At 37.6% G+C, this 72,089-nt stretch overlaps 2 protein-coding genes across 7 annotated transcripts in view; both read right to left on the bottom strand.

Annotated features, from left to right (window-relative positions):
• CORIN (corin, serine peptidase) overlaps positions 1–2,061 on the bottom strand; it is a 249,374-nt gene extending 247,313 nt beyond the window's left edge. Inside the window, exon 1 of the mRNA XM_029234750.1 lies at positions 1,991–2,061. The gene's annotated coding sequence lies outside the window, so the exon portion shown is untranslated. The remainder of the gene's footprint in view (positions 1–1,990) is intronic.
• Positions 2,062–18,417: 16,356 nt separating this feature from the next.
• Positions 18,418–71,012, bottom strand: NFXL1 (nuclear transcription factor, X-box binding like 1). Of its 6 annotated transcripts, none has more exons than XM_029235778.1 (23): positions 70,961–71,012; positions 70,438–70,623; positions 67,786–67,959; positions 63,847–63,956; positions 61,696–61,829; positions 59,521–59,699; positions 59,128–59,289; positions 58,925–59,025; positions 58,227–58,341; positions 56,469–56,593; positions 55,715–55,837; positions 52,258–52,348; positions 44,474–44,594; positions 44,084–44,243; positions 43,258–43,349; positions 37,491–37,512; positions 36,926–37,066; positions 34,023–34,189; positions 30,374–30,443; positions 26,208–26,312; positions 23,145–23,231; positions 22,280–22,333; positions 18,418–20,005 (listed from the first exon to the last, which is right to left on the bottom strand). In XM_029235778.1, exons 2-23 carry the CDS (start codon positions 70,619–70,621, stop codon positions 19,832–19,834), a joined length of 2,691 nt encoding a protein of 896 aa, XP_029091611.1. In that variant the 5' UTR covers positions 70,622–70,623; positions 70,961–71,012; the 3' UTR covers positions 18,418–19,831. The 6 variants fall into 6 exon arrangements, with proteins under 6 accessions (XP_029091611.1, XP_029091609.1, XP_029091610.1 ...); XM_029235776.1 differs by having other exon boundaries at positions 70,378–70,623; positions 70,961–71,009; XM_029235777.1 differs by lacking the exon at positions 70,961–71,012 and adding an exon at positions 70,857–70,871 and having other exon boundaries at positions 70,378–70,623.
• Positions 71,013–72,089: the final 1,077 nt, after the last annotated feature.

Raw genomic sequence — 72,089 nt, 5'->3', positions numbered from 1 at the left:
GATCTTCCCGGAGCGGGGCACGAACCCGTGTCCCCTGCATCGGCAGGCGGACTCTCAACCACTGCGGCACCAGGGAAGCCCTCAACTACTTTAAAGTCACTAGCTTGTGAGGATGTGTGTCGTGTGTGTTTAATGTTTTATGCTAAGGCAGCCAGACCATCGCAGAAGCTCTGCACTCATTACTTCCCATCAGAGTTGACCTACTTCCCCGCCTCACAACAGAGCATGCAGAAAAGGCCAAGTTGGATAATTTGTTGCATTTTCCCTTTGTCTTGGGGAAACAAGGCCTATTAAGGGGAAAAGGCCAAGTTAATTTGTTATATTTTCCCTGGGTCTTGGAGAAATGTGAGTGGAGAAACAACAAACATTTTAAAAGAAAAAAAGAAACACTTTTACAAATTAAAAAAATAATAAGTTAAAAGTTTGTTTTAATTATTTTAAAAAATTAAAATAGTTATCCTATGGGTTTTGTTTACTTCCCATAGGGAGAATAAATAATTTTTCTGGAGAGAAGATATGTCTCACCTGTCGGGAAAGCTTTCTTTAAGGAAGCAGGGGAGAGAGTCGTCAGCTTGTAGGAATTTCTGACACAGAATGATTGGAGAATACTGCTAGTTAGGAGTATATATTTCTTATCCAGAGAGCATTTTTGTTCCTCTCATTGACATTCAGCTGACAGAGGTAAAGTTAAAACACTACAAACAAAACTGTTGGTGTTCAATGTCATTGCAGCACTATTCACAATAGCCAAGACACGGAAGCAGCCTAAATGCCCACTGAAAGATGAATGGATAAAGAATATATGGTACATATATACAATGGAATATTACTCAGCCATAAAAAGAATGAAATAATGCCATTTGCAACAACATGGATGGACCTTGATATTATCATACTAAGTGAAGTAAGCCAGACAGAGGAAAACAAATATCATACGATATCGTATGTGGAATCTAAAAAATGATACAAATGAACTTATTTACAAAATAGAAATAGACTCACAAACATAGAAAACAAACATGGTTACTAAAGGAGTGGGGAGGGATAATTAGGAGTTTGTGATTAACATATACACACTACTGTATATAAAACAGATAACCAACAAGGACCTACTGTATAGCACAGGGAACTATACTCAATATTTTGTAATAACCTATAAGGGAAAAGAATCTGAAAAAATATATATGTATGTATGTAAAACTGAATCACATTGCTGTACACCTGAAACTAACACAACATTGTAAATCAACTGTACTTCAATTAAAAAAGAAAAAGAAAACAAATCAAACAAAAAACACTGTTTGTGCCATGGGCAGGGAGTTATTAGGCAAGCTGGAGTTGTCCCCAGGAACCCAGACCTCGGAACTGGGCGCATATACCAGTCCGCTCCTTCCAAGATGTCACCAAGGACACCTTCAGAAAGGCTCATCTCTGCTTTAATTTCGGGAAGGTTGGGGAGCTCAGCTGTAATGTTATTCAGAAAAAGGCAGAATAAAAATCAGGATAGGCCAGGTTTAGGACTAGAGTTACCAAGTCTAGAATTTACATTAAAAAACCATAAAGACCAGGGGGAGCGAGGGAGCTGGTCTCTAAAGTTTGGCAGAACTCTTCTACAGAATGAAACCGGACAAACACCGCCGCTCCCGGCGTGAGTCTCCCACCTCTGCCCCCGTGGCCACAATTGGCCACCCCAAGTAGGCAGCTGGGTGTGAGAGCTTTCAGGGGCCTCCCCCGAGCTTTTTTTAACCTGGTATTTTCTGCTTATAGACTTTCCACAGGGCAACCCCAGGTCCGGGGGCGAGGGGGATTCTCTTCAGCTGGGAAATCTGAGAAGTCAACTGGCCTGTGGCAAAGGAGATATTTTTAGCCGAGGCTTGGGTATCTCGGGAGTGCCATCTACTTTAGACCGCAGGGTGGGAGACACAAAACAGAGCTAAGCAAGGGGACTGGGGCGACTCTGCATTTTCTTAGCAACGACTGCGGAGCTTACCTTGGAAGAAGATTCTGTGTGTGCTCTGGTGGGGTGAGGAAAGCCGGCCGGGCGTCTTCTTAGCAATGGGGCTACACCCTCCCCGTGGAGGCGAGGCCCGGAAGTCCCGCCTTCACGCCACGTATTCGCAGGGTCTCTCCCAATACCTATCTGCTCACCTGCCCACCTGCCTGCCTGCTGCATTGGCATCACCTGAAACTCCTTAGAAATGCAAATTTGGGGCCCCATCTACTAAGTTAGAAACTCTGGCAGTAGGACCCGGCCATCTGTGTTGCATCAGGCCCTGCAGGTGATTCTCAGGCATGCTAAACCTGGAGGATTACTGGCCTAATCACACGGTCACAAACTTCCCTAGATAAAGGTACAAGAACAAAACTTTATCCCTATCAAACCCACACGGCAGTACATCGTTTTAAATTAAGAGACATTATTTTCAGCACATTTTTAGATTGACAACATTGAGCAGATAGTAAAGAGAGCCAATAATTCTTGGTAAACTTTTGTTTTTCTCCTGTGTACCTTACCCTTTCTCTCCCAGCTGAGTTTTGCTATCAAAGATTGCAACTGAGTCAGAGTAAGAAACAGCCCCCAGTGCTCGGGGCGGATGGCAGTCCCACACAGCAACCCTAGAAATGGGTACACCGGGCAGGCTGCAGGGAAGCCAACTGAAATTGTCTAAGATGATGTAGCCAGGGGAACGTCTCCTCCAAAGAGTCTGGGAACTAACATTAGAGTATTCCTAATGAATTAGCTTCCTATGGCTGCTGTAACAAATGTGACCCGTGGCCTCCAACAACACAAATTTATTTCTCTTACATTTCTGGAGGTCAGACGTCTGAAATCAGTTCCACCTAAAGTCAAGGTGTCATCAGGGTTGCCTCCTTCTGACCTCTTTGAGGAGAGGATCTGTTTCCTTGCCTTTTTCAGCTGTTAGTGGCTGCCTGTCTGTATTCCTTGGCTGCTGGCCCTTCCTGCATCTTCAAAGCACATCTCTCTAGTCTCTACATCCACCCTCTCATTGCCTTCTCCTCTGACTGACCCTCCTGCCTCCCTCTAATAAGGACACTGTGGTCCCAACAGTTCCTCCCAGGTAATCCAGGACAATCTCCCCATCTCAAAATCTTAGCACACAATCTAATCACAGCTGCAAACCCCCTTTTGCCTTATAAGGTGCCATTCACAGGTCCTGAGGATTAGGATATGGATATATTTGTGGGTCCATTATCCAACTTACCACACTCCCTATGGCCCTGTACTATCTAATACGGTAGAGACACTGGCCACATGTGATTATGGAGCACCTGAAATGTGATTCATCTGAATTGAGATGTGCTGTAAGAGTATTGAAATTTGAAGACTTAGTATGAAAAAAATAGGTAATGTATTTCATTCATAATTTTTATATTGATTCCATGTTAGAATTGCAAAATCTTGGATACAGTGAGTTAAATAAGACATATTAAAATTAAATTAATCTGTTCTTTTTGCTTTTTCAAACGTAGACAATTTAAAATTACCCACGTGGCCGACATTACATTTCTATTGGACAGCGCTGCTATAGACCACAAAGGAAGCAGGGTGATATTAAATTTCAATAGTTTTATTTGTGTCTTACTCATAGTTATAAGGGAGCCTAGACATTGAAAGCAATATGTCTTCTTTCAACCTTCTCTAGGGAGAGCAACTGACTGCACAGAATTGAGATTTCAAATCAAGAGGGATGTTATATAGGGACATACACAACTAAATTCTCCACTAGATAACAGTAACCAAAAAAAATAATAATAACCTAGCAGCTCGTGTTCTTACAAAGCACTTTCTTAAAGCATAATTTTGCTGAATCCTCAATCACAATCCTGTGAGAGGAATATTGTTCCCATTCTTCAGAGAAAGAAACTGAGCCTAAGGGAAATTTACCTGCTGGAGTGGCACCCATCTAATAACTGATGGATAAGAACTCAAGCCACGTTTGTGTGCCACAGTGCCCAGGGCTACCTTGAGCTTATCTTGGCTTGGGGTTAATGATTTAATCAAGCTCACTCTACTTCCTGAATTATTTTATATCTAATCTTCCTAAATTTCAGAGATCCCAGAATTCTCCCTCTTCACCTGAAAATTTTGTTCCTTTGCCAATCTGAACACATTTTTGTGATTATTTATTAACTGTGAACGCAGAGGGGTGTGTGTCCTACCTAGCTATTTAAGGAAGAGGATTTTACCCTGTGTCGAACTCCTCAGCTAGAGGCATACCTGCTACTAAAACCAGACAAAGACACCACCGAAAGAGAAAATTACAGGCCAATATCTTTGATGAATATAGATGCAAAAATTCTCAACAAAATATTAGCAAAGTGAATCCAACAACACATAAAAAAGATCATACACCACAATCAAGTTGAATTCATCGCAGGGTCACAAGGATGGTTCAACATACACGAATCAATGTGATACACCTCATCAACAAAAGAAAAGACAAAAACCACAGGATCGTCTCAATAGACACAGAAAAAGCATGTGACAAAATTCAACAGCCGTTCATGATAAAAACTCTTACGAAAGTGGGCATAAAGGGAACATACCTCAAGATAGCAAAAGCTATTTATGACAAACCCACAGCCAACATAGAGGCATGCCTGGCCCCCAGCTTGATGTGGACCATCTGTTGGAAGGCCCCCAACACAAATGACTGTCTCTCCCCACCCTTTCCACCACCCACAAGCTGCATGCCTAGGTGAAAGGCTCAGATCTGACTTAGAGCCAGAGAAGATATCCCCAGACAAACCTGGCCTCTGGTGAGCAGATTTCCTCTGCTCAGTCTTCCTTGGAGTGGAACAGGCCATGTCGCACTTTGGCAGAGGTTGCTGTGAGAAGAACTGGCAAAGCCCCACAAAGAGGGAAGCAGATGTCAAGGTCAGCTAGGATGCCCCTTACCCAGCAGCACTTCTCGACTGTCGGAAAGGGAGGAGGGAAGTAAAAAGGAAAAGGGTACAATGTGCTGCTCATTTTCTCTGCAACACGAAAATCTCAGCCTTTAGATCTAGAAAGTCCCTTGGAGAGTGTCTAGTCTAACAACCTTATTTTACGCGTGAGGAAACCAGGATCAAACAGGTTAACTGACTTCTTTCTATAAAGTCTCCCAGCAACTTAGTATCAGGTAAAGACTGGAGCTCCCTTTTCTGATCATTTTCAACTTGGACAAAATTGCTTTAAAGGATCACAGACAAGTATTAAGTAAAATCACACAGCTTCGATTTCCAAACCACGCTGCAGAGAAGAGGCACCTTGCTTGCAGGCTGAGACTCTGAAATAGGCACTCAAAGCTGAAAGTCATGTACAGTCAAAATAATCCTTGAAAATCCTTAGGAAAATGCCACATTGGAGACCAATATAACTTCTGTCAATCAACCCCACACAGTCAGTTTTTCCAGAGATGGAACAGGCTCCACAGTTGAGTACCAGATTAATTGGCTTGAGGTTAGAGGACAAAAAGGCACAGATCTTTAAACATAGGACCACACGTAAGACCGCAAGCTGGATACATATAAAAGGCACCAGAGTTCTGAAATTAACAGCAGATCCCCTTCTTTTATCCCCTGCTCTCACTCCAGGGCACTGAGCAGAACAACAGGCAAAGTGACTCATGCTACTTAAAGAGTTCTCTCTTCCCCACGCTCCTGATTTAGTGTTTACTGCTTAATTAGAAGCTAAGCTTCACATGCGCATGAATCTCTATTTTGTTCATTTGTGAATCCCAAGTGCCCGGTACTGTGCCTGGCACATAAATGTGTGTTGAATAAATGGATAAATCTACTCCTCTTTTTGTCCAGGCTACGTAGTTGAATTCTTGTAAGTTGATGTTATTTTGTTCTAGCACGTAGCTCATAACCTCTCGGGGTGTTATGTTGCCCTAGCCAGAAAAATTCACATTGAACTGTTCATAGAGATTGTTCAGTACTCATGGGGTTCATGGAGCCCAAGATTAAAATTTCCTGCTGCTATCAACCTTTAAGATGCTGCTGTGACACTTTAGCAGAATGACCTTCTTGGCTTTGGAGAGACTGACGTCGTTTACTTTCATAACTGCACAAGGACTTTTCTTTACAACTCTCCCAAATACTGGAAACAAAAGGTACTCTTTAAATGTTCAGCCCAGAAGCTCAAAGGGGACCTGGGCTAAGCTCAAACTCGTGGCGCCAAAATGATCTTCACAACCCTCCGCTGTATTTCCTGACCTACTCCTAAGCCGGCCTGTTGACCGACCGGCCCTTCTCCACAGATGTCCTCTTGAGATGCTTGCAGGTTTCAGCACTGATACTGAATGGCCAGATGGATCACCTACAGGACCACCCTGGATCCCCAGCTAGCCCTATCAAGCATTGACACTACACCTGTCACCACCAGCTCTGATGGTTTGGACCCAGAGAAATGTACGGCAGGAGAATATTCAAACAGCTGTTGTAAGGTGAGCTGATGGGGGCAACTGCCAGCAGGCTGAGAGGAAAACATAATTTACGGGTATCCTTCAGCAGAGCTCAGAGCCAAGCAAACACCGCTGCAGAACCCCCAGGGATGCGGCAGACAGACACACTGGTGCTCCAGGACAACAGCGGCTCTTTCTGAGCAAAGAGAAAGAAGGAGAGACCGGAGACAGGGCTGGGGACAGTGACGGGCTCAGGAAAGGGCAGCTGACTCAGTAATCCAAAAGTGAGCCAACCCATGTACTACACACCCACATGGAAAGCACATATAATCTCCCAACCTGCACGGTGATTGTCTGCCTATAAGAATAATAAATATTATAGACTATGCTCTAAAGCAGATTTAGCAAAGTCCCAGAAACAGAATAAACTCAAGGCAGGGAAAGGATTACCTATCTATGCATCTGTACTGGCTTGAACAGTGTCCCTCAAAAATTCATGTCCACCAGAACCACAGAATGGGACCTTAGTTGGAAATAGGGTCTTTGCCTTTGGAATTAGTTACGGTGACATCATACTGGATTAGGGTGAGCCTTAATCCAACAAGACTGGTGCCCTTAGAATAAAAGGGGAGAACAGAGACACAGGGAAGAAGGCCATGTGACTATAGAGGCAGAGATTAGAGGGATGCAGCTACAAGCCAAATGCCAAAGAGTGCCAGCAATCACCAGTAGCTAGGAAGAGGGGAGGAAGGATCCTTTCCTAGAGCCTTCAAGGGACATAGCCCTGCAGACATCTTGATTTTGGACTTGTAGCCTCCAGAACTGTTAGCAAATAAATTTTCAGTGTTTTTAAGTCACCAGGTTTGTGGTAACTTGTTACAGCAGCCCTAGGAAACTAATACAGCATCTCTCTATTTTAGCTACCTTCAAATACATTTCTGTATAGTCATTCATTCACAAATAGTTAATTTGCACGAATTCTGTCCCAGGCACTCTTCTAGCAATGAACAAAAGCAAAGAAAAATCTCTGCCCCCATGAAGCTTATATCTCAGAGTAGGAGGAGACAGAAAATAATCAAAATAAAGAAGTAAAATACATAGTCTGTCACATGGTGATAAGTTCAGTAAGGGGTCCTATGGCATGAGGTGGAATATTCGTTTTCAATTTGAATAAATTAACCATTCTCAGAGGATTCTGATCCAAACATTGAACCTAAGATTCTAGTACAGACAGTCCTTGACTTACGGTTTTTCTGCTTTATGGTGGTGTGGAAGCGATACGCATTCAGTAGAAACCATGCTTTAAATTTTGGATTTTGATGTTTCCCTGGGCTAGTGGTACATGGTAAGCTACTCTCTTGTGATGCTGGGAGGGGTAGCGAGCCGCAGCTCCCAGTCAGGCAATCGATCATGACGGTGAACAACTGATGCACTTACAACAGTCCTGTACCCAGATGACCATTCCGTTTTTCACTTTCAGTAAATTACTGAAATTTACTGATTCAGTAAATTACCTGAGATATTCAACACTTTATTATAAAACAGGCTTTGTGTTAGATGGTTTTGCCTAATTGTAGGTTAATGTAAGTTTCCTGAGCATATTTAAAGTAGGCTAGGCTAAGCTGTGATGTTTGGTAGGTAAAGTATATTAAATGCATTTCAACTTATGATGATATTTTCAACTTATGAAGGGTTATTGGGACATAACCCCGTTGTAAGTCAAAGTAGATCTGTACTGTCATTCTTGGGGAAAATGGTACAACACGTAAAGGTGCGTAGGGGAGAGAAGAGCCTCACTCTACTATATCAGAGTTTCTGCTCTAAAACCAGGAAAACCATCAGCCATAAAGCTCACTGTGAAGGGAAAAGAACAATTCATTAGCAAAAATCATCAAGGCTAAGGGTAGAATTTCTAAGGATTTTGTGACTAATACACACACTTGTTGGCTGATTTATAATAAATGTTAAATATAAAAATTATTATGTGATTATATAAATTATGTAAATCATAAATAGTCATTTACCATTCAACAAATGCCCTGGCAGTGATTCAGCTATGCAAAACCACTCTTAAGAGAAAAAGAAGCAAAGGGAGCGCTGGACAGGAAAACTTTTATCATCCAAGAGTCTCATTAAATTATCACTCAAGCAAATTGAGCTATTTGTAATGAGGTGGATAGACCTAGAGTCTGTCATACAGAGTGAAGTAAGTCAGAAAGAGAAAGACAAATACCCTATGCTAACACAGATATATGGAATTTCAGGGGAAAAAATGTCTGAAGAACCTAGGGGTAAGACAGGAATAAAGACACAGACCTACTAGAGAATGGACTTGAGGATATGGGGAGGTGGAAGGGTAAGCTGTGACAAAGCGAGAGAGAGGCATGGACATATATACACTACCAAACGTAAGGTAGATAGCTAGTGGGAAGCAGCCGCATAGCACGGGGAGATCAGCTCGGTGCTTTGTGACCACCTGGAGGGGTGGGATAGGGAGGGTGGGAGGGAGGGAGACGCAAGAGGGAAGAGATATGGGAACATATGTGTATGTATAACTGATTCACTTTGTTATAAAGCAGAAACTAACACACCATTGTAAAACAATTATACTCCAATAAAGATGTAAAAAAATAATAAAAAATAAAGACACACACACACAAAAAATTATCACTCAAGCAAAAGAAAACTCTAGAGCTAAGAGAACATTCCTCGGTGAAGGAGATGTTCTGTCCACACTGTCTAATACAGTAACCACTGGTCACATGTGATTATTGAGCACTTGAAATGTGGCTAGTGAGACTGAAAAACTGAATTTTTAATTTAATTTTGATTAATTTAAGTAACCGCATTAATTAAATAACCACATGTGGCCAGTAGCTACTCTATTGGAGGGAACAGCTGTAGAATCACAGAAGGCTGGCTGTGGAGACAAACCTGAGAGACTCATAAATGTGAGATGGGACCAGCTCCACAAATAAAAACAGGTAAGGGAGCCTTCACAGAATGTATAACTGTTATGTAGAGTTTTTCTAGGACATATTTATTTCCTTAATGCTCACCAGGCCCTTATAGATATTCAGCGGTATTATCCCCGTCAGCTGGAAGAGGAAATCAAGGTTCAGCAAGATTTTTTGACTTGCCCAGGGCCTTGCAGCTTTTAATGGCTAGAGCCAGAGATTTGAATTTGGCTTTGACACCAAAATACATACTCTAGCCACCAAGGCACTCCATTTATAGCACCTTTCACTCTTGTGATGTTTTCCATTCAATCCACCCTCTCTGAACAGTCTGAAACACAAAAGTGTGTGTGTCTGCATGTGTGTGTGTACACATATGTGTGTCTGAGTAGATTCTGCAGAACAGGTTAAGTCTGAGAGTTACCTCAGTTCTTAGCGTGGATCAAGTATTCCGTACAAATCAATATCCCCTAGACAACCAGCCCCATTCTCCGCTTAATCAGGTAAGAACAGGATGCATGAATGCATGCTTGTTGACTAACTTACTAAGGCCAAAGTGGCACGTTAAATAAACCCTTCTTCCTTGGACACATTCAGCAAAAATTCTATAACCCAGCTTTTCTGGTCCTCAAGGAGCTCCCATTCCCCCCAGCCATAGACAAACTCAGACCACAATCACACCTGGTTGGTGGTGGAGGCACTGATGCCCGCTGTTCTCTTATTAGTAAGATTTCTGCAGCGTTGTGAAGAAGGTTTCTAACGGGACTAATTTTGCATCTTTTTAAAAAAGTTTCACTATGCCCAGAAATATACTTGATGAGATTAATAAAGCAATTCTTATTTGTCTCTTTAACCTCCTGGAAGGTTTAGCTGAGTCTTTCATCACTGTACTATACACCTATCCTGCAAGGAACGGTCTGGGAAGAGTCCTTTCCCCAAAATAAAGCTTTACAGCATTTCCAGGTTTTGAGATTTATGTCATCCCATACCCAACTAACTCTGAAAACAGTTCATCCCAGTGTGACTCTCGGTGTCCTGGGAAGAAGTCTATGGAAAGCCTGACTGCTCAGCCCAGCAATCACACATGTCTCTGCAGACAGCTAGTCTAACCTCTCAAGCCGCAGGAACCTGGTTCGAGGGACTGATTTCTAGCCTAATTTCCGCACAACAAAACTACTGACACCAAATAATACAAACAAGCTGGTGAATGTTGTGCTGTGACAAAAACTGATTTTATAATGGTTATTTCCAAAATTAATGTGTTGTGACATCTTTAATTTCAACACCTTCAGCCAAAATGTGTGTCTTTGGAAAATGATCACCAGTAAGTCCTGACTCCGCTCCCTTTCTGGTAGCAGTCGGCATTCCTTTGCAGAGTTTTGATTCCATCAGTAAATTACTGAATACTTTACCAATGGGGTGGGGGGCGAGGGGAGACTACAAACTACAGATGGACACAGAGAAGTCGTCGCGGTCTTATTGAAGAGTGAGCTCGTCTTTGTAGTGCATTGTTCTCAGAAGTCTCCCGCGGAAGGAAAGCTCTACTTTACGAATTGCCGGGACAGCTTCCCTGGGAACGCCCAGCCGGGCCGCTTCCCTGATGAGCTCGCAGCTCTGAGCGCGCAGGGCTCGGTCCCGGGAATGACAAGCAGAGCAAAAAGCGCCTACACCGCCATCCACCGGCTCCGAGCGGGTGGCACCCGGAGTGGCGAGCTCGCCACGAGAGCTGGGGAAGAATCCCGGCAGGATCCGACCCAACACCACCTTCCTCCCACAAGCGCAGCCCTGCGTGCCTGCCCCGAGAGCGGTCCCTGATCCCCGGCTCCGCGCAGCTGGGACCACGCCGCAGCGAATGGATTCCGGGACCCTCCTGACACCGAAGAAGGAAGGCAGCGCTCAAAAGAGACCCGGTTCCTGGGGGCTCAGGCTAGTGAGGACCTGCCGTGGTGCTCTTCCCTACCTTTCCTCTCTCGAACCAGGGGCAACGTTGTCCCTTCCCAGAACAGGATCGGAGCCCGCCAAACCCGGAGTAGCTCGAACCCGCAGCCCCTACCCCAGCCCCGCCCCCCCATGGCGGCCGGCGCCCGGTGTGCCCGGGCGGGTACTCGCCGCAGACGAAGTTTGCGCGCAGGGTACGCAGGAGTTCCCAGCACCCTGCAAGGGGCAGCGCTCAGATGGTCCAAGGATAACCGACACCGCTGGTTGCAGGGGAACCGGACTCGGGCTCTAAGAGGGATGAAGACCCAGGCGCGCGCGACCGGGAAGGGAGGCTTACGTCTGGGGCAAGCGAGGCTGCGCGGTCCTTCCAGGTGCCGGGCGTCGGCGCAGAAAAGAAGCCGCGGACCCCCGGGGGGCTGGTTCCGACGGCTCCTTCAGCAGCCTCCTCAGGCGCACTGGCGCCGCCGAGTCCACTTGATGCGTGGAGGGCGCCCCTGGCAAGGAGAGCGTGGTCTCCGGACCGACCCGACCCGAGCGTTAAAGGAAACACTACCCATGACCCTGGGAGGGTCCCGGACGCTGGGCGACCGGGATGGAGGGCCGTGCGCCCGAGGACTGGCTACAGGGCGCTTAGCGTGGCGCTGCGACAGCCGAAGCTCACCGACGGCAGGGCAAGAAGGTGGCACCCGAGGGGAGGAGGGGGCGGGACGGGAGGGATTGACCCTAAATTCATCCGGACCGAGAGGTCATGCGACCTGTTCGGCGGCAAAGCGCGGTTCGTGTATCTTACCTGCTCCGGGGCCCCGGCCGGGCGGTAGCGCTCTTCCGGAGCGCGGGCGGGGGACTGTTTCGTGGAAAACATGTCTCGCTTTTTCCTCCGTCCGCTCTTATCCTGGTCACTTTTCTCTCCTCTGCGTGCCCCTGGGAGAGGCACTACGGATGCCTTGCCTCTCGCTCAGGAAGAGACAAGTTGAACTTCAAGGGACAGGGGCTCCACATTTTGTCTGCTCGACAGATCCCACCTCCCTTCACTCCCGTCTCTGGGTCCCACCCATAAGAACCCTTAATGACAGATCCTCTACAACCCCACCTCTTTGCATTCAAATAAGTTATTCTTCAGGGGCAGAGGGGAAGCCAAGCGGACTGCGGGTCCCCCCACCCATGCCCACCCCCAAACTTACGCCCCGCGACGGCAGCACGAAGAGGACAAGACCTGAGCGTTTGGGCTGTGGGAGACCGAGTAACTGGGAGCAAAGGAGTAACTTGTCGGCTCTCCCAAATCTCATCACATCCTAGACCATTCTCTTTTGGCCAGAGCGTAGCCAAGTAAAAAATCAGAATAACTGCAGGCACTGGCAATTAAACGGCAAGATTTTTATCTCAACAAAGGTTTACGTTTCTAGGGCCAGCATTATTTGCTTTAGGCAAATGGAAACTAGCTTCTCTGTTTAGGGAAGGAACTGCTTTGCAAGAGTGCCTGAGACTTCGCTGAGGCTGCAGGGACCCGGGAGGGAACCTGAGCCTGCTTCCATAAACCTAGCAGCGATTTCCTGCGGAGAGCAATCACAGGCTGAATCCTAGGGGCCAACAGCTCTGTGCCTTTCTGTCACTCACCAGCAGCCCCTCTTCCTCAGGCAGCGTCAAGGAGGCACTGCAGGTATTTACAATGGTAGAGACTACCATTTGAAGCCCAAGTGGTTGTATGTTTGGCAGAAAACGACTACGCTTGAGTTTCTCTTAGAAATATATATTTTTTAATCCAACTTTAGTCAAGATCTAAGGAAAATTTTTAAAAATCACTCGAGGTTATTGAATAAATCCATCTCCATTATCCTGGCAGAGGCTATGCATAGTCAACAGAATATGTATCAGGCACTTGTTCCTTGAACATTATAGCTGGGGGAGGGGTGTATAACTTGTAAAATTGGGGGGGGAATCGGTATTTTGTTTCTGAAATGAAGTGAGAAAGAAAATATTGCAAGTGCATGGTACAACAGTTGAAATAGGGAGTTGAAGTAACCAGCCTAAGTTTTAAGTTTACACAGCTAGCAAGTGCTGAGCTGGAATTCCGCAGAGATGTAATTTCAGGACTGTGTTCTTCTAAGATACTGCCTCATCACACGTCATTGTCATCACCACAGGGACACCAGTCTGAAAATCAAAAGCCTAGGCGATTTGTCTGCCAACTCTACCTTGAGCAAATCCCCTAGTCTTTCTGGGCCAGTTAACTCAGTCTGTAAAACAAGGGTTGGATTCAATCCTCAAGGTTTCTACAGGCATTCTGACGCCAAGTATGAATTGCTATTCACCTCCTTTCTCTTCCACTTTCTGCCCTCTAGTGGAGGTGTTAAAGGAACTGTGAAATTTAAGTAGCTAAATCAGTGAATTTGAGATAGCTAGGGTAAATAAGTCTTCTCTTTCACTACTATACAGTACTGTTCTTCAGAGAGCCAAAGCTGATTGCACTGGTGAAACAGCATTCTTTAAACTTCCTTTTAGCAAGAAAACCCAACCAGTTCTAGGCACCAACGGCATCAGAGTAAATATTTGAGGTAGTCTTTGCATGAGGGCAAACAGGTATTTTTATATTCTTTGTAACAGACTTCTATAATGTAAGGAATCATAACAAATGTTAGAAATCTCATAACATATGTGAACTAATTTGAATATGCAGAGGGCTCACAGTAATCTTCAATGACCTATTTGAATCATTCCTTTTTAAAAAATTTGCCACATTTGCTTTTCAACTTAAAGTGACAACCATCATCTAGTTTCTTACATTTCATTTTACAAAAAGAAACATTTATGGCCTTTTGAAATTTTTATCGTCCAGTATTTCAAACATATATCTAACTAATTAGATGGTTTAAAAGAAAGAACATAAACCTTAATGAGATTTATGGGAAAATTAAAGGTAGTGAGTATACTTCTGGAAAGGGTGATTTTACAGATTAACCTTTAGTCGCATTTCATGTACAGACCAATTTTAGTGCTTAGTACTAGAAATAAGGGCAATTTGAGAAAAAGAAAGAGATATCTTAGAGAAGCAGCCAGCATCCCAGGATAAGAAGAGGAAAGCAGTGGCTAAAATAGATATGCTATCCCACGGCTTAACACTCATCTAGGATTTATTAGCTGCCAGATGAACAAAATTGAGTTTCTGCCCTCACAGAACTTCCTGGCATAATGAATACATTAAACTGGGACTTCCCTGGTGGTCCAGTGGGTAAGACTCCTCAATCCCAATGCAGGGGACCCGGGTTTAAACCCTAGTCAGGGAACTAGATCCCACATGCATGCCGTAACTAAGAAGTCCCCATGCCGCAACAAAGACCCGGTGCAGACTAAATAAATAACTTAAAGATAAATAAATACATTAAACAAACCCAAATATGTAAACTATGGAAAAATACTTACAAGTAATATAGGACTATATTTCAGGGAGTCAGAATGTGATGTTTTTAGCTGAGATCTAAAGACGCAAAGCCTTTAAAATAAAAATATATATATATTAAAGAATAGAGCAAGAAACAGGCGAATTGGACAATTACCTATTGCAGGGAAGGAGAGTTTACTTAAACTAAGAAGGGAAAACAACATGCCCATATCTGAAGTAATATACTCCAGCACACTGAAACATTCTGTATATGATAAAAGTAGGACGTGCAGACATTCTGTTTGCTGTATATAATATTTCTGGGTCATCAATCTCTTACTCTAATATACTAGTCGCTGGGAGAAGTAATAAGAACCGGCCCATAAAAAGTTTCAAAGGAATTTTATTTCTAGCACCCTCACACACCTAGTGCTAGCTCCCCCTCACCTCCAGGGCTGTCATTTGACTGCCCACATCCAGCCTAGTGTTCCTAGGGATAGTACCCCCTCAATGACAATGACCACGTGAGCAAAAACCAAGGTGCCTCAGTTTACAACTTGTTTTTTTTGACCTGTGAATCAATTTGTAAGAGAAGTTATGATGTTAAGTCACATTTATCTGTATTATTATAGCTAAGAATTTCTAAGCACTATGTGCCAGGCACTTCACAAAGTGACGTGTATACTTTTTTCAGTTTTTAATTCTTGAAACAAACCTAGTTTCCTTTGTTGTAAAATGAGAATAATAACAGCTCCGCTGCATAGGTTGTCATGGGGGTTAAGTAAATATAAAAAGTGCTTTAAAATAGTTGTAGACACATAATAATAGCTAACACTTACTGAACACTATTATTTCTCCTTGTTTCTATTTTACAGATGAGGAGGAAAGTACGTCTTACAAAAGTTAAATCTCACAACTAGGAAAGGGCAGAACCAGAACTGGAGCCCAAGCAATCTGGAACTAGACTGACCTCTTAACCCCTACCTCCTGTACAATTATTAAGACAGTAATGGAAAATGCCCCAAAAGTTTACGGCCTAGAACGACACTGTGAATTCACTCATTCATCCATCAAATAGTTATTGAGCACTGCAGTGGGTTGAATTGTGTCCCTCCCCAAAATTAATGGCCAACCGAAACTAAATATGTAACTTTCCTTATTTGGAAAGAGGGTCTTTGCAGGTGCAATTAGGTAAAATGAGATTATACTGGAGTAGGGTGGGCCTTAACTACAGAGTGTGTTCTCCTCAGAGACAGAAAAGGACACACACAGACACGGAGAAGGCGGCCAAGTGGAAATGGAGGCAACACTGGAGTGACGTATCTATGAACCAAGAAACGCCAAGGATTGATGCCCAAAACCAGAAGCTAAGAGAGAGGCATGGAACGGTTTCCTTCTCTGAGTCTCCAGAAGGAACCAACCCTGCTGACATTATGATTTTGGACATCTGGCCTCCTGAACTGTGACAGAATAAATTTCTGTTGCTTCAAGCCACTTTCTTTGTGATAATTTGTCACGGCAGCCCATGGAAACTAATACCAGCATCTGCTATGTGGCTCAGCATGGTTCCCCACTCTGGAGTTACAGCAGTAAACAAAACTGCACCCCTGCCCTCACGGAGCTTTCCTTCTAGTGAAGGAGACAGACAATAAACAAATATAGAATACAGTGTTAGGCCCTATGTAGCGCTATGAGGAAAAAATATTGTATGAAGATAGAGAACACCAGATGAGGGTGGTAATTAGGGAATGTCTCCCTAGAGGCGTTTTAACCCGAATGAATCTGGATTGTGGAATTTTAGGCTGTATATGGGTAATTCTTCACAGCACCACTGAAATACATGCCCTTGCATTAACTGCAAATAAAACTTAGCAAGAACAGCAGATCAGCAAACAACAGACCTAAACTTGCTCAACAGACCAAGATTCTGAAACACATGAAAAGGGTTTCCCAGAAAGGACACCCGTAAGAGTTTCTGGAAAGCAGAGGGGTTCCCAGCTCCACTCACTCCTGCCAAATTGTCATCTCTTCTAGGACGTAGTAACCAGTACTCTGCTTTTCCCTCCTTCTATGAAGCTTGCTAACCTCAGAGGTAGACCCTAAGGTCTAAGGCTTAGACAGTGGTCTAATCACTGTCACTGAATAAAGAGGCAGCTTCCACAGACCAAAGAGATACAGCTACCTTACATCAGCTCTAGCTCCAGAGCTCAGACTTCTGTCTCACTTCCCAGTACCCAGGGATGGACAAACCTAGCCGCCGGAGGAGTCCCCTGGGTCATCTGAAATAACACAAACAGCCCAAATTTTTTATAGGTCATCTATAAACACTAACACAAATACTTATCTCTTTTTAAAAATTTTAACATTCATAGCCATGAAGTTCAAGCATCAGACTTCTTTGCAAAAAGCAAACATTTTTAATGTTTTGCTTCAGTAAAGTTCCTTTGGCAATTTCAGCAAAGATTACACCAATTTATTTGAAATTATTTGATTTTAATATAGACTTGAATAATGAAATTAATTGAAATACAAGCACTTAGGTGTTGGTCAATCCCTAAAAGTGTTTAAACTGAAAAATACTAAAAGATTTCAATATAAATATTCCACAAACTTCAAACAGTAAGCTAATAAACTTCTATGATACACAGTAAATAGGAAAATAACGCCATCACATTCACATTTTTGTCTATGTCATTGTGAGTGCTATTTGGTAACTCTTCCATTCCTTCTCTAATTGGCTTAGACTGAAGCAAAAAGGTCAACAAGTACCGCTTTATTTCCCTCAGAACAAATTAATGTTAAGTATTTAAACAAAATTTCATTTCATTTTGACCTTAAAGAAATTATTTATTTCCTCCCCACTCCACTCATTGTGCAGCAGTTTCCGCAGCGTCCTCAGGCCACTCCTTCAGGGCAGTGGGGAACCGAGGGAACTGCAGGCCCAAGCACCACCAGCACCTCCACCCTGGGCTGCCTCCCGCTCATCTCCCTCCCTGCTTTTACCTTTGATTCCTTAGAGTCTTCTCTCCACACAGCAGCCAGAAGACAGTTATCTTAAAAGAACGATGGCCAACAACTATTCCTCACTTAAAACCTTCCAGTGCTGCCCACTGCAACTAGAAATAAACCCCCATTCCACAGCATGGTCTATCAAGCACACTGTGAACTGGCCCTGGGCGCTCTCTCCCCGTTACTCACTCAGCTCCAGCCACACCAGCCCTTCTGTCTGTTCCTCAGCTCTGCCAAGCATCTCCCAACTTAGTGACTTCGTACTCGCTGATTTCTCTCCCTCACAGACTTTTCCCTCAGATCTTCAAATGTCCCCATCTCAGAGAGACTTTCCCAATCTAAACTAGCCAGTGCCTTTTCAGCCCCCTCTTTCATCACTTTCTGTAACATTTCTCTCATTTTTTAACATCACTTATCATACATGAAATCACGTTCATTTTATTGTGTATCTATTTCCTGCCCACTCTCTTCCACTCCTTAACAGGTCCCTGAGAGGATCACCATTATCTCCAGTACCTAGAAGGTTCCTGGCATGCAGTAAAGGCGTATGTTGATTGAATAAATGAATGAATAGTTGGGCAACTTTGGGTTAATTAATTAAGCTCTGAGCTACTAGCCAAGCAAATGAAAAACAGCAAACTGCTTCATTTATCATTCACTCAATCTCCCTCTTCCGCTCACTAGATTCTTCCGCACAAATCAGAAAGAAAACTTAGCAAGAACACAAGCCCAACAAAGAGGCATGAACTAGGCTTCAGGTTTGTTTATTAGGCCAAGATTTTGAAATACATAAAAAGAGCTTACCACATGGACATCTAACATTCATTTTAGAGTACAGTAAGGTAATGACTTGAGTGTAACAGCTCTAGTTTAGAGCTTCTGAAACACCAACCCAGTAACTCTAACATTGGGAAAGGTAAAAAAGAAATCTAAAATTAAAACAAAAATACCATAAAGAAAGGAATGACTGCCCTTCCACTTTAGATACCAGCTAATACTTGATTAAGGAACATAACATTAAAGAAACTGAGTTAAAGAAAGCAAAATTTTAAAATCCTTCTTTGTACTTTTACCACTTTTTAGTACCTATCAATTACTATGTTTTACATCAAGCATTAGTTTTATACCTTGATAAAATTATAGGTTCCTGAATATTTTAAATAGTAAATATTCTAGATTAAAAATTTGGTATGAAAAATTTTAATGAAAACATTAATTATACAAAAATTAAACAGCAAAACCATTTAAAATGACTTACAATTCAAACAGACTTTGCTTACTGATATTTCTCTATCAGCTTGTTTTCATAAGAATTTATTATTTCCAGCTGAAAAAAAAATCTACTTATACGATTGTGGTAAGAAGAGATGAGAATAAAGTACATAAAGCTCGTAAGCCTGTGCTCAGCATATATTGCTCATAAATATTAATTTTTCTTTTATTATTACTTTGTATTATTACTTTAAAAAAACACATACAAGTTTTACAAAACATGTCAACTTCAGTTAAAAGCTTCTTATATAAGACATAGCCACATGTGAGGAATCTAGCCTGGCATTTTTTGAAAACACTTATATTTTCCTGAGTGACATACTACATAAAATTTTACTTCAATAACTGATAAAAATTCCTCACTAATAAACCAATTTCTGAAGTCTAATTATATAGCTTCATGTTATAATTTATGAGGTCTTTTAGAGGATATATATATTTTAAAAAGTACAAAGTTACATGACCAGGAAAAGTACCTTTTAATACGTAACCAAAACATTGTGAAATATTCCTCTTACTACACATACGGCTCAGTTTCATCTTAATTTTGCCCAAAGAAAAAATAGATGGCTCTAAATAGTAAATGAAACAGTTATGTTAATAGAAGGAAGCACAATGAACAACTAACATGTTACCCTGCCACTGGCTATGCCTTACGAAATATTTTACAATTTCAGTCATGCTTTTACTATTGCCACTTCTAGTATGCTAATTAAGATAAAGATTAACATTCTGTCCTTCTAACAACCGCTGGAATAGAGAGATGAATGTGAATATATATTATGTTCTACAACATTCACTTTCTAATATTCCAAATTTAGCAACTTATCGAAATCTAATCTGAGGTATATTAAGAGATCAAACATTTTTTAATCCACACCATGGGCTATGTACCATGCAAACACTAAAACCACAACTGCACACACTGGAAAGAGATAATATTTATATTTTTGCCACAGCGTTAGCTCAACTGCCACTTCATCTCTCTTCCTGTTCTTCTTCCGACGACCCTTCAGTCTGTTTTCAAAAGCCTCCAGTTCGGCCTAAATCAAAACAGTATCATTTTTATTAAATTCAATACACACATTGATTTAAAATTTTCCACTTAGATAAAAATAAATTTGGGAAATGTTTTAATAGTAATGGTATATAATAAACATATTGATTTGATTTTTTAAAACAACATCTCTCCACTACTGATTGTATTCAACAAATTCAGAACTTAGGTAAGCAGAAAGGGAACTAGGGAGTAGTGAAAGAGATTATTTCAGATTGAAGGCCTGCCTTTGATACTAAATACAGAAACATCTGATTTAAAATATAGACATTAGTTTTATACATCAACACCATTAACCTATAATTAATGGGGCTCTATAATATAGAGCTTCTAGTAAGTGCTAACAGATGACCCATTAGAATAAAGATACCTATAATTCTAGTTTTATACAATGCTGGTATAATAAACATTACTGGCTTGTATGGAAGAAATTCAAGTGAGTGAAGAGAAAAAAGCTGCCGGAAATTGATTCCTCTCTGTCAAATACATTTCAAAACACAGAGTAAAAATTCTTCAGGGGAAAAATGCTTCATGCTTTAAATCAAAATGACTCTTTTAGAAAGTAGAATTATATAAAAAACTCGTTCTAAAAAAGGATAACTCGGGCTTCCCTGGTGGCGCAGTGGTTGAGAGTCCGCCTGCCAATGCAGGGGACGCGGGTTCATGCCCCGGTCTGAGAGGATCCCACGTGCCGCAGAGCGGCTGGGCCCGTGGGCCGTGGCCGCTGAGCCTGCGCGTCCAGAGCCTGTGCTCCACAACGGGAGAGGCCCCAACAGTGAGAGGCCCCAACAGTGAGAGGCCCGCGTACCGCAAAAAAAAAAAAAAGAAAAAAAAAGGATAACTAGATGACACTCATTATAAGGTATAGATTTTCAGTCTACTGTTAAGAACTTACTTATTAAACTTTAATGCATGATAATATAACACGATACACTATAGTGCATTGTTATTAACTAAAACCGGATGCTTATTAACTAAAATATATATGTAATATTCATGCAAGATTCTGTAAATGTGTATTTAAAAGGAAATAGAAATTTCAGTTAACATATCCATGACTTTGCTCATAAACCACACTGGAAGAAGACTTAACATATACTTAATATAAAGTGGCATTCTTCAAAGAACCAAAATGTCAGAATATTCTCAAGTAGTTGTTGATATACAGCACAAGGTCAAAATATACTAAAAGCAGTCAAACTTGAGAACTACTGACACAGTAAAATAACTAATGCTTTAATGATGACTCACAGTCATCAAGCTTGGTTTAAATTATTTTCTATACACTCTGTTTAAAAGGTGAGGAAATAGAGAATATGTTTAAGATTTCTATCCACAACTGTTTATGAAAAGGGGAGGAAGGGACACCCTAAACTATTCTTAATAATTTAACCTCCCAGGATTTTAGTCGATCCATGTTTTACTGTATTAGCTCTGATAACTTATTTTTTGGTATTAGGCAAACCAACTTTATAGAACCATAAAACACCAGAGGTCATTTTATCCCACCCTTGCTACATGAGTTGTTTTTAATGCCCTCTCTCAAGTCACGCAAATTTCAATTTCTTCATTCATAAAGGCAACAGTTTGCATACAATATATACTGCTTGATAAGTATAAAGCACCTCAAAATACAAACTGACAAAAAATTACATGTCACTGTTACAAAGTTAAGACACTCTTTGGAGTGTATGATCAATAAATACAGTATTTGAGCAAACAGGGGATATCAGGAATGTACTTGTTATCTAGGTAATAACAAAGAACAGATAAAAATCCTGCATTCAAGAATCTAATCGGTAAATAAGGGGATGTATTATTAAAACAAATGTATTGGTTAGCAAACAGCACTTATTTGTCACAGATAACCTATAACTCAGTAAAACAGAACTCAAATAATTTTAGATGAGCGAAGACATGCACTGCAGAGGATGACTTAAAATGGATGTTGCCATGCCCTGACCCTCACCCCTCAACCAAAAGAGGAGTTATCTCTTGAGAATGGACGAAACTGGCAAGCAAGTAAATTGGGAATACACAAAATATCTGTGAACATACAAGGTCCCATGCTTCTTCAGAGGTTCAGTATACCTGGACTGAGGTAAGTGAACAGCTAATTTTTGTTTTACAGGAACTGTATTTTCAGTCCAGAACTGAGCTCACCAGATCCTAATTTGTATGTTTCCACATATCTTGTATTTGCATAAAAACTAACGATGATGCAAAGAGACAGAAGTTTGGGTATTTTTTGTTTAGTTACCTGTTGTCTTCGTTTCTCCTCTTCAAGAGCAGCTTTGGCTTCTGCTTCTTTTATCTGTTTATGGACATTTAAAAGTAAATTAACATTGTAATCATCAAATTTTACATAGAATTTTAACATCTTTCCTCCCAGGCTCCACTAACCCATAACAACTTCTGGGAGCTTTAAATTGAAAATTATTTAAAGAAACGTAAATGTTATATACCGAGAAGTGTTATCAAGGTACTATCTAACAGACGGGGGTAAGGGGAGGTAGGTTGTTATACCTTATATAAACATTTCAGCTTAACAACTATAAGAGATATTAGATCACAGTTCAAAGAGTTACAACACTGTAAACTGAAATACTTTAAAACTGGACTTTTTCTCTTAAGTTACCATACTAAGACTCTATAATAAATTATTGAATACCACTCTTTGCCTAGAGTTGAAATTGACCATTTTCCTAAAATGCCCTCTCTGGAAGGGAATCCTTAGCTTCAAACAAAACCAAGAGCCTACTCCTTGATTGGGTTGATGGACAGAAACAGTGATGCTAGAAGTAACCCAAACAGCAAAGAATCCCAAAAGCTTATTTTTGTATTATTTTAACATAATTTTCAGGAGGCTTACACTAACATTAAGATGAATAACTATGTTCCAGAGCACATACACTAACTGGTACAGAGGATGGAAAAATCTAGTACACACCAGACCATAAAAAGCACACCTGAGGGTTCAAAATAGGCCAACAAACTAGGCTTTTATCACAAAAACAAAAAAGGATGAAATTTCGAGTTGTTCATAATAAGCACATAAATTAATGCACAAAATAAGTAGGGAAAGGCTGCTAACACATTAAAAATGACATTTAACCTGACATTACCTCAGATGCTTTCCGCTTCATTTCCTTGCATGTTATGTCACATTCTATGGAAATCTGATTTCCACGTACTTTGTTGCACTGCAATTCCTACAAATAAAGTTTTTAAAAATTTGATTTTAAAAGGTTTTCCCTCGAAGTTGTAACTGTATGCCATAAAAAAGCCAAATTCCTCTAGCAGCTTAGGATTATGCATACTATTTAAGTCGTGTTAATATTTAATAATGGCATGGTTGCATGCATTAAATGTCTTAGTTCAAACAGTGATTATTCTCTATCTCTTAACTGCAAAAAAAGTGAATACCATAAAATTAAAACCATCCATTTAATAACCATTTACTAAACACCACTACCAACTTAGCTTCAATTTCATTTTTATTCTTCATTTTTCTTTATCTTTTCTTGTTATTCTTCTAAAGCTTCCAGGGAGGTACTAGAGTAGTGCCATCCAACACAGCTTTCTGAAATGATGGAAATGTTCTAAACGTGCACTACTCACAAGGGTAGCACTTACCACACATGGTGCCTGAGCACTCAAAGCATGGCTACTGAAATCGAGGAACTGAATGTCATATATTATTTAATGCTGATTCATTAAAATTCTAATTTAAATAGCCATATGTGGCTGGTGGCTACCCACTCAGTGCAGTTCTAGAGTTTTCTGAAGAGCTAAAAATTTTTCTCTAAACCATTTTATCTTTTTAAAAAATGTTTAGATGAAAATCATTCTAAAGCTTATATCTGTACTTCACTGTCTCCTTAATGGAATAATAAAAAACAAATCTACTCTTTCATTGATGAGGTGACATCAATACTACCATCAATTTGTGTACTATTCTGTAATAAAATAAGTGGTCCTTATTTTAAATAGTCTTAGACTTTGCTTTTGGAGATCTTTTATCTGCCTTTTATTCATTCCATATTTTTTGCTGCCAGATGTCACTTTTGCTCTAAGTGTACCTATTTGTACCAGTTGCTCCTTTCCCACCACACCCTCAGACACTAGTTTTTTAGTTCATATCTACCAGAGTTAGGAAATGAGATCATCAAATCCTGAGCAAAGTACATATACTTTAATGAAGCACTTTATAGCACAGAATTTTGGCTGAGGTTGGTGATAAACACAGTCTTGTCATCCAAGGACAGTCCAGACAAAGGAAAAATAACATGGACAAACATTAGAGACAAAAATAAATACTGCATGTTTGTGGACATGAAGTCTATCAGCCTGGAAGAAGGATCATCATATCTTTTCTCATTCAAAAGGTACTTATAGAGTACCTGTTACATGAAAAGCACTGTATTAGGGACAGGGGATATAACAAGGAAAAAATTAATATGGTAAATGCTAAACTAATAATAGCTGCTACTATTTATTAAATATAGCAGTCATTGTGCTAAATGCTATATAAGCATTATCTCTTTCATTCCTTTCAATAAGCCTATGTATAAACTATTTTACAGATGAGGAAACAAGGTTACACATGTCCCTGGAATCACAAAGCGCTTAGTCACGAACCTAGCACAAAGTACAAAGAAAGCCAAGAGGAAGGAGCACCTAAGTCTTCCCAAAGGAGGCAGAGGAATAAAAACCTTCCTAAACAAGGAAATGGTTGCCCTGAGTATTAACAGGATTCTAGTAAGCAGAGCAGTAAAGGAAAAAACCAAATATATGGCCACAGATTAAAGGGGACATAGCAGATGTGTTAGGGCACTTAAGTAATGGATTCACAGAGATGACTGCCAGGGGATGAGACTGGACAGGCAGGCAAAGGTAATATCATAGATCCCCCTTTATGCCAAGTCTCTACATACGTACACCTTCCTTATAAAGTGCATATTTTTTCCCAAGTGATGAAGAACCATGACGAACTTAGATTGGAAGTATTACAATTACAGGCAAGGAAATCTGTTTTCAAAGTCCAAGCATAATCTGCTGCTAGAGTTCTAATGGGCGGCAAACTGCACTCGGACAGTAAGATGAGATTTCAGAGAAAACTTGAGAGACATTTCAGACTAAAAGTGATTTGACTGAGTACTGATTTTCATATAAAGGTGGTCCATTTAAATATCTAACACTTAGGGATCCAACTCCAGAAAAGCTCAGGCCTATAAATTTAAATTCAGAAGTTACCTGAATCCAGGAAATTATATAGTAGGAGCTATAAAAGTAAATGAAAAGTAAAGGTCCTCAATAAAAGCTACACATTTTCAATAAATATTTGCTGAATGGATGAATAAATGAGTGAATTGAAACAGAAAGGAGAGTAGCTTTAGGGAACAACCATAAGAATATGAAGGCAAAAAAAGACGTTACAACTATAACTGAGAAAGGGAAAATCAGAAGTCAAGAAAGAAGAAATCTTCAAAGGAGTCAACAGTGTCAACAGGAAAGTCAAGGAAAAGAACTGACCTTTAAGAGTTCAGTGAGATTCTTCAATCCTAAGTTTTGCTAAATGGTATGTGGTTTGCTTCCACTGAGCTTTCCAATCATTAGCTTTTGCCCTTTTACTCCTTCATTACCAGTATTTTATCTTAAAATTAACTCTCTCCAAATTTGAATGTTATTGTATAATTTTATAAGGCTACATGTATGTGAGGTCTTTTTAAGGCAACATGTTCACAACATAATACTGACGGTAAAAAAAATGTCATAAGTAAGAGCAACAAAGGTTAATTCCAGACCATTTCTTCAATCATGAAACTTACTTTTTTATTACTCACATTGTGCATCTTGTGCAAAGACCTCAAATCTAGAACACACTGATTCTATCCAAAAAAGGGCACTGAACTCAGTTCCAATATAAAATAATCCTCTTTTACTATTAAATTGCAGAAAACTAAATTGTCAAACAAAGCTGATTTTTAAAAAAAACATTTGCAGAAATAGATATGCCAATAATAAAAAGATTCTAAGAAATAAGACCTTAAAATTAAGTCAAAAAAATAAAGTCAAAGAACTACCAAAATACAGACTCCCCCTCCCTGCCAAAAAAAACCCCACAAAACAACAAAACCAACAAAAATGTACACAGAAAAGAATTTTCAATAACTTAAAATATATACCTTTTTAATTCTTTTACAAGGACATCTAAGTTTCACCTTTTGGTTGCAATTAAAGGGACATTCACCAGGATGGCACATTTCTTTGCATCTATGACCACAAGGAAGCTAAAATAAAACCAAAATAAAACAATTATATATTTATATTTTAGTTATACTCTACCTCCCCTTTCCCCAGCAACTATTTTAAGAAAAAGTCCATTCCAATAGGGTCAATAAATCCTGGATAATTGGCTGATTTTTCAACTTTTTTCTTTTGGATATAAACTACCTTAATTCCCAGAAATGCTCAATATTCTCCCTGGTTCCACTCTAACAGCACATCTTACATCACTCTTGAGGCTAGTTAGAGCCATGTGACTAATTTCTGGCCAATGGAATGTAAGCATAAGTGCTTTTGTGCCTTAAAGCTTCTCAAGAGCACACATCCATGTTCTTGCCTCCTAATGTGCTGGAAATGAGGATATCTAGAGCAACAGTGGGGCCCATGACTCAAAGAGAGCAGAGCTGCCCTGCTAACTTGGGTCCCTGGTTCTATACGTGGAGCACTGTGACACATCCACCTTCCCTTGTAAAGGCAAAGTAATGCCATTAGTCCTGAAAAGGTATTCAAACTCATGAGTAATCATGGAAATGTAAACTAAAATCATGAGATGCCATAAGATTGGCAAACATGTTTAAATTTTGACAATACCAAGTATTGGTAAGGATATGAAACAAAAGGAGCTATAAAATCCTGACGGTAAATTGGAAAATTTACTGGTTACATATAATTATTTTGGAAATCAGTATGACTTTAAGTTGAAATTACACATTCCCTATGACCAACCAACTGCACTACAAAGAGAAATCTATACACATAATACCAGAATGTACAAACAAGAACATTCATAGCAGTATAACTCTACCTATCTACCTACAGTAAAATAAATAAACTACAGTATATTCATAATGGAGTAAATGGACTACAGCCACATGTAATAAAAATGACAAGCACAATGTAGAGCAAACAAAGCAAGTCACAAAAGTTCATACTTTTGAACTTTAAATATAAAATTATGCAATCAATATTGCTTCCAGGTATACCCGTAGTAAAAACTTTAATTTACAGTAAAAATTATAAATTAAAGCAAGGAAATAATTATTATAAAAGGCAAATGGTGGTAACATAGAATAGAGGGTGGGAACTACACTAAGAAAGGAACTTTGGTAGACTTCTGAGATGCAGCAATGCTAAATTTTTTGACGTAGGTGGAGTTACATGGTGTTCACTTTTTAACCATTTGTTAAACTGTACATATATGTATTATGTATTGTTGAGTATGTAATAATTTCATTATTTTAAAAAATCAAATCACATGACCATTTCCCTGTTAGATGTGCAAGTATGTATTATCTCAAAAGCCAGGTTATATTCTGAAAGAGCAGAAAAGTAGTCCCAAAGAAAGTTTATTAGAATGTATAATATATAGTGACTGTATCTTCATTATAGATTTCACAGCAAAAAACAGAGGTTTTTCTAAAACATTCAACATTGATATTCATTTAGAGATATCCCACCCCTTCCACTCACAGTGAGATGGTTTTCTTCTACTCTACTCAGCCCTTAGTATCATTCTGCTAGCACTTTGGTTAAGTCATACCAAATGGCTTACCAATAAGCAACACGGTCTAGTTCAAAATGTTTCTTTTTAATCCCAAAAATTTAAAAATTTAAAAAGCTCTCTTTAAAAATAATTAAGGAAAGCTTGAAAATCAATATTATTTGTGGATAAATACCCATACCATAATCACCATAGCCAGCAGATCTATAGCACTTACCATACACTAAGACCTTTCCATGTTATTAACTCAATATTCAGCACTCTAAAGTGAGTATTACTATTGCCCCCATTTTACACATGAGCAATCTGAGATATAGAGACATTAAACAATTTGCCCAAGTAAAAAACAGAAAAGCCTGTATAGGAGTGATAAAACCAAATTCAGAAATAATTTTTAAAAGTAGAATTGTATATGTGGGGCACAATTTAAATAAAGGTGCAGTTCTTAATATCTTTACATTTCCTTTTAGTTTAATTCAAACCTAATTGAACAGTCCAATAGACACATAGAGTGTATATCAAAGAAGTAGTGGAGCTGGAAGGACATGCCTATGCCATTCCCACAGTTCACACTTACACTCACACTCAATATACATTTACCAACTACCTAACATGTACAACCAGGGAACCAGAGACTGGATGTAAAGACAAACATGACACAGTTCCTGCCCACAAGAAATCTACAGTATGGAAAGGGGAGGAGAAAGCAAACAGGAATTTATCAATGGATCAGAATTTGTCATAATCCCATACCGTAACTCCAAGTCTAAGATATCTATGGCAGATTCAAAAAGACATAGTTCTTGGTTGATCCAGAGTATGAGTTGATACCATAGCCTACTGGTTCTCAAAGTGTGGTGCCAGACCAATAGTATCACCCTTATATAACAGCATATTAGAAATGCAAATTCCTGGGCCTCCACTCCAGGCCCACAAAATCAGAAACTCTGGGGTGGGGCCCATTAAGCTGTTTTAACAAGCCCTTGAAGTGTATCTGATACACACTAGAGTATGAAAAACACTGCTGTAGTCTTATCAATGTCAAGAGAACATAAACTAGAATGAGCTCTATTAACCACAGTAATACTCACCTGTCCACCCCTAGACTGTTCTAAACCATAACAGCCATTTGGATTGTTCCCAACCTAAGAATACATTTTTCAAGAAAGTCCAAGGAGACACTAGCAATACCAGGGGCTCCAGAATGGCCTAGATCCCAAAAATGAGGAGCATGAGAAAAAATTTTTTAAATAAATACTGCCCACTCATCTCCAGTCCCACCAAATGGCGTAACAGGATCACAAATGAATCACGGCCAAGGCAATGCTAAATTGCAAATTAGCAATCCCCGAATTCAATTTTATTTCTAACTGCAACCTCATACCAAGTTACTGTGTCAGGTTAAAAATAAAACATTCTCAACTACTTATTACCTGGAATTTTAATCTGGACAGAAGAAAATTTATTTTAACAAGGGAAAACTTAGAATTTGAAGAATTCAGAAAATTAAACTTGAAATATCCCATGCCTCTAGTTTCACTCATATAACAAAGACAGGATTATTAAAATAATCATTTATTGCTTGAAATGTCTCCCTTTTTGTAATCTTACATAACTTTTAAAAATCGCAGGTTCAATTTCCAAGTTGTTAAACAGTAATCCATAAAAAGTGTCCAAAGTTTTAGTTAAAAGGAAATACTGTAAACAAAAAGGCATATCATGAATTGATTTCTCTTTTTATTTAATCAAAGAGACAATACTGTATTTAAGACTTCATTGTCATCTCTTCCGATTCTAAATAGGATGAGAAATACTTAGATAACTATATAAAGACAAATAATTAAAATAAAAGAGGTGCTATTAGTACATCTATAAGTCAAAAGAATTCCTTTATAAATGTCCACCCAAATGAAATAGCCGTCACTTTCCTACCCCCGATAACAGCAAAAAAGGTACAGCCTAACTGTTAAGTTGGCCAAGGAGAGATAGACTACTTTCGTTTCTCAAATCACTGCTGGGCTAAATCACCAACCAGTGAGTTTTTACCTTTTTACTCTGAACCACTTTCAATAAATTAGTTTAAATACAATGCATATACAAGCACCAGAATCTCTAAAAGCAAAACTTTATATATGAATGCTTTATATTAATTCAAGATAATAATGAGCTTTAATGTTTACACACGCACACACGCACACACACACACATGATCTGTTTTTTCTGCTGTGGATTTACTGTCCAACTGCCCATGAGCCACACGGTTCTTGATCTACTTATATTTTAAGGTGGGTAAACATTAGGTCAATATTTATTGTGTAAAGTACATAAGCTATCTTTAAAACTGCTTAAAAAAATCTTCAGAGTCATTCCTGGTCCTAATATCCCCAAATTTCATAAAGAGATGTGCTTCTACCCTAACCATACGTTTCTACAGACATCAATCACATTTCCCTTTCTGTACCCACATTTCTAGGGGTCCAGAAAAGACCTGGAATAGGATGACCAAACAATAAAAGAGAAACAATGCCTAAGAAATACAACGTAAAAGATTCTATTAAATCTTACCTCTTTAGGACACTGATTTTTGCAACAACTAAGGAGGTTCTTTTCATTTACATCAGCTGTGGTTATTTTTCTAAAAAGATGAGAGGAAGTTTTGATGACATTCAAACAAAAGTCCATTTTATAGTATGGTTTTTCTAAAAAATAACTCAATTTCAAACATATCCATAAAATGATCTTACTTATTTACTTCATTTTTTAAAGAAATATTTTAATTGTATCTCATCTGTAACATCCTCAAATTACTTAACTGCTTTGATAATTCAAAACTTCTAGCCCTGTATCTTCCACCAACAAATCAAATGCCAAAAATGGCAACTGCTGCAAAAAGGAAGTACAAAACACACACAAAATATCATCTACGCCTGGCCTTTCTTTAACAGTTCCTGCTAGTTATCTCTCCCTGTAGATCAATCATTATTCATAATTATAATTCTTTGTAAAGCTTCTACATAAAAGATTTAAAACTAATGGTTCAATATGTTACTTGAAAATTGACCAAGGGCTTCCCTGGTGGCGCAGTGGTTAAGAATCTGCCTGCCAATGCAGGGGACACGGGTTCGAGCCCTGGTCTGGGAAGATCCCACATGCCGCAGAGCAACTAAGCCTGTGCGCCACAACTACTGAGCCTGCGCTCTAGAGCTTGCGAGCTACAACTACTGAGCCCACGTGCCACAACTACTGAAGGCCCCGCACCTAGAGCCTGTGCTCCGCATCAAGAGAAGCCACCGCAATGAGAAGCCTGCACACCACAACGAAGAGTAGCCCCCACTCACCGCAACTAGACAAAGCCCACATGCAGTAACAAAGACCCAACTCAACCATAAATAAATAAATAAACAAATAAATAAATAAATTTATTAAAAAATTGACCGAGAGAAAATGCTCACTCAGATTTACTTCTAAAGAACAGGGAAAAAAATGTTACTTCAAATTGAGGAGTTTAGGCTATTCAGTGGGAAGTGCAGTAAGCTTATTAGAAAAACTTTTTTCAGTTGATTTTGGATTAAGCTATCTATTAATGTTAGAAATTGATTCAGATCATTTTAGATCAATCTGTGCTTTTATATGTTTTCAGTGTGTAATTCAGAAAAAGTCACAAACACCAATGAATAATACTTCCTAACAGACAGCTCAACAGTAGACACTGCATGAGTCAGTAAACAGTGACAATCTAAATATCCCCATCACCTGTGTCTCACTTTACTCTTCCCCATTACCTTCCTTCTCCTTTCCTTTATTTTCTTTTCCTGTTCCCTTCACTAGACATAATTGCCAAAATATACCATAAGTTTAGCCTCACTAATGTCAAAACTATTATCTTAAGTATTTGTATCAAATTGGCTATAAATGTACTCTAAGATACCACGTGCAATTTTCCCGGCAAAGTTGCACGTAATAATAACAAAGTTTTTACTCTGGCTCTATTAAAGTTGTATATTTTCATTCTTACAGGTAAGGTGCTTGCCTCTTAAGAGCTAATATCACTTTGTTCCTGTTACTCTATCATTAGGAATAAGCTTTTCAAGGCCTGCATCTTTTATATCTAATTTCTATAGAAGAAATTACATGAAGCAGAAAAGGATCAAAAGGAAAAGATGACTTATGAAATTATTCACTGAACTGAAAGTAAATGAAATTATTGGGACAAATACTGAGACTGAAGAATTCTATATAAAAACATATACTTTAAACATGCATTCAAGAAACAGAAGAAGCAACTCTGGATAGCTATGATAATGGAAACCACCTCAATCCAAATATATTCACACATTTCCCCCAAAATCATTCAGTTCATTAATAACAAACAAAATCACTCAAATCCTATGACCTCAGCAAAGCCAGAAGACAGAAATTTCTACAAACTTCAAATTACCTGTAAGTAGAAAAATAAACACCAATTCCTAGCAGAGCTATTTCTCAAGCTCCCATATAGCAAGTCTTTTCAGAGAGCTTGGTAGAGTTCTGGAAAAACTGAGCAGAAAAGAGAAGAGGGGCACTGAGCTAACATCACACAAGAAAGACAAAGTCCACCATAAATGTAAAAATACTGAAAAAGTCTTGGTGGATCAGAGCACCAACTAAAGAAAGAGACTTTAAAAACTGCGCAAGAATCAAGGAGCCAATATTGGAAAGGCAACGCTCTGCGGAACAAGACAGTAAAAAGGGAAGGTGCCCTTTGGAGATGACACAACAAAGGGAAAAAGAAGCAAGAGAGGGAAATTTAGGACCCTGAAAGACCAAAGAAAACAACGTCTTGGGACTTCCCTCGTGTACCAACGGTTAAGACTCCCGTGCTTCCACTGCAGGGGACACGGGTTCAATTCTTGGTCAGGGAACAAAGATCCCTCATGCCGAGGGGCACGGCCAAACAAAAGAAAAGAAAACAAACAAAAGAAAAGAAAACTACCTCTTCTCATCAGTCATCATCCATTAATAAAGCAAAATTTTCCTCTTAACTCTCCCTACAAACTTATAAAACTAAAAATTATAATTTTTTAAAATTTCAACAAAATAATTTTAATATTTAAAAAGAATAAAATTTGACTTTCCAATTTAAAGCATGAGTCCAGAGTATAAGAGACAAAAACAAATTTAAGATAATATTAACAGGCATTTTTCTGCAAGTATTTATGCTCAAAAAATCAGACATAAACTCATATTCTCAAATTTAATCTGAGGGCTTCCCTGGTGGCACAGTTGTTAACAATCTGCCTGCCAGTGCAGGGGAGGCGGGTTCGAGCCCTGGTCAGGGAAGATCCCACATGCTGTGGAGCAACTAAGCCTGTGCACCACAACTACCGAGCCTGCGCTCTAGAGCCCACGAGCCACAACTACTGAAGCCCATGCTCCTAGAGACTGTGCTCCGCAACAAGAGTAGCCACTGCAGTGAGAAGCCCATGCACGGCAATGAAGAGCAGCCCCCACTCGCTGCAACTAGAGAAAGCCCATGCGCAGCAACGAAGACCCAACGCAGCCAAAAATAAATAAATTTTAAAAATTTATATATAAAAATAATTTAATTCTGAGTAAAATATACTTACAAAAAACCCACTTTATAGACTTAAGTGAAATGGAGCTCAACAAGTTAGGTTAATTACATATTTGATCATGATAAACAGAAAAAAATGTAATTTTTTTCTCCCTCTGCATAATCCACAAGCAAAAAATTTCATTTTTAAGTAAGGAAAATATAGAGGTCATATCCTAGTATGATAAATGCTACAACAGCAACATTTGTAATAAACAAAAGCTACCTTTTAAATCTATGATTTAAAAACTGTGCCTAAGTAACTATGTGCAAGTCAACTTTTGATCCAACAAAACTCTGGCTGACACTGTTATCTGAAAAATCTGCTATAGGAGTGCTTCTCCTGTATTTTTTTAAAGCAAATTTTTTTCTAACAAAATCTTATACAGAATCCCCAAGTGGAAAAAAGCAGAACTGTCCTGGTTGAAATCAAGGTAAAGTATCTAGAAGATGAAATAGTCTACATTTCTTTCTTCCAGATCTCTACTGGAAAATCTAGGTCTCCAGCCCCTAAGGACCATACTGAAAAATATTCCTTATTCTATAAAGGGTTCTGAATTATGAAAATAAACCAGTTAAAATGATTTTAGTAAAACAAGAATATTTCTTCAGTCCACTTACCTACATTCCACATAAAGACTTGTGATCTTGCAGTGACATTTTACTCTAAGCATCTGAACACAGGGAGGACACTCTCCAGGGTGACATGGCAAAACACACGGATGAGGACAACCTGGCGGCCGTGATTTAGAGCACCCTTCTTCACACTGAAGGCATTCTGGGCCAGCCTGATAAGTACCAAGGAAATAAGTCATCTAAATACAGAAGTCTAACATTTCTATATATGTTAAAGTTATAAAATTTATATATCCCATTAAAAGAAAGTACTTCTGTAGCTTTTAGAAATACAGTTAATAAAATGGTGCCATGCTTTCACTCTTTTAAAAATATTCAAAATGAATAATAGCAAGATCATCAATAGGACCATTATTCACAAAGATTTTGATGTCTACAAACCTCATTTGATCAAACTGCCTCACCTTTAAAATGGACTTGTGATTACATGAAGCATCCCTATTAAAATGTAAATTACTTCTTAGTCAGTGGCAGAAAAAAAAAAGCAGAGTAAAAACATCTTCCACCCAAGAAGCATGATCATCACCTAACTAAAAAAGCAACACACAGGCTTCCCTGGTGGCGCACTGGTTAAGAATCCGCTTGACAATGCAGGGGACGCGGGTTCAAGCCCTGGTCCAGGAAGATCCCACATGCCGTGTGCCACAACTACTGAAGCCCGTGCACCTACAGCCCATGCTCCACAACAAGAGAAGCCACCACAGTGAGAAGCCTGCACACCACAGCGAAGAGTAGACCCCGCTCGCCACAACTAGAGAAAGCCTGCGCACAGCAACAAAGACCCAGTGCAGCCAAAATAAAATTAATTAATTAATATAAAAAAGAAAATTAATTATCTCTCTTTCATAACCAATTTTTAAAAAGTCACTTGGGAATCTTGTTAAAATGCTGAGGCGGGGCCTGAGATTTTGCATTTTTAACAAGATTCCAGGTGATGCCAATGCCACTGGTCTGCAGACAACACTCTGTGTGGCAAGGGTCTGTAGCATACATAATATAGAAGAAATGTATGTGTATATCTATGTATGTGTGATTATGTACGTATACATGTTTTCTTTCTTATTTGTTTTTGATGACAGACTTTCCTCAAAGAGAAAATATCCTCATTCTTCTTTCAATCAGTCAAAAAGTATTTCAGCCCATGTTTGTTTGCAAAATACACACCATTGCGATTGCCATCACCTTCACACATTTCCCCAGTTAACCACATTCCCACTCACTACAGCCAATGAATTAGGGTTATATTTGCTGCTAATGGTATCAATCAGAGCCATCCCACATAAGAATGGCATTGACTGAACTGAGATCTGAGGGTAAGGCAAGGGAAGGAAAGAGACTAGAGCAGAGGTAAGAAGCAAAAGAGCTTTGATTTCAGTTAATTCAATAAACACTTATTGAATACCTGCTGTGTTATAGGCTCTGTGCTATACCTCAAGGTAGAAACTGCATTAAAAATTCCAAGAGCATTTGGGTCAAGAGAGACCTATTAAGAGCCTTTCTCCAGTGGGTCTCAATTGAGATGTTACAGTAAGGAATTAATTTTTAAAGTTTCTGAATTATTTAACCTTTAATACATAAATTAGAATGATTGCAAAGTTATCCCCCAAAATAATATAATTTCCACTCACTTACACTGCAGTAGCCTTCCCTGAGTGGGAGATAGGGTGGATTTGTAGCTAAATTGAGAAGAATTGCACATAACTTATAACCCATATTTCACCACAGGTACTGACTGCCTAGGAAGCCATGTTGGGATAATCCAAGGTAATTCCCCAAACATGTCATATCACTTCTTAAAATGAGTTTTTTCTGATTCATCTGATATTCTGGAAGTCTAATGGAGGAAAGCCATACAGTAGCTATTCTCTAACTAGTTAAAGTGGTTTTGAATCATTATGTTAGTTTGATTTTATAATTCCAATATCTTTTTCATTTTATCATGAGAATATTTTTATTGAGGATCAAGGCATGACTCAGTGAAGAAATTATAAGCAATACGATTTACATATATATCTGCACATGAGGAAGAATGATACTATAGACATTTATGTTGTCATGCATTACAATTACCAAGTCAAAGACCAAAATATCTAATAATGCAAGTGAAATTTTCAATAACACAATTCATAGTAATAATTTAAACACCTGTAAATGTAATGTTACTTAATAATAAAATTAAGCTTAAAATCTTTGGCTTATTCCTCATTTAGCACACTTGCTAATATTATTATGATTCCCTATAGAATGGAAACCTAGGAAAAAACATTATTTTAAAAATAAAATTTAGTATTAATTAAAATTTGATTAGCTACATTTGTTTTTCCTTGTGAAATGGCAATTTTTAGACATCTTTGAATGGCTGATTTCTCATATGCTTGTAAAATGCTTTTAGTAAATTTCACATAACTTATACATATCCTGTATCTGTGATGGTATTTACTTCCAACAAAAGATTGAGAATTTATTAAAACTGTGAACATCTACCCCATGTATTAGGTTTAAAAAACAGCTGACAGCAAATGCTCCACACTAAACTTAGAGATATAAATGGATAGCAGTAGAGGTGATACTGCTACTTACTATCTAAAAAGAGACACAATTTCTGTACTTTTATCATAAAATCAAACCTTATGTATTAACCCAGGTATAGCATGTAAACAGTACCAAATTAAAAGGCATATTCTTATGAACTAGCACAAAGATACAGAGAGATATACACCAAGTTGTTAAAGTTGGTTGTCTGAGGAAAGGCAAGGAAGGAGAAGGGATGAGGGCAAGAAAAAGGAAAGAGAAGTTATAGCAAAATGGAAAATATTTATGGCAAAATTATTGAAAAAAATGTTTCAAGCATACTGTAAGCATGTATACGTTCAACTCAAGGACATTACCTTGTTTTTGTCAGTGCAGGAATCAATTTCAGTTACTTTGTGGCACTCTTTCATACATGTATGATTCTGACAATCTAAGGTTCGTCCACAAACTCTCCTACAAGAGTAGGGTCCTACGGTGTGGCATGGTAGTGGGCTCACCTTAAAATTTAAGAAAAAAAGGAAAATCAGCAACACAGACACACACACACAACCTATTAGAAGCATGTTTCAAAAATGACTCTGTTATCATTTGAGAACAAGTTTCATCTAATACATTTTCATTAATAATTGTTATTATCAAAATCAAAGTAACCTATCCAAAAAAATCCAAAGAATGAATGCCAAGGAGCAAAACATTCTATTCCTAAAAGGGAAATTCAATGTAATGATTCTGCAGTGAATGCATATACATAGGCTAATTCTCAAATAAAAGCACTGTGTATTTTTAAAATTAGTAGACAAACTCTTGTACTCTTTAGAGCACTAAAAAGACAATACATTGACTTTGTTATTTCTAACAACCATCATATAGAAGAGGTACATAGATTACAAGCTTTACTTAAAGTTTGTGCCTGTAACTCACCTCATGCTTCCCAAGACATTCCCTGCAAGACAAAAATAAAATGAAATGAAACATTATACAATCTTCAAAAAGAATATTTTTAAAGCAAAGATGCTAACTCTACTAGTTTTTTTGTTAAGAATAAAAAATAAGCACAAAGGTTGCAGGATACAAAGTTAATATACAAAAGCCAATTGTTTTCCTACATACCAGCAATGAACGACTGGAATTTGAAATTAAAAACACACCACCATTTATACTAGCACACACAAAAATGAAATACTTAGATATAAATCTAACAAAATAAATACAAGATTTATATGAAGAAAACTACAAAACACTGATGAAAGAAATCAAAGAAGATCTAAATACATGGAGAGATATTTCATGTTCATCTATAGAAAGGTGCAATGCTGTTAAAATGTCACGTCTTCCCAACTTCATCTAGATTGAACACAATTCCAATCAAAATCCCAGGAAGTTATTTTGTGGATATCAACAAACTGATTCTAAGGTCTATATAGAAAGACAAAAAACCCAGGATAGCCAACACAGTACTGAAGAACAAAGGCAGAGGACTAACACTACCCAACTTCAGGCCTTACTATAAAGCTACAGTGATCAAGACAGTACAGTACTGGTGAAAGAATAGACAAATAGATCAATGGAACAAAACAGAGAGCCCAGAAATAGACCCACACAAACATAGCCAATTGATCTCTGACAAAGGAGAAAGGTGATCAAATGGAGAAACGGTAGTCTTTTCAACAAACGGTTGGTGCTGGAACAAAGGAACATCCACATGGAAAAAAATACAGACTTTATACATTTCACAGCAGTTAATTCAAAATGGGTCACAGACCTAAATGTGAAATGCAAGACTATAAAACATAGGAGAAAATCTAGGTGGCCTCGAGTTTGGCGATGACTTTTTAAATACAACACAATCCATGAAAGAAAAATGGTTAAGTTGGATTTCATTAAACCAAAAACATCTGCTCTGCCAAAAACACTTAAATAAAAACTGGTTTTCATTAACACAAGCCACAGACTGGGAGAAAATATTTGGAAAACACGTATCTGGTAAAGAACTTGTATCCAAACTATAAAAGAACTCTTAAAACTCAATAATAAGAAATTAAACAGCCAATTAAATAATGGGCAAGATTTGAGCAGAGAACAGACACCTCACCAAAGAGGATATACAAATGGCAAATAAGCATACGAAAAGATGCTCAACATCATACGTCATTAAAGAACTGCCAATTAAAACGAGATACCACTGCACACCTATTAGAATGGCTAAAATCCAAAACACTGACAACAGCAGTTGCTGGCAAAGATGCAGAGAAACAGGAACTCTCATTCATTGCTGGTGATAATGCAAAATGGTACAGCCACCGTGTTAGTCTGGCAGTGTCTTATATAGGTAAACATAGGCTTACCATATGATCCAGCAATAGCACTCCTAAATATTTACCCAAATGAGTTGAAAATATATGTCCACACAATAACATGGACATATGTTCTGTGAACATGAACGTTCACAGCAGCTTTCTTCATAACTGCTAAAACTTGGAAACAACCAAACTGCCCTTCATAGGTGAATGAATAAACAAACTGTGGTATATACATACAATAGAATATTACTCAGCAATAAAAAGAAATGAGCTATCAAGCTGTAAAAAGACATGGAGGAAACCTAAATGCATATTATCAAGTGCAATATGCTAAAAAGGCTATATACTGTGGGATTCCAACTATAGGACATTTTGAAAAAGACAGAACTATAGAGAGAGTAAAAAGACCAACAGTTTCTAGAGGCTTGAGGGCTGGGGAGGTGAGGGATGAACAGGAGGTTCTTAGGGCAGTGAAACTATTCTGTATGGTACTGTAATGGTGGATACATGAGATTATGCATTTATCAAAACTCATGGACTGTACAACCAAAAAAGTAAACCTTTACCAAGGTAAACTATAGACTTTCGTTAATAATAATGTATCAATATCAGTTCCTCAACTGTAAAAAAATTCTACTCTAAGAAAGAAATTGTATTACCTGGACAGTTCATGTGACAAATAATATTTTTCAACATATACTTCATAATAATAATTTTGTTATACATGCCACTGAAAAATCATTATATCAGAGTTAGAAGGATCTTTATACATATGTTTTTGGTTTTTAAACTGAGATAAAATTCACATACCATAAAGTTTATACTTTTAAAGAGTACAATTCCACACTAATATAAGATATTAAGGGAAACTGCGTGTGTGTGGCAGGACCATATGGGAACTCTTTGTATTTTCTGTGAAATTTTCCTGCAAACCTAAAAAAATCACCTAAAAAAAACAGTCTATTTAAAGAAACAAAACAAATATTTCATTTCCCTTTAAAGGGACTGGTTTAGCAATTGTCTTGTGATCCTATTCTGGCCAGTGAAATGTGAAAAGAGTTTTACTATGGGGCTTCTGGGAAAGGTTTCCTCAGTCTTTAAATAAAGAAGAAAATGATGGTTGAAGGCTTAAATAGTGTCCATTTCTCCCTTTGGAAACTTCACTAACTGGATGGGAAGTTTATCAGAAGGGCAAGTAGCCTGAGAGCAAAAAGGACACACTGAGGATAAAATGTAAAGACAGAATCCAGGCTCTTGACGATAAATCACTGAATCAACCAGATTAACCAACCATGAAGCAGCAGTTCTACCTCCAGTCTAACTGTGCAAGGCATAAATGTTACAATGTCACTTTTTATTTAGGGTTTTTGTTACTTGAAACAAAGGGAACCTTAATGATACAGCACATATTATATGTGTTATATGCACATGTTCAGAATTCTTTTATCACATGGCCAAAATTATTATTAAATGTAATGTTATTTTTAAAACAAGAGGGCAAGAAAACAGGAACACTGTACTCTAATAAGAAATTATATTAACTGGATAGTTCATGTGACAAGTAATATTTTTTAATATATCCTTTACAATAATAATTTTGTTAGACATGTCACTGAAAAATCGTATCAGAATTAGAAGGATCTTCATATATGTTTTTCTCCTTTTTAAAACTGAGATGAAATTCACATACCATAAAATGTATACTTCTAAAGAGTACAATTCAGAGGAGTTTAGTATATTCATGAGGTTGTGTAACCACCGCCACTACTTAATTCTAGAATATTTTCATAACCCAAAGAGAAACCCTGAAACCATTAGAAGTCACTCCCCATAGTCTCCTATCCCCAGCCCCTGCAACCACTACTCTACCTTCTGTCTCTGTGGATTTGCCTACTCTGGACAGTTCATATAAATGGAATCAAACAGCATGTGGCCTTTTGTGTTTGGCTTCTTTCATTTAGAATAATGTTTTCAAGGTTCATCCACGTAATATGTAAATGTATCGGTAATTCATGGATTTTTATAGCTGAATAATATTCCACTGTATGGCTATACCACATTTTGTTTATCCATTCATCAGTTGATAAAAAAATTGTTTTCACTTTTTGGGCTATTAATAATAATGTTGCTATGGACATTCATGTACAAGTTTTTATGAATCTATATTTTCAGTTCTCTTGGGCATAGTCCTAAGAGTAAAACTGCTGGGTCATACAGTAACTCTATGTTTAGTCTCCTGAGAAACTACCAAACTGTTTTCCAAAGTAGCTATACCACTTTACATTCCCAACAGCAATGTATAATGGTTCCAACTTCTCCATATCTTCACCAACACATCATATGTCTTTTTTATTTTAGCCTTCCTAGTGGATATAAAATGGTATCTCTTGGTGGCTTTGATTTACATTTTTCTAATTAATGATATTGAGCATCCTTTCACATGTTTACTAGCCATTTGTAGATCTTCTCTGGAGAAATATCTATTCTAAGCCTTTGACCATTTTTAAATTGGATTGTCTTTTGGTCTCTCAGTCTAAGAATTCTTTATATATTATGGATAATATACAAGATATATGATTTACAAACATTTTCTACCATTCTGTGGGTTATCTTTTCAATTTTTTGATAGTGTCCTTAAAGCACAATTTCTTGATAATGTCCTCTGACTTAATTTTCATAAAGTCCAATTTATTTATCTTTTCTCTTGTTGCTTATGCTTTAGGTGTCATATCTAACAACCAATGCCTAATCCAAGGACACAAAGATTTACATCTATGTTTTCTCCTAAGAGTTTAATAGTTTTAGTTCTTACTTTTAGGCCTCTGATCAATTTTGAGTTACTATTTATATATGTTGTGAGGTAGGGGTCTGAGTTCATTTTTTTCCATGTGAATATCCAGTTGTCCCAATACCATTTGTTGAGAAAAGCATTCTTTCCCCCATTTAATTATTCTGACAGTCTTGTCAAAAATTAATTGACCATAAGTGTATGGATTTATTTCTGGACTGTCAGTTCTATTCCCTTGATCTTTATGTCTATCTGAATGCCAGTATTACAGTCTTTGGTCTTCTTTAATTTCTTACAACAATGTTTTATAGCTCTCAGTGTACAAGTCTTGGATTTCTTTTATTAAATTTGTTAAATAAACAAAACGTTTGTTCTTCTTAATGTTATTGCAAATGGAACTGTTTCCTTAGTTCAATTTTCAGATTGTTCACTGTTAGTGTATAGAAATAAAATTGACTTTTGTATATTCATCATCATTACTGAACTTCATCATTACTGAACTTATTTAATATCTCTAATAACTTTTGTGAAGATTCCTTAGGATTTTCTATATACATGATCATGTCATCTGAAAATACAAATAGTTTTACTTCTTCATTTTCTAGTCTAATTGCTCTAGCTAGCACCTCTAATATAGTATTGAATAGAAGTGGCAGAACAGACATCCTAGTCTTGTTCCTGATCTTAAGGGGGAAAGCTTTAAATCTTGCACCATTAAGTGTGATGATGTTAACTGTGGGTTTTCACAGATGCTCTTCATCAGGTTGAGGAAGTTCTCTTTTATCCCAAGATTGTTGAGTGTTCAAGAAAGCATGTCAGATTTTGTCAAATGTTTTTCTGCATCTATCAACTGTCCTTTATTCTATTGATAAAGTATTAACAGTGATTGATTTGAATCAATGATTGATGAATGAATGATTGATGTTGATTCAACTTCATATTTCTGGGATATACCCAACTTGGTCATGATGTATAAATCTTTTTACATGTTGCTGGATTCAGTTTGCTAGTATCTGGTTAAGAATTTTTGCATCTATATTCAAAAGGGATATTGGTCTGCAGTTTTCCTGTGATGTCTTTTTCTGGTTTATTATCATGGAAATAGTAGCCTCACTGAATAAGTCAGGAAATGTGCCTGCTTAGTGAAGCATTGGTGTTAATTCTTTAAATGTTTGGTAGAATTCACTAGTGAAGTCACTGGTCCTGAGGTTATTTTTGTGGTAAGTTTTTGGTTACTAATTCAGTCTTTTTACTAGGTATATTCAGATTTTCTACTTCTTCTTGATTCAGTTTCAGTAGTTTGTGTGTTTCTAAGAATTTGTCCATTTATCCATGCAAACAGTAACGAAAAGAGTAGGAATAGCTATACTGACCCATCAAACTCTAGCTGGGGAAAATGACTCAAAAAGACATCTAGAGGAGCGTTTTAAGCAGTATGCAAAATATATTTGGAAAAGAATGAAACAGAAAGAGAGACTACTTTATAGGCTAGGCCTGAAATAATGATGAACTGAAGAAAGAAAAAGGGGAGAAGTTTCTCAAGATACACTTTGAACTATGTCAAAAGATTTTTTTTAAAAGCTAAAATTCTAATACTTACATAGGAATAGGCACTTGACATGGAGGACAAGGCAATGCAGTCTGAATAAACGCTGGTTCAGATGGCTGTTCCCAAGGGCCTGAAGGCTGGTGCTACAAGTAAAATAAATAACAATTTTTAAGTCAGAGGGGTTAAATCATATGGCCGATTTAAGGATCTAAGAAAAAACAGTTCCACGAATCCTCTGCTCAAGCCGGCTGAAATTTTTTCAAGTACTCAACAAATTGTGCTTATTGAAATATTTTATTCCATCCTTAAATTCTATCAGATTGCTCTCCGCTAACACGTTTATATTAAAAATTGAGCCAGATTCCAGTTTTTAAATGACAGAACAAAGGCAGTACAGACTCCTTCACTTCTCATAAGCCAAAAGAATAAAACACAGATTGTAAAATCCAAATTCCACCAACAGAATTTAATCTCCATTATTTTGTTCACTGTTGTCTCCCCAGCACCTAGAAGAATGCTTAACACATAGTAAGAATTCAATAAGTATTCACTGAATATGTGAATGAATCTTTGAGGAAACCAGGAGATATTTATAACCCTAAACTATAGTATATGAAGGAAGACTGACAAACTCATCTGTATGATGATTATAACATGACTATCACACTGTACTTGCAAACATTTTATTGATTTCTCTTTTCTATATTGTGAATTTCTTAAGACAAAAACCAAGTATCATTTACCTTATACCCCAGCTCCTATCACAGTGTTTAATACCCAATAAGTACTTCATCATTGCTTGTTGAAATGACTAAGTAAAATTAAGAAAATATGACCCACAGCAATGCATTATGTCTTAATAGTACTGTTCCCTTACCCTGCCAGTTTGCTTTATTAATGCTTGATCATGACATGGAGCAGGACACAAGTGACCACATTTCTCCAAAACCTTTCGGCAAGGTTGATGACATGGAGGACAAGAGCCAAAGTGACAGCGATGTTTTTCTTGAGTTGTATGATGGCAAGTTGGTGGTCGACTAAATCATAAAGTACAATTTTTAAAATTACTTTTGATCATTGAACGATTATATCTAAAGTGCAATTATCTATTTATATACCTTCTAATTCCATACAGAATGAGCATACTGTGAATATTAATATTTTAGAACATTAAAGCAAAATTGAAAATACTAACAAAATGAAAAATCAGTATGAATTTAAATCTGTAAGACACCAGATGTAAGTCTGTACAGAGCTTTGTACTAACCTGCACTGCTCTTTGCACTTGGGGGGTCTTGTGGTACGTTCTCGGCCACAGGGTACTGTCACCTTTGTATTACCACAATTGCACTTCACATCTACAGTTTCTGGGCAGGGATAACAGCTACCTGAAAAAAAGGTCTGAAACTTAAAGAGAAGTTTCCTTAACTACCCAAATTCCCATCAATAGTAGAATCAATAAGTTTAGTATATTCACACAATGGGATACTCTAGGATGAGAATAAATGAATGAACCTCACACATATAACACTAAGCAAAAGAAATCAGACACCATCAATATACAGTATATGATTCCATTTATATAAAATAAACAGGAAAAACTAATCTATGCTGTTCAAAATCAAGATGATGATTACAAAGGACACAAAAAGTTTGGGAAATGCTGGTAATGATCTGTTTAATAATCTGAGTTCTGGTTATATGGTTATGTGCAGTTTATGAAACATCATCAAGCTGTACACCTGCAATTTGTATACTTTTCTATATCTACACCAGTACTTCAATAAAAAGCTTTAGAATTTTCTTTAAAATTTGCTATAAGTTCTGTTCTAAATAACAAATTTAACACATTACTCATTCAAAACTACACCAGCAAAATGGAGCTAAGTCTTTGGAAAATCTAATTTAGCAATAATCTTTTTGGCTTAGTTTCATACATACATCTACTCAAGTACATTATTTTTAAATAAATTCTCCAATAAGAGTGACTTATCTCATAAGGTTATTAACAAGTACAGTCAATTTTCCATTACTCATGCTTTGCGAAAGACTCTAAAATCTCATTTTAGGCTATAATTCCAAATACTTCTCTTCTCAACATTTCAAAAGGAAACATTTTTAGGGTTTCAGCTTTTTACCTTCTTTTGTTATGGGTAGAAATACACAAAGACCAATTGAAAAGAAATCTTTTAAACAGGCTATAAAGTTCTCTCCAAGGCTTTGACATCATCCTAAGGGCTTTCTTCCCACTCTAGTTTTCCGAATAGGCTACCCCATTAGAAATGAAATAGTAAGAAAGGAAGGGCTTCCCTGGTGGCGCAGTGGTTGAGAGTCCGCCTGCCGATGCAGGGGACACAGGTTCGTGCCCCGGGCCGGGAAGATCCCACATGCCGTGGAGCGGCTGGGCCCATGAGCCATGGCCGCTGAGCCTGCGCGTCTGGAGCCTGTGCTCCGCAACAGGAGAGGCCACAACAGTGAGAGGCCCGCGTACCGCAAAAAAAAAAAGAAAGGAATAAAGAGTCTTCAACTAGGAAGTAAGTATCTCAAGAAATTGCTGCCTAGGTGTCAGGTCCAAGCAAAATACTGAATAGCAATTAACCTGATAAAAAGCAGATTAATGATGAAAAATAGTCTGGTTAAAAGTCTCTATTAGTTCAAAACAGTTCCCTAAAACAAAAGAGGTTAAGAATTTTGATTCAAATAATGATCGCAGAAAAAGAAATAAAGTAAAAAGCACCACAGGGAAAAAACACACGTGTATTATACAAATTACCAAATTTATACTTCAGTGTTTTGATAACTATAATCCAGTAAAGTATTATCTTGATGGTAATGCAAGCCAAGTTATCCTGACTCACATGATCAAGCTTTATTTTGGTCTTTCCAAAAGAAAATTTGATGTCACATTTTAAAAAAAATTAATAGTGACATTTATGTCAGTTCTTACTCAGCACATTATATTAATTTCCATACTTAACAATGATAATTTTCATTCACCTTCAGCAATCAAAGAGAAACTTATCAAACATAACCTTTTTGCCGCCGTAAACTACAGCATCACTTTTGCTTTTTTAAAATTAAATCTTGAGAATAAGGGATAATTTCCCTGAACAGTTTTCCTAATGAACTCATTACAGACACCTGTACAAGACGACATAAATTCATGTAACTTCAGTGATAATATTTTTTAAATGAAAAAGGAGCATACAGAGTATAAATACAGTGACTGGTGGGTCAAAAGTCCAGTAATTCTAGAACCATAACCATAGAAGGCCTTAAGCTTTAAAGAACTATAAGTCAAGCTTTCATATATTCACAGCGCAAACATGCACATAGCACCCTCTCCCTATGAGTTACAGTACAACTTGATTATGAAGGTATCTAGAATAATGGAAAATGACATAAAATAATGATTCTACGTATCTTATGTAACTGAGTATTAAACAAATGGTAAGAGTTGCACAACGGTATCTTCACACACTTTCCATTAAGGTAAATTTTTTTTAGGGGCTACTAAGTTTCTTTTCTAAAAAATAAACATTCTGCCAAAAACTAATTAATAATAATTGAACCTGGATCTGATCAAACCTCTAGTCCCACTAACAGTTTATAGAAAATACAGAGGAAAATGTCAAATAATACCGCAGAGATGCAATCTGCAAAATCCAGACTCTGTGAAACTAAATAAAACAACCTAGTTTCTTAAACAAGTGACAAAGGAAAATATATAAAAAGATTGAAAATTATAGAAAAAGAGGGAAATTACAGATTCATAGACTTTAGAGACATCAACCAACTACAATGTCAATCTTATTAAGGTTTCTCAGTCATACAAACTGAAGTAAAAAATGAAGGCGTTTATGAGACAAAAAGATATGTGAACACCAGATATTTGCTGATATTAAGAAACATTAACTATTTTCAGCTTAAGAATCCATCTTTCAGAGATGCATATTGAAGTATTTATGGGATTTGCTTCAAAATAATACAAGAGGGGGATATGCTTTCAACATTTCTCCACTAAGAATGATGTGTGCTCTGCCCTTTTTGCAGATACTCTATATCAGGTTAAGGATGCTCTCTTCCATTTCTAGTTAAGTTTTCATCATATATGGATGCTGAATTTTATCAACTGTTTTTCAGACATTTACTAAAATGATCTCATTTCTCCTTTAATCTGTTAATGTGATGGAAACATGTTATTAGATTTACTAATCTTAAACCAACCATACATTACTGCAATAAACCCAACTTGGTTATGATACATTAAGGTTTTGGATAGCTAATACTGTAGTACCAGATAGCTGGATTTGAGTGGCAAAAACTTTAATATTTTACAAACATGTTCGTCAGTTAAGATTGGCCTGTAATTTTCCCTTACTTTCCTTGAAAGATGATATAATGAGCTGGAACACATTACTTTTTTACATACACTATCAAACAGTTCACAAAGAGATTAAACTTATACATACTTTAAATGTTCATTTGTTAAAAATCATGTGTAAAAATCACCTAGGCCCGGTGTTTTCTTGGTGAGAAAATTCTAAACTACTGATCCAATTTCTTTAATGGTCATACAACTAGTCAGGTTTTCAACTTAAAGTGAAGGCTATGTTTTAACAGTGGTCTCCAAGGCCCTATACATATTCTCCTTTCCCCAGCAATCATTTATTGCACCATCTCTCTGACCTCATCTCCTGACATGTGTCCCCCTGAGCAACCACTTCAGTCCTCCTTCAAATGTTCCTGTCTCAAGGCCTCTGTACTCAAACTACCCCATCCCCATTTCCCCAGGGCTTGATCCCTACTTCTCTCAGGATTCCCCATACATGTCATTCTTTCAGAGTCCTACTCTGACCACACTATATAAAACAGTATATACCGTCCCAACTATCACAATTTTACTCTAATTTTCTTTCTATACTTGTCACTATCTGATATTCTATATTAATGTGATTATTTACTTGTATTCTAATTGAGGGAGAATTAAAAAATAAGCTCCATAAAAGCAGGTATGTTGTCAAAATTGTTCACTCGCAATTCCAGTGCCTGGTACTTAGTAGACACTCAAAAATACTTATTGAATGAATGACTAACTTTAGAATGTTAATGAAATTCAAATTTAATGGGTCAGTGATATACTATGACTACAAAAGGAAATAAAATCCTTTTACATGAGAACCAAAAAACCAGTTCTAAACTTTACAATTTAAAGACACTTGGGCTTCCCTGGTGGCGCAGTGGTTGAGAGTCCACCCGCCAATGCAGGGGACACGGGTTCGTGCCCCGGTCCGGGATGATCCCACATGCCGCGGAGTGGCTGGGCCCGTGAGCCATGGCCGCTGAGCCTGCGCGTCCGGAGCCTGTGCTCCGCAATGGGAGAGGCCACGGCGGTAAGAGGCCCGAGTACCGCAAAAATAAATAAATAAAGACACTGACATTTTTGGATTGGGTTGTTTCTTTGATATTGAGCTGCTTGTATATTTTGGAGATTAATCCTTTGTCAGTTGCTTCATTTGCAAGTATTTTCTCCCATTCTGAGGGTTGTCTTTTGGTCTTGTTTATGGTTTCCTTTGCTGTGCAAAGGCTTTTAAGTGTCATTAGGTCCTGTTTACTTTTGGTTTATTTCTATTTCTCTAGGAGGTGGGTCAAAAAGGATCTTGCTGTGATTTATGTCATAGTGTTCTGCCTATGTTTTCCTCTAAGAGTTCTACAGTGTCTGGCCTTACATTTAAGTCTTTAATCCATTTTGAGTTAATTTTTGTGTATGATATTAGGGAGTGTTCTAATTTCATTCTTTTACATGTAGCTGTCCAGTTTTCCCAGCACCACTTATTGAAGAGGCTGTCTTTTCTCCACTGTATATTCTTGCTTCCTTGATCAAAAATAAGGTGACCATATGTGCGTGGGTTTATCCCTGGGGCTTTCTATCCTGTTCCAATTATCTATATTTCTCTTTTTGTTCCAGTACCATACTGTCTTGATTACTGTAGCTCTGTAATATAGTCAGTAGTCAGGGAGCCTGATTCCTCCAGCTCCGTTTTTCTTTCTCAAGATTGCTTTGGCTATTTGGGGTCTTTTGTGTTTCCATACAAATTGTGAAATTTTTTGTTCTACTTCTGTGAAAAATGCCATTGAAAGTTTGATAGGGATTGCACTGAATCTGTAGATTGCTTTGGGTAGTATAGTCATTTTCACAATGTTGATTCTTCCAATCCAAGAACATGGTATATCTCTCCATTTGTATCATTAATTTCTTTCATCAGTGTCTTATAGTTTTCTGCATACAGGTCTTTTGTCTCTCTAGGTAGGTTTATTCCTAGGTATTTTCTTCTTTTTATTGCAGTGGTAAATGGGAGTGTTTCCTTAATTTCTCTTTCAGATTTTTCATCATTAGTGTATAGGAATGCCAGAGATTTCTGTGCATTAATTTTGTATCCTGCTACTTTACCAAATTCATTGATTAGCTCTGGTAGTTTTCTGGTAGCATCTTTAGGATTCTCTATGTATAGTATCATGTCATCTGCAAACAGTCAGTTTTACTTCTTCCTTTCCGATTTGGATTCATTTTATTTCTTTTTCTTCTCTGATTGCTGTGGCTAAAACTTCCAAAACTATGTTGAATAATAGTGGTGAGAGTGGGCAACCTTGTCTTCTTCCTGATCTTAGTGGAAACGGTTTCAGCTTTTCACCACTGAGAATGATGCTGGCTGTGGCTCTGGCACATATGGCCTAAATAGACATTTCTCCAAAGAAGATATACAGATTGACAACAAACACATGAAAGGATGCTCAGCATCACTAATTATTAGAGAAATGCAAATTAAAACCACAATGAGGTATCACCTCACACCAGTCAGAACGGCCATCATCAAAAAATCTACAAACAATAAATGCTGGAGAGGGTGTGGAGAAAAGGGAAACTTCTTGGGTGGGAACTGTGGGTGGGAATGTAAACTGATACAGCCACTATGGAGAACAGTATGGAGGTTCCTTAAAAAACTAAAAATAGAAGTACCATACGACCCAGAAATCCCACTACTGGGCATATACCCTGAGAAAACCATAATTCAAAGAGTCATGTACCACAATGTTCATTGCAGCACTATTTACAAGAGCCAGGACATGGAAGCAACCTAAGTGTCCATCGACAGATGAACGGATAAAGAAGATGTGGCACATATATACAATGGAATATTACTCAGCCATAAAAAGAAACAAAGTTGAGCTATTTGCAGTGAGGTGGATGGACTTAGAGACTGCCATACAGAGTGAAGTAAGAAAGAGAAAAACAAATACTGTATGCTAACACATATATATGGAATCTAAAAAAAAATGGTTCTGAAGAACTTAGGGGCAGGACAGGAATAAAGATGCAGACATAGAGAATGAACCTGAGGACACGGGGAAGGGGAAGGGGAAGCTCAGACAAAGTGAGAGAGTGGCATGGACATATATACACTACCAAATGTAAAATAGATAGCTAGTGGGAAGCAGTTGCATGGCACAGGGAGATCAGCTTAGTGCTTTGTGTCCACCTAGAGGGGTGGGATAGGGAGGGCGGGAGGGAGATGAAGGAGGGAGGAGAAATGGGAATATATGTATATGTATGGCTGATTCACTTTGTTATACAGCAGAAACTAACACACCATTGTAAAGCAATTATACTCCAATAAAGATGTTAAAAAAATAAATAAATAAAAATAAAGACACTGACAAATCAGAGAACATCCACAGGGAAATGACTATGGGGTTAATATATCTGCCATTTTTCCTAATGGGGAGGCAATATGGTATAACGGAAATATTATTAAACTTTGGGTTCACATCCTGACCCTGCAACTAGTTCTATGACCTTGGGCCAACAGTCTCTTTGCCTGCTTCCTCCTTTTACAAAACAACACTAATACCTTCCAAGATTCCTGAAAGGGTTAAGACATTAAGGGAGATATCTAGTATCCACCTAATCCCAAAGGAAGACAACAAAAATCAGTACAGTAGTTTTTCCCAGGTCACAAAGCTGTTATTGGGTTGGCCAAATTCGTTCAGGTTTTTCCACAGATATGGAAACACCCAAACAAACTTTTTGGCCAACCCAATACTACGTTCACTTTTGACTCAGGGCCTCTTAATTTAAACCCATGCTCTTTCCACTACCTTATACTATCTTTCAGTAGATTCCATTTCATACCAACATACTCCAAATGAGTAAAGTTAACTCAGTTTTCAATCTCTAATAACTTAGGCACCCCTGAGACCCTTTCAGGTGGTCTGCAAGAATTTATGTACATAGATTAGAATTTTCCAGAAGCTATATGACAAGGGATTATCACAACAGATTGAATGCAGAAGCAGATATGTGAATCCAGCTATCTTCTATTAAGCTAGACATTAAAGACATTTGCAGAAATGTAAAACAGTATCATTCTTCTCACTAAACTTTTTTTTAGAAAGTAGCTATTTTTCACAAAAAAGTTACTGTATTAAGATGTAATGGGTACTATGGTAATATTTTTCAATAAAATAATAAATATTATTATATTTTAATTTAATTTCAAATACACTAAATATCAGTAGATAAAATCCACATTAACTAAAGGTCTTTGGGCCCAAAAAGAGTGTAAAAGGTCCTTGAGACCAAAAATTTTGAGAACCACTGTACAGAATATATACAATCCTTTACTAGACTTAATTTCATATCAATGTCTAAAATTCAAAATACTACTGAAAAACCTATTAATTAACTTAAAAACTATGCGGGGAAGGTTGGGTAGAAGTAAGGAAACAACATGGTATTACTGAAAGAACAGAAGTTTATATTCAAAAGGTGTGGGTTCAAATCTTGGCTATAATGCCTTACTAGATATTTCCCTAAGTAAATCACTGAATCCTCTTCAGCTTAAATTTCCTCATCCATAAAATAAAGATAGTGGCAACTGCTCTAACTTCTCAAGATTGCTAAGAGTAAGATAATAAATGTGAAAGCTCTCTATCAACGAGAAAGCACTATGTAAATATAAACATAAAATTACAGCTGTTGTTAAATTTTACCTCTATGGCAGACAGATGGACACTTATGGTTTCTACATCCTAAAGTCCGTCCACAGTTTTGATCACAAGGTGGACAGTTTCCAGGGCAACACTGAAGGGAAAGCAATACATAAAGAACAGGTAATTTGAAAACCGTACGTAATATGAATGTCATTACTAGTTATTCACAGAACTTAGGGAAATCAAAAGATAGTTCTTTTCACTATAAGAATAAAAGTATTCAAGAATATCAACATTCTTGTGTAGAATACGTTGTACTAAGAACTTATAACTTTAAGTAGACAATGACCTAATTTAGTGAAGTCAAGCTAAATTTTCTTGCCCTTTATTTAATTATTCTATGACTTAAAATAGTTCCATAAGATAGTTTCTCTTCTACTTATCTACACAGAAATTGACAACACTAACCACAGGAATGGATCTGGTCAAACCCTATAGTCAATTCAGGCAAACAATCTGGCTATTTTTAAAATTTAATTACAATAAAACCCATTCAATATATAGATTAGTTTGGCAGTTATTTTCAAACCAAAGAGTCAGAGACTAACTAAAGGAAAGAAGGAGAGATAGGCTAATTGCTTCTAGTGCTGTTTTGTTACTCCCTGATTTCCAATCTGTGAGAAATATAGCTGTCTATGACCTGTCCCAATTTTCATTCATGAACACAAGGCAACTACTTAAAGTTCCATCTTGCCATTCTAACTCCTTGACAAACTTTGGAAAGGAAATACAGACTACAATTTTCTTAAAGAAACAGGTTTGTAACCTACTTCAGAACAAGTTTCAGTATATAAAAATAGCTCAAAACAAAGTACACATTATTGAAAAGCAATTAAAAATTAAAATAGTTCATTCAATTAAGCAAATATTTACCAAGTAATACTATGTGCCTATCACTTTCCCAGTGGCAGTGGGAAAAAAGAAGGTTATGTGGTCCACAACATGAATAAGCCTTTAGATGTTTGTTTCTCACCATGATGAGTAATAATGACCAGATTTACTCTCCTGCCTTAAACAACTAGAAAATCAGACAAAATATTTGAAACAGCAGTTTTTAGACATTAGACAACTAGGCAGCACAGGACAGAAACCCCTATGAGAACAGAAACAAACAAGGTGAGTCCTATGATAGCACAAGCTTAGACCTGGACACAAGGAAAAAGATCACAAGCAGAGTCCAGTGGTCTTACCAAGTTAAGGAGACAAAATTCATAGTTCAGAGAGGCAAGTGTGGTTAGAATTTGTGGAAAAGTGGTAGCACAAAGCATGAAGTTTATAATGTCTGGAAACCAATCAAAAGTCACCTAGCAGTAAAGAATAACCCAAAAGGAAAAGAAAACTCAATCAACAAAAATAGACCCAGAAATGATAGATGACAGAATTGGTAGACAAGGACATTAAAATAGGCATTTGAAGTATAACCTATTCACTTATATTCAAGAAGACAGAAGAGAGCATGAGCATGAAAAGGACAGACATGGAAGATACAGAAAAAGTCACAACTCCAAGTCTCAGAGATGAAAAAATACTGTCTGAGACGAAGAAACACAGGATGGGATAAACAATGGGATTAGACAATGCAGAAGAAAATTAGAGAACTTGAAGACAAACAATATAAGATAACATTAAATGTGAAAATTAAAAGGACTAAATAATAAATGTAGCATCAGTGACCTATGGGACTTCAAGCAGCATGACATACCTGTCACTGGAGTCTCAGTGGGGGAAATATTTGAAGAAATAAAGATTGAAAATTTCACAAATATGATGAAAACTATAAAGACATACAAGAAGCTCAACAAAAGTTGTACTAAAGAAACATGAAGAAAGCTATACAAAGGAACATCACAAATAAATTACTGAAAACTAATGATAAAGAGAAAAATCTTTAAAAATAGCCAAAGGAAAAAGATACATTACATACAGAGGAACCAAGATAACAGAGATAGTGGAGCAACGTGTTTAAAGAATGGGAAAAAAATTGTCAAACTAAAATTCTACAGTAAAAATATTTTTCACAAACAAAGGCTAAAGACAGTTCACAAAAGCTGCAAGAATTCATGACGAGCACTACAAGAAATGTTAAAGGAAGTCCTTCAGACAAAAGAAAATGAAATCAGATAGAAACCTGAATCTATATAAAAGGATGAAAAGCACCAAAAATCATGAGTTTGATGATAAATATAAAAGACTATTTACTTTTTCACACTCTTTAAAAGATACCTGTTAAAGCAAAAATAAAAACAACACATTTGAGGTTTATAAAATACATGGGTATAAAATGTGTAAGAATTGAATAAAGGAGGTAAAATGGAATTATTGAAAGACAACACTCAAACAGAAGACACAAAAAGAGGGAAAAGAAACAAAGAACAGATGAAAAAATAGAAAATAAATAGCAAAATTACAGACTTAAATCCAACCATTTTATTAAAGACCACAATAAATGTAAATGATCTACACCTAAATTAAACGATAAAGATTTAAAATAAAATAATTATCTAAATAAAACAATTATCTAATTGCTATCTATAAGAAATCCACTTCAAATTTAAAGAGTTGAATAAGTTCAAAGTAAAAGAATGGAAAATATATACTGTATGAACACTAAGCAAAACAAAGTTGAAATCACTATATTTAATAGATTTAAGAACAAAGTATCTTACCAGAGATAGAGGGATAATTCATAATAAAAGGGACTCAAAAAAACTTCAAATCTACAGACTCAATAAAATTTTCCAGTTGACCTTATACTGAACCAAGATTCTATAAATAAGATCTGAACAGCAGAAGTTAAGCCTCTAACATGCCAAACAAACTACCACTAACACTGCTATGATGTTTTAAAGTCAGGGAACAGGGACTTCCCTGGTGGTGCAGTGGTTAAGAATCCACCTGCCAATGCAGGCAACACAGTTTCAAGCCCTGGTCTGGGAAGATCCCACATGCCGCGGAGCAACTAAGCCCGCATGCCACAACTACTGAGCCTGTGCTCTAGAGCCCGTGAGCCACAACTACTGAGCCCGCGCGCCACAACTACTGCAGCCCGTGTGCCTAGAGCCTGTGCTCTGCTGCAATGAGAAGCCCACACACTGCGACAAAGAGTAGCCCCCAGTCGCCGCAACTAGAGAGAGCCCACGCGCAGCAACGAAGACCCAATGCAGCCAATAAATAAATTTATTTTTAAAAAATAATAATAATAAAGTCAGGGAACAGAAACAGCCAAAGAACCAAGTAGAAGGAATTATGCATAGGACAAAAAGAGACCCTTGTTATTTAAAAACCTTGTAAGATTTCCCACTAATACAAACAATAATGTAGAATATTTATTAATATTTCATATGGAAAGCAAAGAATATGCCTAAGTATTTGAGGAACAAGTCAAGATGGCACTTATCATGGGCCCAAAGATGAAAAATCCAAGAGAATTTTAAAATCAGTTTTCAAAGCTTATTACCTTTCTCCTACACTGATGCTTCTGACAGTCCCGCAACTTAACACACTTAGTTTCACAAAGATACGGTTTATGACACGGCATTCGTTTAGTATGCTTTCCACAACGACAATGCTTCTCCACTTCCTGGAAGAATCAAATAAATGCTATTAAAATTGACTTTCGTTGACATGATTTTTTTCACACTGTAATCTCTATAATTACTAAAAAATGAAAGAGAAAATTTTAAAAGTGTTTTGTATGAAAGACTTTTTAAAAAATAAAGGAGAATTTCCTAAGACATTTGTTTGTTCCAAAAAGGCTTCACAGAATTTCCATTATTAAATTTAGTAAAAATTTGATGTTAAATAGTAAAACAACATCACACGTTAAAATCCCTTATATCTAGTTACACAATAACATCTACACATGTAGTTTCAGGAAAACAAGAAAACTGGATTATCTAGTAGTATGTCAAAACCAGAATGACATCTAGGCATTTTTTCCCCTATCATCCCTAGGCCTAATTCATCATTGCTTTGAATATCTTCTGAGGATAAACAACGCCACACTAGTCTATAAAAATGACAACATTAAAACTTTTACCAAGCAAAACAAAAAAAAGGTAATTTCAGATTTAATTGCTGGCATACTCTCCTGCTTCATCATAAATATTAGATCATGACACAGATGTTTATGAAAACAATTACAAAACAATCCCACTTGACATATTATGACAGATAGCTGTTAAAAGTAATCATTATAGGACATGACTAACTTGTCTACATGTTTCACAAGGACCTCGGTGACAACGCTGTGAACATCTGTGGATTCCACATTCAAGTACTTTGTCACAACTGTCTCCACAAGTTGGTACATCTTCTGTACAAGGCAAAGAAAACTCTACAAGCAAACAAAAAAAATCAATATTAAAAATAACATACATTATTATAAAGTACTAATAACGTGCCATGTACTTCTGGATTCCTAGAGAATGACAGGTCTTTCAGACTATGAACTTTTGCATCTACATATTTATTGGAAAGTTAACTGTAAAGAAAATAACCCCTATATTTGTAAAGCTTATGCCTTTTAAAAAGAATTCGATACATGACAAGTTACCATTCTCAAGAAGCATATATATATATATATTTTTTTTCCTTTCTTTGAGGTACGCGGGCCTCTCACTGCTGTGGCCTCTCCCATTGCGGAGCACAGGCTCCGGACGCACAGGCTCAGCGGCCATGGCTCACGTGCCCAGCCGCTCAGCAGCACGTGGGATCCTCCCGGCCCGAGGCACGAACCCGTGTCCCCTGCATCGGCAGGCGGACTCTCAACCACTGCGCCACCAGGGAAGCCCCAAGAAGCATATTTCTATGAGCTAACTACTTCAGAAATACTTTTCTGAAGAAATGAGTAAGCCCATGTAAACCACTATGAAGAATTCTACAATATATAGAACAATAAAAAAAATTTGCTCTAAACAACCTCATACGATGGAGGAAAAAAATAGATCTAGACTTAAAAACTATGAAACTGACCTTTAACATAAACATATTATAACAAGTGTTTGCAATAATCTTATAAATATGTGTGCTGGTACTGGTGCTGAGTCAAGAAAGTGAACTTGAACTGTAACCCTTCTATGCCTTTATCTCAAAGTAGCCCAAACAAAATTCACCTATAATCTAATACCCAACAATAACAATAGCTTATAATTATTAGGTTTCCTTTATATGCTGGCCACTATACTAAATACTTTACATGCATTTTATCACTTAATTCTCACAATTATCTTATGAAGAAGGGACTATTATTGTCCCCATTTAACTTGAGAAAACTGCAGTTCATGAAGGTGAGATTTGAACCCACATACGCCTAGTCATTTTTTTTTTTTCAAATTTTAGCAGAGATTTATTCATGGACGGAAAAAAAGAAAGGGAGAAGGGGAGAGGAACTAAAAGGAACGTATCTTGGAACACTTACATTCATCATAATCTTATTTAAACAGATTTACATGTGTCCGCACACTGTTCAGAATGGTGACCCTTGGATAATCGAAAATAATGAATCTCGAAAAACAGCCTATTATTTTCACTCTACTTCAGTTTTTTTCTGGGTTTTTTTGTCTGTTTGTTTGTTTCTTTCTTTATCAGCATGCAGAGCAGTTTATTGACATTTACTTCCCCAAATGACTTTTCCTCACTGGTTGAAAGAACTGGGGAGTTGGGAGGGGGTACAGATGGAAACCAAAGGTACACCTTCAATGTGCTTTGATGGACTGAAAAACGGTTGGTCTGAGATTGACAAGCCCCCTATTTCAGAGGCTCAGGAAGTTTGGGCCCAAAATCTGAGTTCTTAATCCACTATGCTATATTGTCCTCTCATCCAAATGTACAGAAATCTAATATCAAATTTGTATTATTATTGAAACTACATTATGAGCTCCCAGAGAAATCTAATTTAATTAGGAAAGTACTCTAATTAGCATGATAAATAATTATAATCCCATTAAAGGTTTTTTAAAAAGTCTTACTTGACTTCTGACAGGGACAGAACCTTTTCCCAGATCGAGGACATTCTCCACAAGCACCTACATGGCAAACTTGCTCACACGTATGATTACCACATGGCAGTGTTTTCCCACATACCTAAAATAAAATGCAATAAGCACTAACGACTTAAAAGTTAACAAAAGACTTTGTACATGACATAATCATTTCTCAGTCACAAATAAGCAACTTCTTTAGATTCCTCAAATTATTATGCTTTATATCTTACATAAGTATTATATGTATATATGCATAAACATATACATACACATTTCTTATGCGCCAGGGAGTATATTTTTAAAATGTAATAAAGGAAAAAGAACATGCAGCTTCACATGGTCATCCACCAAAGATTTCCAAATGGTACTAAAACCATGCCAATTCTAAGACAATCTACAGAATCAATACTACTTCCAATTGGATTAACTCAAGAAGAGGGAAAAGAGGAAAGAGTACATATGTACTAAATCCAAAATTCAACAAATAGCTGTTAATTTGAAAAAAAATTTCCCCTGGTAATTAAAATGATATTAAATTGAAAAAGTTTCCTAAAACATGAATATAATTCATCTGAGTTGCTATTCTTCCTCTCCTTTTATCCAACTAAACCTCATTAGCATTTCTAATTGTTTATGCTTCTGTATACTTTAACACCCACTCCTCAAAATGCATACACACTTACTTGATCACAGTGCCACAGTGGACTTGCACAACTTCTTTCAGCTACTTGTTTGCCACAGACACACTTTTGCCTACTAACTCTTGGACAGGGTGGGCAACTTCCTAAAATCAAAATGATAAATTAGCATGGAACATTATAAAAGCAACAGAGACTGCTTTGACTTCTGCTTAAGGCCAGAACACCTAACAGGTATGACCTTTTACCTGCATGACAAGGATTTTCGCATTTATGTTGTCCACAAAGCAATTTCCGTCCACATGGCAGGTGACAGGACCATTCCTTAGCACTGCACCGACGAGGGATAGGTTTTGCTTTCTTACAATAACAAGTAGTTGTGACCATCTTAGGACAAGGAGGGCATGGACCTAGAATCCAATGAAAGGGGGAAAAAAAAAATCAGAAGTTAAAAGTAAAAATTTTCAGTTCCTATACGTATCAGTAATTTCTAAAGCTTTCCATGCTGATACTTTAAAAGGCAATCCCTTCCAATATTTTCTTATGTAAACTTAAGTTCTGAGTTCAACTCTCACAATTTTTTTTACTTCAACATGAGAAGAAATAACCACTCACAATTAGAAATATAATATATAACTCACCTGGATGGCAGAGGAGTAAACACTTATGGCCACAAGGAGGTTTAAAATCTCTCTCACATACTTGGCCGCATGAATGAGGCACAAGCCACGGATCTAAAGGTGGATCTTCCACTTTGCCACAGTAGCAATAGTACCTACTAGGTGTGTCAGATCGTTTGTATTCAAACCTACATTTTGGACTACAAAGAATGAAATTACTGAAGTTAATTTCAATTATAAAAGTGACATGAGGCAGAAATATAAATATACTTAATAACAGAGTATACACAATCAGTTTTATGTTAATGTAACCTCTGCTCCATCTTTATATTAGAAAGAAACAAGATTTTACTAAAATCAATTTCAACCATCTAGGAGAGCTCTGTCCAATAATTTCCTGAGATGATGGAAGTGTTCTATACCTGTCATGTCTAACACAGTGGCCATTAGCCACACATGGCTAGTGAGCACTTGAAATGTGGCTATTACATACAACTGAGGAAGAAACAATTTTCTATTTCATAATTTTTAAGAATTTAAATAACCATGTGTGGATAGTTGCTACCATATTAAACAACACATATCTAAAATACAGCTACAAAAGGAAGCAACATTAGCTTTCTACTAACAACCTGAACTTTATTCTTCAGATATTCATTCCAATTTTATAAAGTTCGATGTTTTAAAAGGTTGGTTGGGTGGTCTACAAATAAGCAAAATGTATTAGTAATAGCAAGAAGAGAGACATCGGTTATAGATAGGTAATACAGCAGCAAGAAACATGACTTAAAATCTAGAATTACGGGGAAAAATGTGTGAAAATAAACAAAGAATTTCGTACTTCTCAACATCTAATACAAAATATATATATTTCAAATGTACCTAGGTCAAAGAAAAGTTGAAATACTGTTGCACATTCTCTGCTAAAGCAGATTTTTACCTATCAAGATTAAAATAAAGCAGTTTTAGTCCTAGAAGCCAAACTAACATAATAAATATAGAAAATTTAATAAGATTGGATAATATACACCTGCAGTTTTTTGTTTATTTGTTTGTTTTCATTAAAATTAAAAAGAAAGGAAGAGAGAAAAAATGAAAACACAGTTTGGGAAACTCTGCCTACCCATGGTTATCTTTTTAAATAGATGAAATTAATTGGAATTAATTAAAATTCTCTTCTTGTTTCTTAATAATATAATATGAAGCATATTCCAAGTTTCTTGTGGGGAGCTGATTAAGATCCTTCCATGTTTGTTAATATACAGAGTAAATGCTCAGACAAATTTTAGACATTATTCATACTGAGAGAGGAAAAGAAATTGAAGAGGCTAAAGAAAATGGGAGGTGGGAGTGGAAAAGTAATTTTGTATATGTAAAAGTTTAATATAGATTATTAGAGAAAAAAGTTATGTTTTAGTTGTAACTTATAGTAAAAGAAAATTCCGTCACTAGTCTGGCTTTCTGTCTTTGGAAAATTGAAACTTGAGAAGAGAGTCACATGAAAGAGAAGAACAGAGAAATTTTTGATGTTTTCTTTATAAAAAGACGTTTCTGCATTTTAAAATATTTAACTCTTTTTACTTAGCAAATCTTCTAAATTATGGTAAAAGTTTGGATCATTAGTTCAAGCTGGAAGGAATGAAAGTGACTTACAACCCAGCTAAGGCTACAGACCGTGACTTTAAAGTGATACCAATTTACTTAAGTGTGGTGTTTTCTGTATGAAGAAACAGAGAAGGCAAATTATAGTGGTCCTGAAGGAATGTGAGGCTATTGCTTTACACCTGCAGTTTTGAGAGATTTTGAGGATAAAATCGGAAGCCATTGATCAAAATGTTAGAGGACAGTCTTGTACAATGTGATACCAATACATACTAAAAGGAGCTCCAGAGAGAAGTACCAGAATTTTGATGGATTCTAGTTCTAAAGAAATGAAAGTTCTTTAAAAAGGATTACTAAGGAGTTGTTTTGCAGGAGAAAAACAGAGTCTGAATTATTTATTAGTTAGCAAAAGGAACTAGTAGTTATACAAACTGGGGTGGCGGGGGGAGCCATTAGCAGGTCTCATATCTTCACAAACCAAATGACTAATTGAAGGCCAAGCATGGATACTGCAACTGCCAATAAAGCAACTGAGGAGCTACAATTTTCATTTATTTTACAACTAAACATTCCAACTAAATTAGAAAAAGTTACCAAGGCCAGGGATAATCTCTCTTTCCAAAATCATCATCCGTCAAAGGAGAAGATACCAGAAACTGGCTGTCTTTAGCCCACTTCTGGATACAGGGCATGTGAAATATACAGAAACATCCTGAACAACTCCAAACCTAAGACAAAGGTATCAGAAATTAACAAGTATGCAATGATTTTTCTTTGATAATTCCACAATACTTTAAAATAAGCACCACACTAAACTATTTCAAGAGCTACATAAGGATTAAGGAAAAAACTTTCCTTCCGGCATAACAGAAGAAATGTTCTTTATAAAAACTAATGTACATGTAGAACACTTTAAAGAAAAATAGTATTAATCATGCTGATTCATTCAGCTAGAAACAACTACTGCTAACGTTCTGCAGTCTCCAATTTTTTTGTATATATTTCATACTTTTAAAAAATGAGGTCATACTGTACTGATATAAAACTTTATAGCCTTTTCTTTTAACACAGTATAAGCATTTACCCTTATCAAGTAGGTTCATACAATATGATATTTATAGCTGTACAGTAGATATCATGTTGATTTGTTTACCATAATTTAACCAAGTTCAGGTTGTTGGAAATTTAAGATTTTTCCAATTATAAATAACACCACAAAAAAATCCTTAAACACAAATATGTACATACAATCTCTATGTTGCCCTACAGTTATATAAAACCTATTAGTCTAGCACTTAATGCTAAATTCTAAAAATTAGGTGAGCAAAAAACTTCAGTGTGTGTATATATACACACACACACACACAACAAACACACATATACAAAATTTAACAGCTTAAGGAATAACAGAAATTTTTTTTAACCAGCCAATACTTTGCTATAACTGACAAAAATCAGTTCACTTTTCATCATAACATTTTGCAGCTGTTCAATAAAATCAGACATGGAATATATTGCATAAGCCGGCAGGAGCACTGAAAAAAAGCCAACTTCTTAGACTGAGTTCCCCCCAAAGCAGTGCCTAAGAAAAGAACTGGGATGCATAAGTAAAAGGCCAAGATAGGGAAGAGGAAATACCAATAAACTGTATATTGCTGAGCTGACTATCGCTAAGGGCCAAAGTTCAGTCCTGCTAGGGATGCTCTGAAAAACCACGTAAAACATGCCTAGGACACCCCCAGCCCCAACCACTAACAAACAGGAGGCTAGGGCAGTCATCCCCCAGCTCCCTATGGTGGAATGCTGCCCCAACGGACATAACTCTGCTCTGCACTACACCCATTTCCTGGCTGAGTCAGTTCTCAAGGAGAAAGCACTGAGGTTGGAAAAAAAAAATTCACACACATAGCAAGTGTTTACAGTGAAACTGCATCCGCATGCAGAGAGCCTATTCCTCCACTGCAGCTGAAATCAGAGTAAGACAACCAGATGTGACTCAGGGCACCAAAGGCACCTGCGTCTGCTACACTATCCTTCCCAATATATTTTAAATTTCTGATTCACTCTACACGACCAATCCATTTCACATCTGACCTGTCTTTCTTTCTCTAGGCAACGCTGCTATAATAGCAGTGGATTAAGCTGAGGTCTAAATGGTGAGTGTATCATATTCAGTCATCACATCCCCTTAATTGCTTTATTAATGCCCTTTAAATGTATATATACATAACTTCACCATTAAGCCATAGCGTCTCTACGTACATGAGTTTTCTCTGAATCCATCTCACCCCATTAACCCTAGCCACTTTCCACACAAGAGAAGTTCACTAATAAACTGTAATTTTCATTGCTAGGTTTTACTTCCTTGAAGGCAGGGAGCATATCTATGTTATTTTAAACCTGCTGAAAGTAATGAAATATAGTTTACTTAATATTTCAGTATTTATGGGAATCTCTAAAGTACTGATACTAAAAATGCTTTATCAAATTGACATATGCATTGACACTGAAAATATCTGCTTCATTTATTTTAATAGTGCTAAAAATATTGATTGCTCATTTAGAGCTATTTTTCTTTTAATTAAAGATTCCCAAAAATTGAGTATCAATTCATAAAGAGAATTCTCAAATGAAGTATTCTTAAACAAAAATAAGCAAAAAGAATAATAAATGGTTACAAATTATAAATGCAAAATAAGATATTTGGGAGAGATAACAATAATTTAGATAAGGAGAAAAACTTACTGCTTGGTTTCTCTTCACTGAAGCAATACAAATTAAGCATGTCATAGCCCCTGCTTGAAAAGCTTCATTTACATACTGTTTTGTTCGCTCTAACTCACGAACATCTCCATCTTGAAATTTAAAAATTGAAAACTTCAGGTTAAGCAACATCTGAAAATAACACAAACTCACTAACAGCACCACATTATGTGAGGACTGTCTAGTAATACCAATTGCTCAAAATATAGCTGAAAAAATGAGAAGTTTAAGAAAAAAGCAACCAGTGAACTGCCAAGAGGTCACAAAGTCCATGCATTACATCTTATGTACTCGATTCAAAAACAGTTACCTTGACCTTCTCTCAGAGTATACTTGCTGTTACAGTCCTTAACAAATCTGGCGGGGGCAGAGTCACAGGCAACAGCAGCAAGATGTCAAGTAACAAGGGAAAGCATATCAAAAAGCAAAGTGAAAGGAACTGCAAAGTCAAAGCTCAGCAAAGCCACTGAGCCTAAATATAAGCATATGCGTATGAATGTGTAGGTGTGTAAAAGTCTATGTGTGTGTGTGTGTTTGACGCATAGCAATTTCTTAGTAAAAATCTGTTGAATGAAAAGATCCTGAGATCAATACAGTATAATAACCTTGTTTCATTAAATTATGCTATCTCTGCTAAAAAAGGAAGCATGACTTCTTAGATAAAAATTACTAGACTGTATTTCCTTTAAGCAACTATTAAGCATTTACTTGCTAGGCACTGTACTATTCATATTTCAGTAAGATTAAATAAGCTATTTTTACTTTCATTTTACAGATGAGAAAACTGAGGCACAGAACACTTAAGTAACTTCAGTATGACTCCAAAGTGAGCCCTCTTGACGACTATCTATGCCACAGCAAGGGTTGAATACAGGAAGGTCCAAGAAATAACAGCACGATGAAAGGCAGAAAAGCTACACAAAAGCACACACAACAACAAAAGGACAATAATCTGAGTCACTTTAGTGTAAGAGAAATAAACCTACAGGCCTTTAGTACAATAAAGATTGTTCAATAGAGGTTAACCGAGTCTCCAAGAAAAGTACACTAATAACATAAACTATCGTAAGTACAGAACTTCCCATGGCAACAAAATGGTACAAACCAAAATTTAAGTTACCAAAAAGAAAAATTAAATAAACAGGACACTTAGATAATTGTTTACTTTCTAAGATCATCCAAGTAAACACAACACTCACAAAAACTTGCTCTACCATAATATAAATGCAAGTATAATTTATATTATACAAAATATACATAAAATTACTCCAACTATAAAATATTATAAACTTATTAAAGACAATTGCTTTATTTTAAACAAATATCGAAGTTTGAAGAGATTCTTAAAGGCAGACTTAATAATCATATTCTGTGTACTTATTTTGCTTTCTGACACAGCTGGCTCTAACAAATGTATAACATTTTAAAATTTCATCTAATTTAACAGCTAACATGTAAAATAGAATATGAAAACAAGATGAACAGGCTTTAATAAAATAAAGTCTAATCTTATAAAATTTATGTAAGATTTCTTTGAAAAATGTGTTAAAATTTGGCTGCAACAATAAAGTATACTGCCCAAGATGTCACAACGGATAGCATGGCATTTGAAGTCATGCATAAAAAGATCACTCTGGCAACTGAAGAAAAATGAGTGTGAGGGAGGCCAAGACTGGAAACATGAAGTACCTGAAGTTAAGAGGCAGTTAACAGCAGATAAAGCAAAAAATGACCTCGAGCAAGTTAATGCGTCTGTCCCAGTTTTCTCATCTTTAAAATACTAACAATAGTAATAGTAATATCTACCTCACAGAGTTATTATGTGGATTTAATCCACATATTAAACAGCTGTAGGGGCCTGAATTAAGGTGATGATAGCATGTGGGGAGTGGTGGGATGAATTTAAGAAATCTAGGAAGTAAAACTCAGCAGGACTTGGTGACAATTAGATTGTGTTGCTTTGAAAAGTCGATGTTCAGAAGGAAAGAGTGCTGTGTTAGACGAGCTGTCTGACGGGCAGAGGGGAGGAGTAGTAGCGAATAAAACACACTCATGCGTGTATATGCCAACCCTGCTCCCAGATTTCTGGCTTAGGTAGGTGACTGGGAAAATTGTAGTATTAATAGAGATAAAGAGAACAAGAGAAGAAATAAGTTATCTTTCAACGTATGTTTGTGTTTCCATAGGCCAGCAAGACAGCAATACCCATCAGGAAGCTGACCATTCAAGTTTGAAATCTAAGAGATCGCAAAAGTATAAAGGCTGTGCTCAGACAGAAAGAATGAACTTCTCTGGTAAAGTTTTGGTATTCAATTCACTAATGTGAGATGGGAACCATCTCATGACCCTGGCATTTATCATTCTAAAGTTAAGTGATCAGATTTCCTTACTTTGGTAGAGGCAAAGTACAGAACACAAGGGAACGAAAATCAAAATATTTATGGATTTGACATAATACAGTATAAGAAAAATTGCCTTAACACTTTAAGATGAAAGCCACGTTAAAAATTAATAAAAGTGGGACTTCCCAGGTGGTGCAGTGGTTAAGAATCTGCCTGCCAATGCAGGGGACAAGGGTTCGAGCCCTGGTCCACGAAGATCCCACATGCCGCAGAGCAACTAAGCCCATGCGCCGCAACTACTGAGCCTGCGCTCTAGAGCCCGCGAGCCACAACTACTGAAGTCCACGTGCCACAATTACTGAAGCCCTCGCACCTAGGGCCCGTGCTCTGCAACAAGAGAAGCCACCGCAATGAGAAGCCCACGCACCGCAACAAGAGTAGCCCCCGCTCACTGCAACCAGAGAAAGCCCGCACGCAGCAACGAAAACCCAACACAGCCAATAATAAATAAATAAATTTTTCAAAAAATTAATAAAACTTACAAATGATAAAAGTTTTCTAAACACTAGGCAGAAATACTGAGTTATATCACTGAATTTCCTATTTAAAAATAAAATCTGTATCTAGAGTGGCTTCAGTGAGGTCTTCTTGAAGCAGGATACTTGAGGTTACTTTCTATGAAGTTCTCTAAAAGCAAGAAACCTCCTAACCTTAAGGTTCCTCTTTATCAATTTTTCCCTGGCTCAACCAGACTTCTTAGTCAAGCTTCCTAATCTTAATTCCTTGGCAGATATGGTAAATTCCTTGGAAACCTTTTTGATGATGTGTACCTATGCTCATGATGCCATCAATATACTCAGGCAACTAATACGGATAATGCATGCAAGAATGTTTCTAATGATGACTGTAAGCATAAAATGTGGAATGTGTAAGAGACTTACATTTAAAATAATCTACTTCTACACTTAGTCCCAAATCTTCACAGCGACATCACTTTGGCCGTCTCTCTCACAAACAAATGTGGCTTTGAGAGTAACCCAGATATATACAACATATAATGTGATTAAACACTTCAGACCTGAGAACACTTAAGATTTTTTTTACATATAAAAATCAGAAGTTGTAAGATATAAAATAAAGGAATTAAGTCAAGAAATGAAATTGACTTCAAGATACATTTAACATGATGACAAAGAGAATAATGAAGAATAGATTTAAAGGAGTATTCAAAGTCCTCAAGTGCAATCAAATCATCATTAGGAACAACCTGACCCCACTCATTGCACAGGGACCTTTGGCATCCCCCTCCCAGCATTCTAATGAAATGCCAATTAAACACAAAAGAGAACTTCTAAGGCTGTAAGAGACATTGCCATCCTATTTGCTTTATAGAAAGATTAGCGTTATACAACGTATAACTCAAATAGTAAAAGGTACAAAAATTCAACTCTACAACGCAAAAATGCTCATTCTTAAGATGCAAAACCTATTCCACATAGAGTAAAGGTGTCAGAAAAAGTCAGGGATGTATTTTCATTGATGTAAAAATGTCAAAATTGAAAAGATCATAATACAGTACCTGTCTGAGTAGTGTAAGTTATAAATGTATTAGCAACTATTTTTCCTCTTTTTCCTTCAAAATCCTCCTCTCCTTCTTCCTCAGATGAAGAGTTAAGGTGTTCTTCAACAAGTTTTTTGGCTGCAGCTTGATTAGCCTTCTTGATTTCCTCAAATTTCTTTTGAGACATCAGCTCTGCTTAAAAGAAAAAAAAATGAGTTTCATTTCTGCAAAACAATCTCTCAAAAAGCAAGGCATGATATACCAATACGTTATTAAAATATAGATTTAAAAGTCACCTTTGGCGCATTCTATTTCACTATCATCCATGAAAAAAGTATTTTCAAATTTCTTGTCACACGAGTAAAGAGAATACCACAATACAAACTTTCACTTTTGTTAAATATTCTGCTAAATGCCAACTAATTGCTCTCGAATGACTAACAAACCAATTTTTAAAATTATAAAGCTATGATAAAGTATCAAAAAACTGGTGATCAACCTCAAAACAGGATATTAACAAAATTAAAGTGAGATGTTTAAAAATTGAATGGTACACAGTGATTTTTAAAACATGGGAAACATACCCACTGGAAGCACATCAGAATCAGCAGAGGCAGGCGCTTTCTCAAACCATCCTCTTGCACACTATAACCCAGCCTGTCTTGGCCCACCAAAGACCTTGCACAAACAGTATTCACTGTCTACCCACTATGTTTACAATCTGCTTCTTAGAAAGCTCAAGGACTTTGTGTCTTTATTAAGATGTGGTCACAAAACGTATTTATTTAACATTAATCCCACACAAAATATTGCTAACATGGAAAATATGCTTCTTACAACAACTTCATTCCAAAAAGAAATGTTAAGTAAGTTTTGGATTAGTTCTTCTGCTATTCTGTTTAGCACTGTCTGTACTTCTTACTTGTTACTTGATTAAATAATAACACAAAAAGAATTAGATTACTTCACAGCACTTTCCCAATGAGACTTCAAACTCCTCAAGAGCAAGGACCATGAAAATTCTCTGCAAGCATTAAGTGTTAATAAACTCTTCTGGACAGCAACCATAGCTCAAGAAAGGAGCCACAACATACTGAACTGATCTTAATTCATTAGTGCCCATATTAGTGCCACTTTACGCTTGAAACCAATGAGCCACTACTAATACAAACTTTCTTATTTTAGGTGGTGTATTTGTACTTAATGATGTTTTATCTTTTATTTTCCTCGTGAAATGTTTTCCTTCTCGTACTGCAGCCAGCTTGGCTGGGGACTACTCAGTGTTTCATGTAAAACTGGAGGAAAATGTACAGTGCCCACATAGGAATCTTTGAGTACTTGGAGAAAAGTAATTGCTATAAGATATATGACTCAAAACGTTATGTACAATAAGATGATAAATGTCATTATGAGAAATGAGCACTTAAAAGACATTTTTTAAAACGCTGAATTAGACAGATATAATAAAAACATTCATAACCTGATCAATGGACCTACATAAGATCATCTCAAAGAAAGCTGACAAAGCAACCTTACCATATATTATTTCTTACGGTCAAATCTCAATTATCCAAGTTAAAGGATGCTTGCTTTTCTACTATCCACAAAATTCACAAAAGCTTACCAAAACTGTTCACAGTTCTCCCTCTCGCACACCTCACCACCACCACTATCATAAACTCAGTAACCAAGAGAATACCACTTACCTTTAAAATTAGCTTAGGAGACATTCAGGAGCTCAATTTGCTCCTCCCCGCAAAAAATATTTTGAAAAATACATTCCAAATACAACAATAAAATGATTTTAGGGATGATTCTCTTAGCCCCCTGAATTGTTCCATTAGTATGGACAACTTAGAATTGCGTGTGTGCTCCCAGGCTCCACTAAAACACTGCCTTGGATGAAGGATTATTGAAAGCTGGAGAAGGCCACACCAGATACATCCCAGAAAGGACATGAAATTTGTAACTAGGAACCGCAGTTGAAAAAAGTACCACAAGCTCAAGTGTTTACAGAACATAGATAATTAAAGTTACTAAACTAAGGCAATCAAATAAAAATGGAAAATGACAACTGGCCCCAGAAGTAGGAAACACAATGTCAAGTGGAAAGCCTAAACCCAATCTAAATAAGATTTCTGCACCTCAGCCCAGCCGACTGTTGCCACGCACAAAAATACCAATGCCACAATACCTTATCTTACAAGAAAAGTTGTTAACCAGATTTTTATGAGATTTTAAAAAGAAAAACCAAAAAACTGCTGGCAACCAATTCAGATTTAATGCATTGTGTTAACCAAACCAAACTATAGGCTAAATCAGCCCCCCCGGGCCACTGTCTGCAACTGGGGGTATTCAGTAGGCAAAAAAGAGTGAAGGGAAGAACATTGGACAGAGAAGTAACACTGATTAATATCAATTAAAGTGATGATGAAAGAGGTGTGATGGGAATCGGCCTAGAATGAGTAGCTGCCTGAAAGGTTTGAGAAGTGAGGCCAATAATAAACTCCCGAAGGAGAAGGAAAGAAATGGGTGCGAAGGCAGCTCTGACTAGCAAGTGCTTTAGTAGGTAGGCATCCAGGTGAGCCCGAGGACGGGAGCCATTCTCACCACTGGCCACGGAAGTCTGCGGCGCTTCAGATCCCGCGGGGCTGCGCCGGGCTGAGCTACCTGCAGCCGCAGGGGTTGCAGCTCCACCGGGAATGGGACCAAGGCCAGCAGTGCCCACCGACCCCTTCTCTCGCCCTCCTCCGGCGCCGCGAAGATGGACTCCATTTCCTGAGGAGGGGGCCGCAGTGGCCCGTCCTCGGGCTCGGCCTCGGCCGCTGGCCACCTGGCGCCAGGAAGCTTCCATCCCTGCAGAGGAAAGAAAAAAAAAGAGTGGAAGGAGCGTGAGCACGGTGGTACCAAGGCGGGGAAAAAGGACAGCGGGGGAAGCCGGTGTGAGAGGCGGAATGAGGACGGCCTCCGCGGGGTGGGGACTGGGTTTGAAAAGGTCGCGGCCCTGTCTCTCCCAGAGGACGAGTCCCCGCTGAGCCCGGGCTTTGGAGATGGATCGAAGAGGGAGAGGACTAGGCAGAGAAATGGACCGCGAATGAAGGAACATCCAGCGCCGAAGAAGGAGAACCGGGGAGGAGGAAAGTGCCTCCTCGGACTCAGGTGGAGCGCCGTGACGGGAGAACTGCAGACTGACCCGGCGGCTACCGCCGGGAACCAACTGCAGTAGCGAAGCCGGAGGAAAGAAAGCTACGTCCCCTTGCTGACGGCGCCCGCTTTCAACGACTACAGTTCCCAGAAGCCCCCGCCAACCGCTCGCAGAACGCGTGGCATCACTAGCCGCTTCCTCATCCGGGACCGTGTCTGTGGGCAAGGCTTCGGAACGCATGCGCTAACTGAAGCGGGCCTTCGGAAACTACAATTCCCGGCGTGCTTTGGGGCTCGGACGGGGTGGGCGCACAGAGAGGGCGCAAGGTGGAGCGGAGGTGTTCAACACCTAGAGGATTCCGCTTTTTCCGTGCGACTACCCCTAAACCCAGCTCGGTATCGGGAGGCTCTCTCAGGGGTCGTAATTGACTGCCCGCCATCTTTAGCCTCGCCTTCGGGCTTTCTCGTGGCAGGAAACTCTTCTCACAGAAGGGAAGAGGCACTTATAAAGAAGACGCTTCGGGGTCGGGGAAGAGGGAGGGAAAGCTGAGGGAGTGTTGCGGAAAAGTGGCTGGAGTGGAGAAAGTGCACTTCTGAATTGCAAAAGCAATGTAGAGGATAAATCTAACGGCATTATTATCATAGTCCTTTATAGTTAACAATATACTTTTCGTGAAGCAGGCCGATTTTTACCGTCACGACAGCTCTCTAAAGTAGCCTTTATTAAGGAAAGTAGTCGAGAGCCAGGTCTGGTCCTGATTCTTCTGACTTCGCTGTTTTCAATAAGAAATAAAGGGAGAGGAGGGAGTGGGAGAGAGTTCAAAAATTCGGGGCTGTATCTGGGATTGAGAAATACACTGATTGCTGTTTGGGAGTACACGGTCCTTTACAACCCTTCAACCTAATTAATTCCTCTACATTAATAATAAGTACCGTGCTTCCCTGGTGGCGCAGTGGTTGAGAGTCCGCCTGCCGATGCAGGCGGCGCGGGTTCGTGCCCCGGTCCAGGAAGATCCCACATGCTGCGGAGCCTGCGCGTCCGGAGCCTGTGCTCCGCAACGGGAGAAGCCACAACAGTGAGTAGGCCCACATACCGCAAAAAAATAAAATAAGTACCTAATATTTACATAGCATTTATTAAGTTCCAGCCACCATTCAAAGCGTTTTACATATATATG

The sequence above is a fragment of the Monodon monoceros genome, unplaced genomic scaffold, assembly GCF_005190385.1.
Source record: "Monodon monoceros isolate NGI ecotype Baffin Bay Population unplaced genomic scaffold, NGI_Narwhal_1 Super_Scaffold_20, whole genome shotgun sequence".
Taxonomy (NCBI): Eukaryota; Metazoa; Chordata; class Mammalia; order Artiodactyla; family Monodontidae; genus Monodon; species Monodon monoceros.
The sequence above is the reverse complement of the archived record's forward strand: the minus strand, read 5'-3'. Positions and strand labels throughout refer to the sequence as shown.

Excerpts from the sequence above, each read along its gene's own strand:
- NFXL1 (XM_029235773.1), bottom strand. The coding sequence starts at position 70,873 with ATGTTCCTTCATTCGCGGTCCATTTCTCTGCCTAGTCCTCTCCCTCTT. Across the intron at positions 59,026-59,127 it reads CGAAAATCCTTGTCATGCAG|GAAGTTGCCCACCCTGTCCA; the intron begins GTAAAAGGTCAT and ends TTTTGATTTTAG. Across the intron at positions 55,838-56,468 it reads CTTGTGAAACATGTAGACAA|GAAGTGGAGAAGCATTGTCG; the intron begins GTTAGTCATGTC and ends TGATTCTTCCAG.